At 40.7% G+C, this 72,089-nt stretch overlaps 2 protein-coding genes and 1 long non-coding RNA gene across 3 annotated transcripts in view; 1 reads left to right on the top strand and 2 right to left on the bottom strand.

Moving 5' to 3' along the window:
* ADAM17 (ADAM metallopeptidase domain 17) overlaps positions 1-26,912 on the bottom strand; it is a 35,283-nt gene extending 8,371 nt beyond the window's left edge. The window contains exons 1-13 of the mRNA XM_018088842.2: positions 26,672-26,912; positions 14,689-14,821; positions 12,435-12,568; positions 11,427-11,515; positions 9,527-9,695; positions 8,591-8,721; positions 6,774-6,863; positions 5,603-5,716; positions 4,923-5,067; positions 4,304-4,392; positions 2,335-2,487; positions 1,298-1,497; positions 155-258 (exon numbers count right to left, since the gene is read on the bottom strand). Of these exons, the coding sequence (XP_017944331.2) occupies positions 155-258; positions 1,298-1,497; positions 2,335-2,487; positions 4,304-4,392; positions 4,923-5,067; positions 5,603-5,716; positions 6,774-6,863; positions 8,591-8,721; positions 9,527-9,695; positions 11,427-11,515; positions 12,435-12,568; positions 14,689-14,821; positions 26,672-26,912 (1,792 nt within the window). The remainder of the gene's footprint in view (positions 1-154; positions 259-1,297; positions 1,498-2,334; positions 2,488-4,303; positions 4,393-4,922; positions 5,068-5,602; positions 5,717-6,773; positions 6,864-8,590; positions 8,722-9,526; positions 9,696-11,426; positions 11,516-12,434; positions 12,569-14,688; positions 14,822-26,671) is intronic.
* Positions 26,913-41,200: 14,288 nt separating this feature from the next.
* LOC108644322 lies at positions 41,201-48,255 on the top strand. Its single transcript, XR_003916444.1, has 3 exons — positions 41,201-41,400; positions 42,173-42,446; positions 47,572-48,255. It is a non-coding gene; the product is annotated as an uncharacterized LOC108644322 (long non-coding RNA).
* A 1,556-nt stretch (positions 48,256-49,811) lies between these two features.
* Positions 49,812-71,659, bottom strand: YWHAQ (tyrosine 3-monooxygenase/tryptophan 5-monooxygenase activation protein theta). The gene is made up of 5 exons (XM_008932702.3): positions 71,259-71,659; positions 55,839-55,962; positions 53,366-53,529; positions 52,902-52,997; positions 49,812-51,819 (listed from the first exon to the last, which is right to left on the bottom strand). Exons 1-5 carry the CDS (start codon positions 71,550-71,552, stop codon positions 51,760-51,762), a joined length of 738 nt encoding a protein of 245 aa, XP_008930950.1. The 5' UTR covers positions 71,553-71,659; the 3' UTR covers positions 49,812-51,759.
* Between the last annotated feature and the right edge of the window lie 430 nt (positions 71,660-72,089).

Below are 72,089 nucleotides of genomic sequence, written 5' to 3'. Positions count from 1 at the left end.
AACTCATTATAGGACTCTTTTGTGATGCTTAACCGGTCTCTAAAATTACATGTACCGGATGGATAAAGGGCACTAGACTGAAAGTGGGTTGAACAGGACACTGAGCCTGGAGCGCTTGGCTGGCTGACATATAGGGGACAGAACCACATCCTACCAGTGCAAAAAGACTCTCCTTTACAAGTGGCATTTATGGCTTCTTGGCATTTCTTCTGTGCACTTTCAAACTGGCAGCCTTTACAGCAGGGACTGTTCCGATCACTGGGGAAAGATCAAAATGAAAGAAATAAATATTAAGCAATTTTAAAAAAATAAGTACAAGTGTGACAAAACCAGAGAAAAAAAGATGTTTGAGGAAAAAACCTACTTCTAGGATACTGACTCATTGATTCAACCCTTGCCCTCTCTGCCCCCTCCCACAGCCATCTTTCTACACACCCACTGAGTACATGAGGACTAAAGGTAAAATCACATAGACAGTACAGTGTATTGAGAGACAACACAGGGACCCTTCTGTTGAAGGCCCTTGGATCCTCCTCTTGTCATTTGCTGTGCAATTTAGGACAAGACCTTTCACCCTTTCCTTCCCCAAACACTTCCTCCCCTTCCATTTGTCCTGAAGGTTTCCTACTTTTTATTCTGCACTGTCTTTATTTTCATTGTTCTCACCTAACATAAAAAGGCCCTTAGTATAAAAATACTCACTAAAATTGAAGGATTTTCTTGCTAAACAACAGGAGTTGCACAAGCTCTCTAATGTTACATGGTGTAAAGCTGAACTATGAAAAAAACAGATAGGGCACTGCATTGCAACAGGGCCATGAACACCCCAAAAAAAAGCAAGAACAGAAAGAGGACTCATTTAGTGCAGTCACTGTGTTGTCTGCTCAAACACGTTCTGCAGCAGTCTTGAAATATCAGTATGTGATCCCAGCATAAAGCTACCTTGCAATACAAGCAAAAATTCCATCTGCACAGAAAGTTTGCACAGGAAGTTTTAAATCTTGTTTTTCAATTGCCTAAGTTTGCTTTATAACAATGCTAGTAAAAATAACACCACCACAATAATCATTTTCAAGCCCATAGCTTCTGACACTTCTCAGAAAAAGTAAGAGAATGCTACAAAAACTAATGTATGCATATAGTAGCCTTTCCTGATATCCTTTATCGTCTTGAGCTCACATGTTTAGCCTGAAAGCCAAGAAACAGGCCTGTGACACTGCAAGTGGCTTTAGGAGTTTTCAGCCCAGCCCTTCACTCTCTCCTGCATAAAGAGAAGTTGCAGCTCATTTCCCCTTACCTGCATTTGGCACCATCTTTCAGTTTACAGTCTGCAGTGCAGCAGGGATCAGCCTGTTGGTACAAGAGGCCAGGATCGCATTCCTCCCCTTCATCCACCCTGGAGTTCCCACACACTTTGTTGTTGCGCTCTTTGAAGCACTCCTGGGCCTTGATCTCTATGGTCCTATGGATGGATTTTTTGCTGCAGCTTGAGAACATCTAGAGAGTCACGGGGGGGAAAGAGCAGCACTGAGGAGTGTACCTTTCTGTCAACAACTGGCATCTAAGACAGCCATGGCCTCCCTACACTTCCAAATTTGGGTGTCTCAGAAAGCAGTTATTCCCTCTATACTGTCAGCTTGATACCTCGGAAAAATTTTAAGATGGGAAAGTAAGGGTTGGGTCTGTAAGGGACACTGCTACATTACACTGCAGGGACTCCCCCACACAGCTGGGCTCAGAGCCAACCCCAGCTCTCCCATGGCTTCAGGGCTTCACCACCCCCAGGACGGGATGTGAAGCTGTACCAACAGGGACAGACTGCGCTACCTCTCGGCAGCGGGGCTGGGCACGAGCCACAAGTCAGACTCCACTGCAGACTAATCATCCCCTGATAATCTTGGTTTCTCATCTGCAGAACAGGCACAAGGTCAACTCCACATTGCCAATGCAAGCTCCCACGGCAGCTGTGGTGTCTGGCAGTCTCTCTACAACAGCGGCAGCTATGGACCACCCAAACACTATTTGGTACTGAAGGTCCCGGACTGCACTCTTGCTGATGACTTGCTTGCAGCAGCATGTGGCCACAGCTAATTACAAGCAACTAATTAAAATGCACCTTGACATGCTATGAACTCCACTGAAACTCAGATCCCAAAAGATGACCTTATCTTGCAGAGAACCCAACTGCTTGCGAATATTTTCTCCTTATGGCTAACCCATTACATTCCCGATGGTTTCAAGCAACAGGAATCATTAACTAAACAGAGTTGCCATACAAAGGGTCACTGACCACAGCAGAAACTTGTATGTTGAAGCAAAACTAAACAACCATACCTTGTTGTTTTCATGATCCCCACTGACAGCAATAGGATACATGACATATTTCCCTCCCTCATCTTCAGTGGGGGCACATTCTGGCAGACTGTCAGGATCATGCTCTGCTCCAAAGTTATGTCCAAGTTCATGTGTCGTAACCAGGTCAGCCTCCTTTTTTGAACATGAAAAAAACAATGTTGAAAAAAATTAGTCCGAGCAGGAAAGGACAGAAGATCCCAGCTACTTCCAGGCTATCAGCACTTCTAAGATACACCAAGAGGGACAGGATGGACATTTTTCTTTTTCTAAAAGTGGAGAAATAAAGGCAAATAAAATTTCAAAGTCAAGTTCCAGGACTAGGTTTGAACACTAAATCAGTGCTAAAGGCAAAATGCTGTCCTAGAATACCAATTTAAGCTTGTTTTCAATGCAATAAAGATACTTAAAATATGAAAATTTGCTTTTAAGTAGCTGGAAGGCATAAAAAGTTGAAACAAAAAGCAATTCAAACGAACACCAGCTACTACAATTAGTCAATCTCTTGTTTAACATCTATTGCCATTAGAATTATTTCTTCTAAAGGGATGATGACATCAGGAGCGCTGAATAAACTCTGCTATTGCATGATTACTGGGAAAGACACCCACAATTGTGGTCCAACAGGGATGTAATTCCAACATTATTTATGCAAGACAGGTCTGCCTGTGCTGAGGATCCTAAACCAGCTCTGCTTGCTGTGCACCTCCCACAGCGCCTTAGCCAGCAGATGGTGTCAACCTCACAAGGTGACAACCACAAACTAACCTTGCACAGAAATAAAGGTGAATGCAAGGACACCAGGCAGTTCAGGAGAGAGAATCCCTCAGTGCAGCTGCTGTGTGGGCTCGGGAAGGAGCAAGCACTGGAATGAGCAGCACTGGTTCATGTCTAAGCATGGCTAATGTGAGAGCCAGAGACAGGAGAGCTGCCCAGGGATCCCTCCTGTGCTTCACTGGGTTTTATTCGGAGAAGTGTTTTAAGCAGGTTTTTTTCTTTTTTTTTAAACCCAAGTGGCTACTATGCAGCACTTTCCCTGTGAAACCAACCCATAATGCTCCCACTGCCTCATCCCAAGCCTTGTGCCTCCCACTGGGAAGACAAAAAACTCAATTTCCTTTGTAATCCAAGGCACAACTCCAGTTTGGAGATTGATGCAAATGGCATGGCAACAGCAAGAGCTCACTGTCAACATCCTTCTAACACAAAGCTTCACTGTCTTTTTTTCCTATCTTCTTGACAGTTTCTGTGCCAAGTTTTAGCCCACACATCAATTATGAATTCCCTTTATAATCAGGCTACAGAAAAGCACAGCTGAGAAGTCAGCAGAAGTCAGCAAAAGCAAGATATGCCCAACTGCAAAGATTCTGTAGATGCAGACACAGGCACTGCTCTGGTATCTTTACAAGTGAGACAAAGCCCATATTCAGGCCTTTATGTATTTACTGTCTTATCAAGTATGGAAAAAAATCCAGACAGCATCAACTTATAGTAAGCTTAGTATAAGCACCAATTAGTCCTGTTCTCTTCCTCAAGGACACAAAAATCAAGTGGAAGAATTTCATTAAAATGTTCAAACTAAACCTCCTACTTTGCCTCCTTGTTCTTTTTGAGGGTGTGTTTGTTGGAGTTTTGTTGTTTGTTTGGGTTTTTTGTTAAAGCAAAATACATTTAAATTCATCTTTAGATATCAAAAACGTGTTTACACCTAGGAACCTACAGTTCCTATTAGACACTAGCTATGTTTCCTCACTCCTCTTTCGCAGTGAATTCAATCTCCCCTTGTAAGCAACAACAAAAAGGATGATTTTTGTTTTGTGACCTACATCCTTGTCCCCAGGAAGCTGACTCAAATGGAAAGACAGCAGTTTGTTTCAGAGAGCACAGAAGGTTGTCACAATCCCATGGCACACATCACCAGCACACACATACAAGGAGGATATGCTCCTACCTTTGTGAGGATGGTCTTCCCATAGTTCTTGGTGCTGGTTAGGCCACTGTTCAAATAGATATCCTTCTTTGCAATTTGACTGTAATAAGCTATAGAAGGGAGAAATAAACAAATGAAAATTGACAAACATTTTTCTTGGGTTTCAGGGTACTTTTGGGGAGACAGGGATCCTTGTCTGGGGAAATGAACAGCTTTATTGTTCTCACAGGCTCACTAGTGAGAGCATGCTTCTTGCCAGTTTTTTGGGCTGGGAAATCTTTCAAGCACAGCTCAAACAGCTCATGTATTGCAGTAAAGGGGAAAACATCAGAAATTTCCAAGACAACAGCATCTGCCATTCCACAGTCACTGCAAGATGCACCCACACAAAGCAGCCCTTGGTCTAGGGTTTGTTCTAGCCAGCTTGTTCACACCAATAGCTTAGTGACTTTTATCCTTCCTTCCCTTCTTTTTCCATCTCCAGCCAAAAAAATGGCCATCTCTTCTATGCAAAAAACAACTACTAGAGTGTATGCAAATAATACAACATACTCCAGGAAAGTTGGAGAAAAGGATTAAACACAAATAACAAAAACTAGCTTTCAACCCACAACTGGGACAGAAGAAGAAGAAGCCTTGCCTTTAGGACAAATGCCACCATGGCTGTTAGGTCTGGGAGAGCCAACATAAGCCAAACCAAGCGTTCCCATGTCAAAATCTTGATACGTGAAGAGATGAGCAAGGCACACGTGAGCTGCTTTCTCAGCAATATCAAAGCTAAATTGCTTTAATAAAGAAAAAATATAGTCAAATCTCTGTTAGAAAGTTTACAGTGCATATCAGAAGTCTACAGATAAGAACATTTATCTAATGTGCAGACAAGCACCTCTTAAATCTGGTTAAATCAGAAAACAGCAGCTGTTTAGCTGTCCTACAGAGCTGTAGGAAATTAAACAAACACCCAAATACATTGTATGCATTCATTTACATAACTTGTCTATTCATTTCCCATTTTCGCAGGGAGGGGAAAACCAAGTACAATAATTTGATGAAGGTCACAAGGCAGTCAGTCTCAGGGCCAGACATATCAGGACTGTCTTTCTGACTCAGACCATATTAATAAGACTAATTGGTGTCTGCTCTGTAGTTATGCAATGGAGCCCTTTACCATGGGCTACAGGGCACAGCAGCTGGTTTGACTTTGTGTGACACCCACACGTCATGCGAAGGGAGCAGAGGAGTTTCACCCGTTACTACAGAGCAGATTATGAATGAGTAATCCTCTGTAAAAGACAACACTTTTCAAGGGTTACAACCTACCTCTAGCAGCATTTTCACATCCCAGGCATCTTTTTTATCATCTGGGTAGCTTCTTGCCATATTGTAATGCTTTTCTCCAGGTTTTACAGAATTTGGCTCATTGTGGATGATAATCTACATTTCAAAAAGGGCAACAATAATGTAGAGGAATTTTGGTCAATTTTATAGCTACAGAAAAGGTTTAAATGTAATTTTAAACATCTCCTTGTAAGGAGAAAAATTCAGACTCAGTATGATTCTAATGTTAACTTTCCAGGTTCTGCTAGTTAAAACACTAACTACATCATAAGTAACTACACCAGCCTTTTTACAGGATAACATCAAAAGTTTCACTGTAACATTCTGCTTTGACGTGCATTTTACTTTTTCAAAAAAAACCCAAATACAACCAGTACAAATAAGCCCAAATCATTTCAGAGTTCTAGCTAACCAAAACATATTTTAAAGGATTGTTACTTTCCCAGGAACCTAGAATTAGTGCTTCATATTCTCTCCCCTTCCCTGCCCAATTAATGCTTCTCTCTTGTTCCTGCAGACTTTTTCCCAGCAAAGGGGCAGCTAGCTTGTCCCATTAGTCTCCATGTCCCACATCACAGCTCTTGCAGTACGCTGAGCTGATGCATTCCTCCTGGTTTTAATGCCCTTTTTCATGTTTCTGTGTGCTAACTCTCAGATGCCATCATAAAACTGAAGTCACTACATTACCTAATATCCACTCTACACCAGCCTCTACAATATCATGATGTATAAGGGAGCCACTAAAGCTCTTCAGGCAGGATTTGTGTTTTTTCATCTGTATTTGAGGCCCACTCAGGCCTTGTAAGCTAAGCAGCAGCCACAGACAGAAATATGACATAAATTCATAAAAGTATGTCTGACAGAAACAAGAATTGCTCATTTGGGGATAAAAGCATCTTTGGATTGAGATTAAATATGGAAGTATTCTCCCTGAAAACTCACATCTCAAACACTGTAGGAACTGAAAACGGGCATGATGTCTCAGATCATTAACACTATCACTGGTAAGATGCTATTTCTGAGTGCTCCTGGATGGAGTTAATAATGTAGGATTTTATTATCTTAGCTCTAATCCAGATAAAATAATCAGAAACCCCAACATTTAAACCATGTTTCTTTAATTTGGAAACCCTTTGCAGAGTTCAGTGAATACCTGCTCTATCTGTATGCCGTACCCATTGAAGGTTCCATCATCCCAGGAAGTGTTTCGGTAGATGTCATCTACTCTGTCTATCAGTTCAATCTATTTAGAAAAGAAACACAAGTTACTTAGTTGAGTTTTCACGCAGTAAAAGTCAAGACACTCTCAGAAGGTGCAACATACTTATCTAGAAACACCCACTTCAAATTAAAATCGAACCTCATACAAGGCAACAGACATACTCTCTGGATCCAAGCGCTGTTGGTTTTGGATCAGTGAGTATTATCAAATACTCTCGAAAATTTTCCATTTTAAAAAAGCAGTACAAACTTTTCCATTTATCACTTTAATTTGTGTAGTGGAAGAACAACAGCATTAAGAACAAGACATCTTGGGAAACACTTTGTTCAAACACTACTTTTCCAGATTTCTTTAAAAGGAAGGGCAGAGGAGGGAGTTGTTTTTACTGCTTTGTCTTAGCAGTTAAGTGCTTAACTAGTTTAACTGATTCCCGAAGCTAAAAAACTATTATTTTCCTCATTATGGTTCAAGCACAAGGTTCCAGATGTGAGTGCTCACAATCAATACCTCCCTATTCAAGCTGTTCACATATTCTGAAAAACCACCTTCTACTAAACAGAAACGCACAAACTTGCTGAGAATGAGAAGTGACATTCAGAGCCACTCAATAATAGTTCATACTTTAGTTTTCCAACTACTGTGTTGTTAACAGTACACATCTACCCAGGAAACAAAACAGTGGGCCAGCCTCAGCACATGTCAGATGGTGAGATAAAAGCATCTCTGCAAACACACCAATTGAGGTCCCCTTACCTGGAGAATGTAAAAACAATTTTGGGGACAGAAAGGTCAAAAAGCCAGCAAAGGTGAAACAGTGATTAGCATTTCAAAGAGTTGAACTCAGAAAGAGACTTCTGGCAAACAACAGACCTCCAAAAGTGTTTTCATTTGATTTTGTCTCCAGTTCCCAACCCCCCCATACTCTCCACTTCTGCTGAAAGGCTGCAGACAGGCCTTGTTCTATTCCACAAAAACTTGTCAGGTAGACAATCACACTGGTTTTGGCTGGGTTACTTGGTAACTGGTACACGTGATGGAGCCCTGCTTTCCTGAGGATGGCTGAACACCTGCCTGCTGATGGGAAGCAGTGAATTCATTCCTTATTTTGCTTTGCTTCTGTGAACAGCTTTTGCTCTGCTGTTTCTATCTCAACCTACAAGCTGTCTCAGCTTTACCCTTTTTATTCTCTCCTCCACCATCTGTGAGGAGCAAGTAAGCAGCTGTGTGAGGCTGAACTGCTTGTTGGAGTTAACCCACAACACCCATGTACAACCAAACAAACTGTTTACTGTGCCTGCTTCTAATTTTATTGTACTGGACAGAGAATCCCGAAAGAATCTGGAAAAAAAGAAGAAATCTACGTAAGTTGCGTTTGCCTCTCCTATGAGCATTAAACATGCTAGAACTTCAGAGATGCTTGGATCCTTTGCAGTGGATTTCAAAAGCCAGGAAACTCTTAAGTTCTGACTGGGAAAAGAGCAGTTCTTAGGTAGAAAATGGCACAGCCACAAGAAATATATGAAAGGAAGGAATTTGCTTATAAGCAAACTTGAAGAAGACTTAACTACAGTATCATCATTATAAACTATTTTTAAAGCATGATTTTAGCACTTTCCCATTTAAAAATTACACACAAGTCACAAGTCACTTACACAAAAGTAGTATAAACTGTATGTTGTTTTAACTGCTGGATCACTATGTTTTCCTATGTTAGTTCCAGCAAATTTTAACAAAGTCCATTTACTTACCAAATAGTTTATAGTGGTACTCTCTTCCCCACGGCCCATATACTTGAAAAAACGATGATCTGCCACTACCAACATCTTGCACGTGTTTTTGGAGTTCTCTGGAGTGGCTCTTTTCTTCCGATGGATGCTTGCTACAGTGAATATTTTAAATACAATAAACACTCAATACAGCTACCACTGCTGAGTCTATTATCCTTATTTAAGTCATGACTGTGAATGTGGGTGTGTTTCTGTGGAGAGAATGGGGATGTTTAGTTTTGGGCTTTTTTTTAATAGCTATTCTTAAATTTTGTCTTCGTAACAGTGCCCAAACTTACTGTAAGGAAAGGAATGTGTAGCAGTGAAATCAAGTTATTCATCAGATTTACCTATAGAGCTTTCATGGTCATCACCTCAGCCTCAGACCTCCTGTTCCTAGTCATTATCCCAACCTCTGCTGACACAGCAAAGCACAGAGGAAAAAGGGATTGAAATCTCTCAAAACCCCATCATAGCTCAAGATGGATTTCTTGAGTGACCATCAAGGCCAAACAGGTCCTGCTGCACAGTGCACAGAAGTACAAAGTTGTCTTAATGTTCATCTCAGAACATGTACCTACATTGCTGCCAGCTGTCATAAACTGCTCAAGCCTGATGAAAAGGCTTCCTCTCCTTAGCCTACATTTTGGTGGGGCCAAACATCCATTCAACAAGCCAGGAATAAATGTGGCCTGAGCAACAGTATCTTCCTTTCATCAGTTGTTGGGGCTTTTGTGGATGGGGAATGGGCATGAGTTAACGCTGCTCCCCACCTTCATGCCCCCAGTGAATTTAAAGAGCTAACAGTTAAACTAGAAACAGCAACACAGATTATTGCCCAGGTTCTGACCTTACTTGCTAACACAGCCAGAATTCAAGTGTTTCAAAGATGCTGCTCTCCCAACTATGGACACTCACCTTTGTTTTGCTTCCTGTCTTCCAGTCCTTTTGGCAACAGTTCTTCTTCATTCAGCTTTAAATAACCACACACTTTGGGGGACTGCAATCTTGAGAAGTCTTTAATGTCTTCAGATCTGTAGACCAGCAGTCTTTCATCTTCCACATCATCTACGAATCTCCACAGTGGCTAACAGCACAAGAAGAAGTTAAGAACGCTGTCAATGCAAAGACTAAGTCTAAGATAGGTAAAAAATTATAGGTATGTACCACCAAACCTCCACAGCTTTCTGTGCCCACACACAAATGCACTAGACTCTGATAACCTTGCCCACAGCAACAGGTCTACTGATAAAATGACATCCCCAAGAAAGCCAACAGAATTCAACTCTCTTATGCTACATGGGCATCCAAAACTCTGAGATCATCTTAACAGAGCAGTTTTTACTTTACTAACATATCCTATTTTTTCTGAATGTAACAGCTACAGCAACACCACTAAATACAGCACAGACAGGGTCTGTTCTTTGGCCAAAGCCAAGCAGCACTGACCACATCCACAACACAGAGCACCTGGGTTTGGGTCTCCTCTGGCCCTCAGGCAGTGCTCTTGCAACTTCAGACAGCTATTATTCAGCACACCGTGCTTTCAGTTTAGCACACTGTGCTTTCAGTTCACAGCAAAAAGGTCCCAGAACATGAAGGCTGTGCCAGCCCAGCAGCCACATGTCTGCAGCTCAAAACTGAGTGTTTCACATGCTAAGGTAAGGTCTGAGGGCACAGGTGGTTTATACAGAGGTCCATAACCTTTCCAAATGATACAGGAGCACCATGAAAACAAAGGCAGGCAACTGTGAAGCAGCTTTGTTCATGCTGCCTTTTGGGAACAGACTCTAGCAGGCATCCCCTCTGACTGCAAACAATCCTCTCATCCAGGGCTGGTCAGGGGCAAAAGCTGACCTGGGGACACCAACAGCGAGCTGGAGCCTGCAGACCATTGCCTGCCCTCAGCTGCACGGACACAGACAGCGAGGAGCAAGGGGGTCAGCTGCACTTCCACTGCTCTGGACCACAGACGCAAAAACGCTTTAAATCATAATCAAACAGCTACTGTATGTTGGTGATGTAAAACACAAATACAGTGATTTGGATATTTTAATCACATTTTTATACTTTCACATGACTAGATTTCTCAAGTCTACCCATAATTCTGCATCCTTGGGTTTGGAGACAATTACAATATCCATATAACACTCAGCCATAATTACTGTCATTCAAACATTCTAATACTGCTTGTGTCTGGGAATATACTGCACTGAACAAGTCATTAGGATAGTCTCTAATTATATACTTGTTGAATATATTTTTTTAACCCACTGTTTAAAATAAGACAATCAATGAACATGGTGAAAAACAAGAGAGTTGGAAAAACCATCAGATTTACAAATGAAGCTCTAAGATAAAAAAAAAGATTTTCAAATGAAGGTTTAAGAATGGGAAAAATTCCACAACATAACACAGTCAAAATTTTAGAAAGCTCCACAGACCTTGACTCTGCTCGGACACAGTTTGTTATTCTAGAAGACATGATTACCACTAATTACTATCGTTATCCATTTCTGTTTCTGAAACCTTTTCCTGTTTAAAACATACCTTCTGCCCGATGTATCTAAAGCATGCAACCATCAGAGAATGTCACTAATAAAAGTCAACATTTGCAACACTTGCTAACAAAAGTCAACATTTGCAACAGTCACACCGGTTTCACATTTCCCTTCCTCTCCCTTCTCACCCCAAAACAAACACCACCACCAAGTCTACTCTGAGCTACAGAGGTGTCAAACGTGACTAACTAGAAAGAGAAATACCCACAAGGAAAGAAAATGATTGTTTGAATACAGTTTCCCACAGCAAAGAGTACCTCAATATTGTATTCTTCTCCATCAGTATTGATTCGCACTGTAAAATCTTCATCCCCAATATGTGCCACAACCTTGGAATTATGCTCTCCTTTAACATAGGCAAAGAAGATATAAGTTAATTCAGCTCTGCTTGCATGCACTCCTACACTGTTTGTTAGGGGTTTTTTTAATTGTTTCTAAACTTCATGCCAAATTACCTTCCTCGGTCTCTGAAGAACTGTTCAGTACAAAGAAAAAAAGAAATGAACCAACACTTCCCCCCAGTTTTAACTTCTCAATGGTCATAGTCAACAAGACTCAGATGTAACTCTTAATTTTACAGAAAGTGTTGGGATGGCTCTGGGGATTAGTAATGGGACACAGAATATTTCTGCCAACAAAAGCAGCGTGCCTCTAACTATTATCACATAGCAGTTTCACGGCGTCAGCCTGGACTCCAGTGGAAAAGACTCACTACATCACACAGATAACAGAAATAAAAACAACTTAGCAGAAGCATTAGTGCTGGACAAAAGTGGAGTGAGATACCCTTTATTTACAGAAAAGTAATCTACAAAGAACTATCTGTAAGTCTTTTAACTGAGCAATCCGGGCATCACTGCATCACCTCTACTTCTCTTTGTGTTCTGGGACACAGAACAAGTCCTACATTCCAGCTGGAATTAGAGCCACCATCATCATTTAAAAAAATAAATTATAATTTGCAAGCCACAGCTTGAGTAAATTATAGCTTTGTGTTCTGCCAAACTAAACACAAGAGTCCTATCTTAGTACATGGGTGCAATAGCTCAAAAAAACCCTACCACCCACCAAACCTAAAAAAAATAAATCCCCAAACACACCACAAAAACAAAACCAGAAAACCCAAAGGGCATAAGAATTAAGCTTATTTGTTCATCCTAATTGTATCTGACAAACATAAGGAAAATACACCATTTACTCTGGCCAAGAGACTCCTGCAAAGCTGTGGTTTCTCAGCATTGACCCATAGTCTACTTCATACTAACCAACGACATGTCCGGTGAAAAAGTCTTGCCATTGAACACGATACTCCTTTTCCTTGCCTTCACCATCCACAATTAATGCTTGAAATTTTTCTGAAAAGTGTTCAGCAGTTGCAGTTAAGTATAATTTAAAGTGCCTGTAAGAGAATTTACTTATATTTACTTTTAAGCAAAGTATGCATATAACAGATACATTCAGTCACCATTTTACTGAGGGTCCAAAAGACGTTACAAAGCATTAATTCTGATAAGCTGGCTACAAAAACATATACCTTCTAATTCATAACTGTAAATACTTTAAACCGTCACAGATGTTTAATTAAAAAATAGAAAAAATAACCCCCAAAATCCAGAACAGTCACTGTTTGCTCATGATGTGCCTTCTCCATTTGCAGTCAAGCAAAACCAGTTACTGGTGAGTATTTAAAGAAAAATCAGATCAAGGAATTTCTTTTATCTATCCCATCTCTATTACAGAATCACAGAGTCACCTAGGTTGGAAAAGACCTCTGAGATCAAGTCCAACCTATGACCAAACATCACCTTGCCAACTAGACCATGGCACTAAGTGCCACATGCAGTCTTTTCTTAAACACCTCCAGGGACAGTGACTGTACCACCTCCCTGGCCAGTGCATTCCAATGCCCAATCACTCTTTCTGTGAAGAACTTCTTCCTAATGTCCAACCTAAACCTCCCCTGGCACACCTTAAGACTGTGTCCTGTCGCTTGTTGCCTGGGAGAAGAGGCCAATCCCCACCTGGCTACAATTTCCTTCCAGGTAGTTGTAGAGCGTGATAAGGTCTCCCCAGACCCTTCCCCTCTCCAGGCTAAACAACCCCAACTCCATTAGCAGCTCCTAATCAGAATTCTGCTCCAGACTCTTCACCAGCCTCGTAGCCCTTCTCTGGACACACTCCAGCACCTCAATATCCTTCCTAAACTGAGGGGGCCCAGAACTGGACACAGCACTCAAGGTGCAGCCTAACCAGTGCCAGGGGAAGAATCACTTCCCTAGTCCTGCTGGCCACACTATTCCTGATACAGGCCGGGATGCCATTGGCCTTCTTGGCCACCTGGGCACACTGTTGGTTCATGTTCAGTCCCCTGTCAATCACCCTGGTCCTTGTCCAGCCACTGTGTCCAGCCTGTAGTGCTGCTTAAGGTTTTTATTTTCTGAAATAATACAGTCAGAATACCATACACAGAAATCTGAACTCTCTACATTTTTTATGATATATTGTCACAAAAAGTAAAGGTTATCCCAAGAAGTAAGTGGAGAACCTTCTCTATAAACCAAGAGCCCATAAGGCTTCTTATGTGGTCTTTCGGTCAAAGATTTTTGGCATGCTCCTCTGCAATCATTCTGTCATCATAATTGGCAGTATTGCAACCTCACCACAAAGTCAGGGTGCATGAGGCAGTGCAAAACAGGGACAGTCAGACATTTGATCCCATTAACCTTTCATACTTGGTACTTAAAAATTTCCTCCCCCTCCACCATTTAGAAAATCAAAAATTATGCACAACTGGCATGACAGTTGTAAATGACACAGGGGAAAGGTATATGAGAACACAGTAAACAAAGATGTCAGATGAACAAAATAGATGTATAATTGTTAATATAAAGCATTATTCTCATCCTCACGCCCATTTTAGATTAACAATTTCAGCACTCAAATGCCTATAAGGCACTTTTCTGACTCCCAGAATCATCATGCCTGCTCCCTTCTATCTCTCCTTCCCCTTTCATCTGTGCTTCTCTTTCCCATCTTATAACAACAACATCACAAAAAAGATTAGAACTGCTTTATTTAATAGAAAGTTTACATTCAGAAGGAAGACAATTAAACGTCCGTGAAAAAAAATACATCTCCTGGGCAATACATCACATGTGCTGCCCAAATGGAAGGCTGAGATTTTCAAGAACCAGAGGACAGTCAAGAAGTATGACAATGTTGCCAGATGAGGTATAACTGGGATCCAACCCAATCAGTGGAAGTAATCTACATGAAACTAAAGCCTAGAACAAAGCAAAAGAAATCCTAAATCACTGCCACTTCAGCAATCAGAGCCATGCAATGTAATTTATTTTCTCCTTTCCTCTGTGTATCTCTGAAGTTATATAACCATGGAGATGACTAACTTAAAAGAACTGGCCAGTCATGACAGAAAACAAGATAACTATTTCTGGGTTTGAAACTGCACATTATTAATCACAAACTGAAGGAAAATATTATGCTATTTCATTTAATTACCTTTGCAGGGCTGAAAAACTTAAGAGCCTCTCTACGTGTGTCTCAGGTTGGAGGTCCCTCTTCTTCAGTGAGTGTTGCTGGATGCTGGACTGAGAAAGGATGTCGTAGTCTGAAAGCATGGACTCAACTGTGTCTGGAAGACCAACAAGGAAAATTTCAGTTTAAAAAGGTTCTCTTCCAAATGCACACACAAAAAAAGAGCAAACCAGAGCCACTCATTTCAACAGCAAGACCACAGTTTGCTCTAATTTTAGGATAACTATTGTACATTTCTGTAAAGGTGCATTTTATGTAGGCAACTAGAAATCAGAGTGAGACGACACAATCTGAGAGAGACAAAGAGTTTAGTTCACTTGTTATAGCAATTTCTGAGCAACTAATCCATCACTTTTACTGCCACAACAATGCACAGCTAATGCCCTCCCTTGCTGCCCCCCAGAAACTAAATGGTGGACACCTGCTGGTCCTCATATGAATCTAAGGAAGTTTAGCCTAGGAGACTTATACCAAACTAACTCCAGATTGGGACTGCATTTTTTACCTTTCTGTCCAACAGTAGACAGAAAACAGACATCTGCATAGCATCATCAATCAGAACTAACTAACAAAGCAACTTATATGATGCACCCTCAGGTACCCTGGTTTCCCAATACCTTACCACCATACAAAACTCCTTTGATTTTCAAACTCAGAATATGAAAACTTGTTCAGAAGAAGGAGACCAAATGCCTGAACTCCTATGGGGAGCAGCACACACATTACAAATTCAGATCAATACTTTGCAGGTGTTTCCACCATTAACAAGTGCACCATGACGGCTGCCAACAGCGTTTGACTCTTGCTGATAAAGCCTGCTGCTGTTTCCTAAGGCATTCCTTCACCAGAGCACCCATCCACACTCTTCCTTCTCTGGAGCACACACCACCCAGTGGGACACCTGACAATGACCTTTACTTCTATCAGCTGCTATTTACAGCCTTAATCAGAGGCCCTTATTCCCACATCACTGTCTTCCTTCTCAGCCAGAGGTGTTCGCTCTTTTCATGGCACCAAATGAGGAGTCAGAAGTGTTTTACAAGAGACACAAGTGCTCATCCAGATATTCTTTATTAAAAAATTCTGTCTTTCCCTCCATTTCCAGCTATGCTTCTAAACCAGACCTGAGAGATACCAAAGTAGCTTCCTTTTTTTAAGGAAGATGGCCTTCCTTCAGAGCCCCTTATCACCAGCTTACACCACCCAGCCAAATAACCTCACATGATTTATTGGACTTTTAAGTAAGCAGCACCACTAATAAGCTGGTTTACTGGCTCTTGTGCAACAAACCAAGATTGCCACCGTGAAATCTACATAAAGTATAGCTCTTGAAGTAATGTGGTTTTTTTAAACCTGGCACTCAGTGCCATCATTTATCCCCAAATCCACGCTTCTAAAGCCCAAGAAAGCTTTAAGAATGGATGCACTGATCGGTGCAAGGCAAGTTTTTTGAGAGGGGGTGGGTGGGGAGAATTATCCACCAGTGTACATGCACACATGTGCTTGTGTGCACAGAAGTGAGGGAGCCGCAGAAGCAAAGCTGATCCTCACAGCCCTCCTGGCCCTGCACCAGACCCACTAGCAGAGCGATGGGTGGGTGACACGGCTGCTCTCTTGGGCAGCAGAAGCCACCAAGCAGCGGTTCCCAGGCTTCTCCCTACTCAGCTGCTCCTCCCCGGCCGTTGAGCAACACAGGAAGGGCAGTGCAGTTGTGATTTCCTGATTTCTGTTTACAACCCACAGGTTGGGAGCACCTGCAATCGATTACCATACGTTTTGGGTGATACACAAAGGCAAGTTTGCCTCACCGGGGTTTTTCCCCTTCTGTGCCCAGCTGCTGGGCAGTGCCTTCATCCTTAGTGCTGCAGATCTGGTTCACTAGAGCCACACAGTGAGCAAATACCTAAAACCTCCCAAAGTACTCCTTTGCGTTAAAAAGCCCATTATAATTCATTGTTTACGGTCTGACATCCAGAACCCTAATCCAGAACCAGCTAGGAGGAGGGTAGGGACAGCCAGGGAAATCAACTCAGAAAAAAACCCAAAACATAATTAAACCTTCTAGTTCTAAATTATTTTAATTAAACTTGAGATTCTTTCACCACAGCTAGAGCAGACCCCTCAATTAAATGTTGATACACAGGATAACACTGCTTTCTGATATCAACCAAGCATGTGGTACATGGGGCATGAAGCTAAGGTGTGGTACCACTGCTGTACTGTTTGGGGATTTGCCAAGGACCAGGTCTGCCCAAGAGGCACAACCCCAGCTACAAAACACTACTTCTGTCCTTTTCCACCTCTGCCTGCAAAGTACAGACCAGAACCAAGGGAAAGTTATGCCAAAGAGCAAGATGCAGTTGCCACTATGGCCAGACAAAACGTCTCAGTTTCATGGCAAGAGAACTGAAAAGTCTGCCAAAAAAATTAGTTTTTTATTTGGTAGGCAAGAACTTCAGAAGTCCTGCTCCATCTCAATATACACAAACACCCGTCTGGAAATGCCTCACAGAGACACAGGAAAGGTAGTAAGAACAAGACCTAAAAAGTTCATGAAGATGAGTAAGATGACTGTTGAAGTAACAAATGAAACACAGGACACTCCTAGTTCCTGTAACTCTGAAACAAGAATGCACTTGTTCATATTTCCTCTTACCCTTCCTAAATTTGTTTGCTTTTAATTTTACTTATGACATAAGTAAAGGCTTAAGACATGCTGCTCCTAGACATAAATCTGTTAACTAATTATGGTATTAGACAGACATGAAAAAATATATTGGTAACACATTCAAACCAAAATTTTTCTGTACAATGTTGATATTGTGAAAAATTAATTCATGGTCATGGCTTATTGAAAATAAAAGATGAAGTGTCATTATTTTAAACAAAACATAGAACTGTACAGAGTCCAACTGTACAGCAGTCTGTGGATAGGAGCCACAGCAAGCATATACTTGACTACTTTTTACTCAAGTCTGAAAATCTTTTCAGCATTCCTTCCTCATTATCTTCACTATGGTCCAAGAGCCATTTTTCATGGGCTTCAACAGCACTGAGCTGACTCAGATTTTCCCAAACCACTTTCTTTTGGTTCCTTCCCTTTCAACCCCTCCTAGATTTCCACATTCCTGTCTTTTTTGGAGAACACCTTAATTCCATCCTGATATTCCAGTTATTTATAGTCACCAGCCTTCACCTCATTGCACCTTCTTTCCTGCATGGGAACCTCCCAAGAACATACACATCTCGGGTCTGCAAGAGAGACAGGGAAGGAACATCAGTGACAAAGATGATATCCCAAAGTTCTTGAGAAGAAATCCACAGCAGTGATTCTTCCTCTGCCCCTAACTTTGAACTCACCAACCATTCCCTCTGTTTTTTCACCTTGTTTCAGGGCTAAAATCCTCCTGGCACTAGACTTTCAGACTTAACACAGGCAAGTATCCTTTAAAGAACCTCTGGGCATTGCAGCAGGCTACTCCAGCAGCAAAGAGCTCAAGAATGTGCTGGGCAAGAGCTGAGATCACGGAGTTCAAGGTCACTGCATGTATTTCAAAAGAAGAGGTTTCTCTTCCAGTGCTCAGCTACCAATTCAAATACCAATGTCACCCTTCTCCAACCAGCTCAGCTTTCATAAGCCAACAGTAAATTCCCATGATCTCATGCCCCATCTATTGCCCGGAAATCAACAAGTAAATGTGGCAAGTCAGCCATTTCATAAGAATTCTTTTGCACTGCATTATTTATAGAAAGGTTAAGTTTATCCAGAAGCACAAAGTTTTAACCCAGAAGATAATTAATATTTTTAAAAACTCTCTTCACAATTATCTCATGATAGAAAATGTCTCTAACAAAACCAAAAGATCAAACAATATTATAAAAAAATACTTTCAGGATTTAAAAATAACCACAAGATATCAGAGGGGTTTGCAGGAATGATTGCAGTTATTTCTCCAACCATCCCAAAGGGAATAAAAGCAGAAATAAATCTACCAAAGGCGTTGGAATGGGATGACAAGCCTACAGAGAGCAGTCCTAGAACAAGCACAGCAAACACACTCAGGAGGATTTTGCACTGTGAAATCATTGTCATATGCCCAAAAAAGAGCTCCAGCCTCTATTTGGAGTGGCAGTCATCTACTACATCTGAGTACTGATCTCAAGCTGATTTCCAGTGGGTGTCAAACACCTATCAAAAGCTTATGAGCAGTTAACTAATAAGAATTTTTCTGATTCAGCTGGGGAGTGACTGAAGGACTCCGTATTCCTTATTGTTACTATTTACTTTTATAGGCTCTTCTTAGTACATTAAAATACTCTAATTAAAGTAACCAAATAGAGTCACTTGAAACATAATTCAGAGCCTGTCAGAATTTAGACCAGGAAACATGGACTGAAGTCTTTCCAACCTGAACCCCATGAGCTAAAGCAGGTCTCCATCACCCCACATAAAACAGCTGCCCTTGTGTTTGTGGTAACAGCTGCTCACTGGCTGCCATACAGTGGGATGGTTTGACTGCAGCACCATTCCAGGCACTGCTAACAGAGAGGGTAAATATATTCGTGTTTCAACTGGGCACACAAACGGTCTTCATGAGGCAGGAGGTGATGGAGTCATGCCTAAATTTTTGTGGGTACCTCTTTAACAGTTTACACTGCTTTTAGGCGACTGTTGATGAAGAGGAAGTGTTGAGAAGGTCCATCTGTGGGAAAGCTGTTCCATAACAGCTCATTGCACATGCTGTTACATCTTTCTCCAGTACATCTGGTACAGAGCCATTGCCAAAGACAGAAAACAAAGTGAATTGAAACACTTATCCCACACAAAACAGCCTATGCTTTTAACAGTTTAGATAAATCATGTTTACTTGTTTCCACCAAAGAGCGGCTGCTGTTTTGTTCACCAAGTACATGTAAACAGAAGAACTTGTGTGAGAAACAGGTTCAAAGCAAGAACCAAACATGTCAGCATTCTTACAGACCTTAACAGGATAAGGCTTAACACTCTGTTTAAGCACATCTCTAGACAAACCTGTTAGTAGGAATGGCCGGCCATGTCAGCACTGCCGAATGTTTTAGAAGGCATGTATTTTACTCAATCCCAACTACACCAAACTTGCTAAGCCATGTGAGAAAACACAGTGCTCAGATTCAGTTAGTCAGCAGTGCAGACGAGGCCTCAGGGTACGGTTACCCAGCCCTCGCCCTGCCGAGTTACTGTCCACCAGCTCCTCCAAGGTGCACTTCTCCTGCAGTCACACAGGGCCAACCACGCTCTGCTTATCACACATTCAGACATGCCCAGTGATGGATATCATGGAAAAGCTAACAGCTTCTAAACACCCTTTAGCTCATCTCAGGAAAAACTTACTCATGTAGCTGCACCTTTAACTCCAAAGTTTTTTTCCTACAGTAAAACAGACATCTGTTTCTGGGCAGTGGGAGTATTTCCTTAAGGGTGCAAATTCTGTTTAGCAGAAGCTGTACAGATAATTAAACTGCTATTTCTGGTGGTTATGAATACAGTTGAATACCTACAATGGCTCCTACACGTTACCTCACACACTTCCAACCTTGCAAATTATCTCCTTCACTGAACACATCTTAAATAGGGACTAATGAAGAACAAAACTTATACTACTGGATCTACTTGATTTAATAACTCAATCTGTCCTATTAAGGACAGCAGATCACTTCTCAAAGAAAAAAAATAAAAGAATGCAACAACCTGCTCAAATATTGACATTATTAAAAATAAGGAAGTCCACTGAATTAACATCCTCATGGTCAAAGTGAAACAAGGGCCATTCCATCTTACACCAGAATACCATCATGTGACTTGATGCTCAGAAAAATGCAACTCAACACACCCCCAAATCATATGCTTTCATATATCCTGCAGAAAGTCACAGGATGCAGAGTTCTCTGAAAACAAATAATTTGTCTGGCTCTCAAAAGAACTGCAAGCCTCACTACTGTGCTTAGATACCACATCACAAAATCCTGCTGTGTCACAAAAAAGGTTTGAGTGGAGCTGATTCTATGTAGAGACTAATTACTGTCTAGACTACTCTTGTGAGTCCAACCCCTTCACTTCTCACTGCGTTTCTTCTCCTTGTGGATATGACTTTGGACTCAAACGTGACCCTCTAAAATTCAAGGCACGTCACAGGTACTGAGGGGCAGAACTTGACAATTTCAGTAACAATCTGAAAAAGTGAGAAAGGAAACCAAGGGATACCATGTTGTTGTTCAACAGCTCAGTAATTATGGATCAACATCAAGTGGGTGGTAGCTGTAGGTGCCTCCCTGCATAACAGAGCCCCCTTCCCTTCCCACTTCCCAGTCCATGCACACACACAAGTTAAAAACGCAAGTACAGAGGAGGAAAAAAGGTACAAATAATGCATATTAAGAGCAACACAGGAAAACAGGGATGGATATTCTGACATAAAGGGCATAAGTGACATAAAGATGGGCAGTACTGTCACATAAACCTGCAAGAATAAAAGACATCAAGAAGACCATTAGAATTATTAAGAGGGTTTACAGGATATCCCAAAACAAGCAAGTTTGTGTGTTGCACATAAAATTTGCAGAACAGGACAGCAGGATAAACTGCTCTTTGTTAAAGTAACCTGGTTCTTGGTTTCACAGCGAAGTACTTCCCATGATCACTCTGGGAAACAGGCAAACTCAGACTCCTGCAGTCTATAAAAAAGCTGGGGGGTAATCAATCTGTTTATAACCAAAGTTAAATATAAACTTCTGCCTCAAAGATAAATCTCTACCAATTACTAAAGGCACAATTAAATCCTAATGCAATCCTTGAATGCAACCAGAAGAACTCTGGGCTGAGGAGCTGCCTGGCTGCACTTCCTCGCTTGGCCCTTGCAGCAACATCAGGGCTTCTGCACATGCACACAAAAATTCCAGAGTGGCAAAAGCGTGAAACTGAGATGAGTCACTGCTGCTATCAGAAACGTACAGCAGCAGGGAAGTTGTCAGGTTCTACAGTGGGAGGGGAAGGAAAATTAAACCACCCCAAACCTTAAGTGCAAACAGGAATTTTAGTTTTTGTCTGCTTAAAGGTCAGAACAAATTGGCAATACTGAAAACCAAACTCATGCTGAGCACTGGATTATGTTCCCACTACAAAAATCTTGCAACAGTTAAAGGTAATTCTTACTAAGTAGAATTTAATCTAGTGTAGACATTCTTCTTTTTGTTGACTTTGAGTACTTCTCTCAGAAATTACACTTCAATAACTTTTTTTGTTGGAAATGGAAACATTGATTCACATGAATAAAAGAAAACAAATCTGAGAAAAGTGCTTTAAAACCTTGATATTAAGTACTTCCACTGAAAAGACTGCTAACCCACGACACAAAAATTACATTGATAACTTGAATTCAACAAGGCCATGTCTGCACCGAGCACTTGCTGTTTATATGGAGACCAAGACATGGCATCAACAAATTGCTGCAATGATTTTGAAATAATCCCAGAGCATCCCAGGCACGTATCACATGCTGCAGGATCGTGCGTTCTTGAATTCTCCTCCACACAGTACATGGTGAGACACTCTCAACCTTCAGCTTGTGGGCTCAAACTGCAAAACTAGTTCCATCTAAAACAGTCATCTTACTTCAAAGGATATCGAAATGGGATAAGAAACAGTAACAAAAAAAAAGGCAAACTATGCTGGGAAAATGAATCATTTGACCCTCACCTAGGTTATTCCTTAATCTCCAACAGAAGCTTCAATCCAGCAGGATGAAATTTAATCTTGCATAAAGATTTTGTCACCAATTATCACACTGTACATTCTTGACACTGAGCTAAACTTCCAACCCTTTAACACTTTGGCAGTCACTTACATTCCCGGCCTTATGGACCTCCTGCATTTTTGTCACACCAAGTGTGAAGGAGAATTCAAAATGACTGCAAACCAATTTATGCTGCCCTTTGTATCACTCAGCTCCCCCAGTTTACTCATCAACACTACTACTATTTGGTTTTTTTCACTCAACAACTTGTAAATTCTAGTCTTCCGATGTGCATTACGTAGGTTTGTACCAAACCATTTATAATGGGCCATTTCTTCAGCTGATGCAGCTTGTTTTGAACTTCTGTGTGGTATTTCAGCAGTGTGGAGAAAAAAACTGGTGAAGCTCAGGTTACCTGTCTCAGATTTGATTAGACCAATTTGACATTAGAAAAAGACTGTCAGTGGGTGACTCAAAGAATATCATCTGCCAGGATAGGAACAACTATCTTGTTTTAGTTCCCTACCAAGCTTGTGATGAAGAGCTCTCATTTAAAAGAGGCAACAAAAGAGTCAGACCCATTACATGCAGACCCTGTTCTGAGCAATCCTGGATGCACACTGCTTAGTGGCAGCACACCACTAGTTCCACTGTGTTGTAATACAGACTCAAGCAGCTCTTTAGATATATTCAGTGACCTATTGAACAGCACCCAAGCTGGGTCTTTGCACTATTATTCTTTTCAAGCACATTAAGCTCTGTTATCATTCAGATATGTCTGAGCTCCAAGACAAACAGCAGGAATATTTCACAGCTGTAAAAGGTTATCTTCAGAGATAAACAACAACAAAGAGAAAAATTTTGAAAGACTTGATGTTAATTTTTCAGGAACAAAACTACAATATCAATCACCGTATTGACAAGTAGAGTCCCACTTCTCCCAGAAATTAATACCTGATGTCAATGTTATTAAAAAGAGTTTGCCCAAAGGCAAACTGAGGTGGACACCATCCTGCCTTCATCCCTCACCTGGAGCACAACCACTACCCCAAAAACAAGGGGCAGGTGCTTGGACAGTCACACCATGAGCTGCTCCAGGGAACTGACTCCACAAAGAGAAAATACCGGAAAGCAGACACTCCATCCCTTACTGAAAACAAAAAAAACAAAAAAACAAAAAAACAAACAAAAAACCCCAAAAAAACCCAAAAATCCCAGCAAGTAAAAGAAGAGATTAGCTTCCAGGCAGCTCAGGTCCATGAATGTGCTCACAGGAATGGGGAAGGGATCAGAAAGCTGAGGCCAGGATTGTGGCAGTCCCATTTTAGATCAGTTTAGACTGCTGAAGCACCACACCCTAAGATTACTTCAGCTGAAAAAAGACGGAAAATGACCCGCATCTTTTTATCTACATATTCCATTCTTTGTCAAATTCTTTTTTTTCACTGTATACTTTTTTCTTCTTGAAAAACTGAACTCAGAGAAATAAGCAAGAAAGTTCTTAATAGAAATCACAAAATGTTAGTTCCTGAAATGTCCTTAAGGATATTACTCACCAGAAATCTGATTTCAGTTCCTAAAACTCAAGCTGTGGTTAAACAGAGTTTTCAAAATAGTAACATGGACATTATTAGAAGGAAAAGATGGTATTTCAGAAAACCAACCTGTGTGTAAGATGACAACAACAGAAATCCAGCAGAAGACAAACATAAAATCACAATAAAGTAGGCCAAGGTATTTTGAAAAGCACCTTGTAAAAGACATAAAGCTAATACTTGAAACTTTATTTTATGAAAACCACACAGTTTAATAACCAAAGGGGCTTGTAAAACAAGTAAGCTGCAAATACAGGCCCAAGAATGGATGCTAAAAGCCAGCACCAAAAAGTAAGGCAGCAATTGACCTTAGCATTCACTGCAGAAGACACTAAAAAGCTCCCTGAAAGCTTGTCTTGACAGGATATATTTAAAGACCTGTTTCTGAGACTCAAGGAAAGAGGCTTTAAAACAAGCCAAGAAAATGACCAATAAATCAATAGGATATGAATGTATTAACCCAAGAGTTATAAAGCACTGCAAAAATATAACTGGTCAACTACTAATTGTGGTATGCAAGTACAGTGCCACTGGTGTTGCTGCAGGTGGCCTGAAAGGAACAATTTCCACTCCAGGTACCATCCAGGGGCCTAATCAACAAATATGCTCGATGTCCTTACCTGAAAAACAGGTAATAATAACAACAAAGTGTGAGCTACTAGACTTGTGGCTAAAGAAGCTACTAGGAAAGTAGTGCCTCATATATATTAGCATTCTGAGAGAACAGGAGTGTGTGGGTAAATACAACAGTTAATGTAGCACATCAGGACTTTTCAAGCTCCCTCACAAAATGCTTTTGCATAATTAGTTTACTGAACAACAGAACAAAGCATTTGATGAAATTCAATGTCTGAAATAACACATGAGGAAAATAAATCTACACAGCAAATTATTTCAGTGTAGTTATTACCACTCCAAAAAAAAAACCTAAAAAGAAAAGAGAGTTTGGAGTGACTATAAAACATCAGAAAGAAAACAAAATCGTAAGCATTCTTCACTATAAATCCATGCTACCTTTGTATCACAAATACTTCCTTGCAGCTCTGGACATCCATCTCAAATAAATAAAAATATACCTCAGGAGATATGAAGTATATAGACAAAAGTAAGGAATAAATTCATTATTTTTTCCCCATACTAAGAACTATTATATAGACTAATATTTTCTGATTTAAAAAAAAAAGGATAGTACAAAAGAGACAAATTACATAGGTCTGTAAGTCACTGACGGTGTGAAGAAAATTAATAATTCTTCCATATTGAACATTTCTGACAGAAGAAATTATCAAAGCCTAGAAACAGAAGGAAAGAGGTCTTCTTCTATGCAGTATTTCATAAAACTGAATAGTGCAGGTATGGTGGTAGGTAGGCCAAGAACACAAAAGCTGCCAGATAAAGGTTACACAAATTCATAACAGACAGGTCCTTTAGAAGGCATAAAAATCTGACAGCCCAAGATACAACCTCTGTCCCGGGGCCTCCCTGACTTGCCTGATGCTGAAAGGACACGCTGTGTTTGTTTTGTTTCTGTTACACTTCCTGGAGCATCCACCACTGAACCTCATCCTCCCCAGGTTTCTGCAGTCACCAACTGCTCAGGTCTGCCCAGAACCACAAGTCCACCTCAGGTGTGGGAGAGGGGGACAGAGGTGCAGCCTGGACGCCCGTCGGGAAATCTACTGAGAGATCTAAGCCAAGAAAGAAGACTTGGAGCAGTCACCACAGGCCTCCCCAGCTGGAGACAGGACACCTGACTGGGTCAGACATGACCACTGCCTCTCACAAGAGCTCATCTGCCATTTGAATTATAAGCTTTTGTTTAACAAACAAAAGTTTGCAACTTCTTCATTGCAAAGAAAAAGCTTAGACACAAAACTGTTTGCGGAAGTTAAATAAGGCAGCAGGTTCTCCCCCATGTCAAGCTTTTCCAGAGGTCACATTCAGCTCCAATGGCTTCGGGCTCTGGCAGTGACTCTCCAAACAGAGCTATGAAGGAAAGCCATTTACATGATTTTGCCCAGAGAGCTTGTGGAGTTTCCCTCACTGGAGATATTCCAAGAACCATCTGGACACAATCGTGTCCCATGTGCTCCATGATGACCCTGCTTGAGCAAGGAGATTGGATGAGGAGACCCACTGTGGTCCCTTCCAACTCGACCCGTTCTGTGATTATCCCGCCGTAACAGAACGCAGAGTCCTGTGAGGAAAACTCTATAGAAGAACTCGAGTGTGAAGATAACGGGGTCTCACCGGCCCCCTGCAGAGAGCGGTGGCCCCCAAACGCTGCCCATCAGCGATGCCTTCGGCTAAAGGGGAAGGTCTCTCCTCACCCCACACACTGCTCATCACTGAGCCCTGCTAGAGGTGGGTGTGCCCTCTGCCCCCACCCCTCGCATTGTCCATCACCACAACCCCTGTAAGAGCCAGGGGTTCCCCTCTCACCACCGCATACGTTACCCCATCACTGACCCCTCTCAGAGGCGGGGGTGTCCCCCCACTCCCCCGCCCCGTCGCAGTGGTCTCTCCCTCTCTCCCTCCCTCCCTCCCTCCCCCGCGGTTGCCGTGGTCGCGCCCTGCCCTCACCATAGCGCTGCGAGCGCGGCGGGCGCCAGCGCCTCCAGCCCCCGGCCCCCACAACAGCACCAGGCGCCGCACCAGCCACAGTCGGAGCCTCATGGTCCGGGCGCGGCTCCCTCCGGCACCGGCCGCCCGCTCGTTCGCATCCGCCCGAAGCAGCCTCGCACTGGGCCCGCCGCCCTCCTGGGCCCCCACCCGGAAGCGCAGCGGCTGCGCCGGGGCATTGTGGGGCGGGCGGAGCCGCCATCTTGGGGGCGGCGGGGCGGTGCTGAGGGAGGTGCGGCCGGGGCGGGAGCGGGAGCAGCGGGAGGGGAGAGCGAGCGGCGGCCCCGGGCAGCCCATGAGGATGCGGGGTGAGGTCCCTCGGTGCGGCGCGGGAGGAGTCACGGCAGCCGTGCTCTCTAGCGCCGGCTGCGCTGTGAGGGCGTGAGGCGCCGAGTGCTGCCTTCACAGAATCACGGAATGGGTCGGGGTGGAAGGGACCACAGTGGGTCATCTAGTCCAACCTCCCTGCTCCAGCACGGCACAGGATTGCGTCCAGATGGTTCTTGGAATATCTCCAGTGAGGGAAACTCCACAACCTCTCTGGTCAATCTGTTCCAGTAAGAGGTCACTCATAGTAAAGTTCTTCCTCATGTTCAGGTAGAACTTCTGTGCATCAATTTCTGCCCTTTGCCTCTTCTTCTATTGCTTGGCACCACTGAGAAGAGCCTGGCTCCATTCAGATACTTACAGACATTGATGGGGTTCCCTCTCAGTTGTCTATTCGCAAGGCTGAACAGACCCAGCTCCCTCAGCTTTTCCTCAGAGATGCTCCAGTCCCCAAATCATCCTCATTGCCCTCCGCTGGACCTGCTCCAGCAGCTCCATGTCTCTCCTGTACTGAGCAGACCAGAACTGGACACATCAGTCCTGATGTGGCCTCTTCAGGGCTGGGTGGAAGGGGCAGGATCACCTCCCTTGACTTGTTGCCAATGCTCTTCCCACCAAGGGCACTTGCTTTCTTGGGGCATCCTCACCACGGCCCCCTCACCAGCCTCCCAGAGTGGGAACAGACCTCTGGAAAGGGAGGGGCTCTGGGTTCTGCAGCCTGTCCCTGGGGAAAGCGGGGGGGTGGATCTCCCCAGGCAGGACCCCAGCGCTCTTGGGTCCCACACACTCAGTGGTGCCGCTCACAGCTGCGTTTGCAGCTTCTCCTCCTCCCATGCAAGTGACTCTACTGGTGACTTTACAAAGTTGTGTGTAGTTTTCACAGCACTATTGAGGATTGTGGCCCTCAGATGGATCCATAGTCAACTGTTCCCAAACAGCAACACCTTATTGAGACAAAAAGCAGGGAAACATACCTGAGTTACAGCTATGCTGTAGTGCTCCAGTTAATGTTCTCCAGAATTACCTCAATCTCTTACCTTTTTGCAGATGTCTCTGGCAAAGATCATTGCAAGTGATGTAATCATCAAAAATGGAGAAAAAGCATCCCCATTGCCTATCCTGCTTAAGCTGTGCTGCTCGTTATTTAACCTGAAATGCTTAAATAGCATCAATAGAATTATTCCCTTTTCAATTTTTCATAAGAAGGTAAGGTCAGATATACTGCTTAAACCAAGAGGGTGTCTCCCAGTTCTTGTCTTGAAAGATGGGAAGATTATAAGAGGCCAAACCGCTGGGGAAGCTTTCAGTGGATCCACTTCGAACTTCCAACAATTTGCATCTAGTGACTCCCGAAATCAGAGGTGGTAGTGTCTTGCTTAGCAGCTCTCACTATATCTCCTCCATACATTTGTCCAGTTGACTTGATGCTCAGGAAGTTCCACCTGAACATGAGGAAGAACTTTTTTACTGTGCAGTGACCTCACACAGAAACAGATTTCCCAGAGAGGTTGTGGCGTGTCCCTCACTGGAGATATTCCAGAACCATCTGGATGCAATCCTGTGCCATGTGCTCTAGGATGACCCTGCTGGAGCAGGGAGGTTGGACCAGATGACCCACTGTGGTCCCTTCCAACCTTACCCATTCTGTGATTCTGTGACCTTCTGCTACTTGTAAGCTTGTAGCATCCATAACATCCCATTGCAGGGAGTTCCGGCACGTCACTGTATGTATGAACAATCACCTTCCTTGCTTTCCTGACATTTGTGACACCTTCTGATGACCCACCCCTGCTTCTGGCTTTGGAAAGTAAGAAGTAAAACAATTTTGCCTTCTCTGTGTCAGTCACCACTCTGTGGGCTCCACAAGATCCCCTTTCAGTCTAGTAAGGCTTCTCTTCCAAACTGACAAGTCCAAGTGAAATCTTGTTCTTTCCAAGGAAGTGTTTGTTGTTATTCTATGAACTTTACCATTTCTGCTATTCCTGTTTGTAGTGGTGGGACTGGAACTGCATATAGCATTCCTGACAGAAGCACAGTGGGTTTGTAAAGTGGCATAACAATATTCCCTGTTCTCAGTATTGTCACTAAATGTTTTTAGTATTCAATGTGCTGTTGATCTCCGCTAAGCTGCTGTTGTTCTACAAATAACATTAAACTTCCCAGCTCTCACTCCTGCAGTTTGGTGGTCAGTTCAGACACCATTATTCCACATGTGATGTAGGACTGTCTTTTCCCCATGTGCATAATTTTACATGTGTCTGTCTTCACGATCATCAGTCATTTTCCTGCCAGGCACTGAGGCCTGTGTTCAGTTGCCCCCATGTGGGTGTCCAGCACTATCCCAGATGACACAGAGGGTCTGACTGAGGCTTCAGAGGAGCCTTGTGGGTCTCCATCGAGTGCGGGTGATTGAGCCCCAAATAGTGAAAGGTCTTTCTGCAGTTCTCAGCCACACCTTTTCTTTCCCTCCATGAATAACACGATACCATCAGCAATCTTTGTCTTGTCACTCCTTGCCTTATTCAAATTGTTTATGAATAAGCACAGAGATGTGAAGGTGAATTAGTGGCCTCTTAATGTGAAAACTGACCACTTACTTAGTCTTTTAACTGCATTTTAACCCCTGCTGGGATCTTCTCTCTTATCCCATGGTTGCTTAGTCTCCTTAAGAGCCTTTGGCAAGAAAGTCTTGAAAGTGATTCAGAAATCTCAGGAAACTGTATCTCTGCAATCCCTCTTATCCAAGTGCTTGCTGACACATTCAGAAAACTTCATACTGAGTGTATAAGGCAAGACTTCTCTTTGGAAGAACAATGTCAACAAAACCCTGTTGACCTTTCCCTGGTAAATCATATCTGTCCCTGTGTGCACTAATATATATATATTTGTACTAGTCTGTGCAGAATAGGCATCAGTTTTAATGGTCTGTATTTCCCATCTTTCCCCTAGAAACAATTCTAAGAAATAATGTAACATTTTATACAATCCACTTCTTAGATGCCAAGAAAGTTTTAAGCAAGAATTTATACCACAATTAGCATTTCAGTTACTGCATCCTTGAGATTCCTGGATGAACAGAATCTGTTGAGAATCTATCACTGTTCATTTTGTGTATTCTTAACTCATGAACCTCTTTGTAAGTCATCAACTCATTTTGAAACAGATCAGGGAGAAGTCCAGTGATGAAGTGTTCCAGCAGCAGAACACAGACTCGGGAAGTTGTCTTGGGTTTTCCACCATGGCCTTAACATCTCCCAGTACTATTTTTGTGGCCGGTTCAGTTGATGGGTTCCAGCTTCTGGCACCTGGTACACTAAGAATATTGAAATAGTATCAGATCCTCTTGAAAATGATTTATTAATGAGCTTTATGCATTTTATGACTTCGATGTAATTCATGAGATGTATCATAACGCTCTGAATTGAAGATTTCATGGGGAGTTTTTGTGTCATTCCTTTGTGTGGGATTATTCCATGCTTGTGCTTAATCTTCTTACCTCTTTCTGGTCTTGGTTGGTATTTTTTAGATATAATATACCCATTCTGAAGTATATAATATATAATTTTTCTCTACCCATTTCTTGATTTGAGTGACTTTCCTATTTTTTGACCTCTGCTAAGTACAGAATTGAGGTTTCAGGTAAGTGATGCTTCACCAGCTTTCCAAAATGTCTTTCCAAATTAGTAACAACTAAATAAATGCTCATCATTGCATTTGGTGAAGGTTATACTTGGCATTTATAAACATCAGTTTTCATTTGCCATTTTATCAGAAGCAATTTAATATTGCAGGATCTTTCTGCAAGTCTTAGAATCAACTTTAGGTGGAACTTTTTGGAATGGGTTTGTTTTATCTGAGTACTATTTATCCCTATTTTCAGGTCATATATTGGACTGCAGAGGTCCCAGTACAGATCCACTTTTTTATTGATGGATGGACTTTCCTCTCTCTCACTGTTTTGTAACTTGTGAAACAAGAAACAGAAAGCCAGGTAGAAGGTTTATTTTTCTATTATCACTTGAATTTTCTCACTGACTAGGTTTGTTTCTTCCATTTACTTTTTATCTCACTTGATTGCCGGTAAATATTTTTAGGGTTATAGACTGTGATTTGTGTTTTGACAGAGCCCATCACAATGGAGTTGTTACACAAAGTGTTTAGACTATTGCTATTTAATAATAACATAACAGTATATAGTAATTATGAGAAGTGTAATTGATTTAGCAATATTGTTTACTCAACACTAATAACAATAATTTATTTTGTATCAGCAGGTTAGTTTGATTGCATTTTTTTCAATTTATTTGAAAAAAATAAATTTTTTTTTCAATTTATGAAAATTGATTTATTTTTTTTCAATTTATTTATTCAAATATATCATCTTGTGTCCAGTACAAGAGCACTTTTGGAGTGTGTTGATACTCAGTATTGATAGAAATGCATTCTTTCCTACCCTCAGGAAGGAACTTGAGCCATTTTATTTAGGTAATTAGGGACTAAACAAGCATATGATACATACATGGGATATAATTAGAAATTAATGGGAAGTAGCATGTAGTGTGTTTTGGTGAGGAATAGCACAACTACAGCACATTGAATTAAAAAAAAACCAAAACAGTATGATATACATAGCCAGTAAAATGTGTTTCCCTGTGTTAATAACAAAAGCCAGAGATGTGCAGTGACAGATAACTGGGCAGCTAACCCTGTCCAGAAGAAGGGTTTAAGAGCAAGTGTTTGATAAAAGAGGTTAATCCACTAACTAGAGTGATTCCTAAAATATAGGGTTTAGCAGCTTGGAAGGGAAGGTGAATTCTGTGGCCCTGGAGGAAGATGGAGGATTACCTTTGTTTTGTGAATGTTTGAATAGTAAATGATACCCCGAGGAAAAAGTCCTGATCTTGGTTCTGAGCTAAAGAGATAAACAGAGCCCCTCCCCACCCATGTGGGAGAGGTAGGCTGCATAAAGCTGCATATTTTCCCATGGGAATTACATGTGGCTTTTGAATCTATGTGGGGCGAAGCCCTGGGAAGTGTTGTGACTTATAAGAATTGTTCTTCCTTTGGGAGGAGGATGGAATGAATGAGTTCATAAGTCTCTTCCCACTCATGATCATCTGCAAAAAAAAAATCCTTAAAAGCACTTGGAAGTTTCTCAAAGTAAAATAACCTCCAAAACACAGAGAAAAAAACCCAAAAGCAAAACATATCTCTGCTTGTGTAACACAAGGAGGGCTTTGTGTTTGTTCCATGCCATGGATCACGAGACCTAACAGCAAGACAGGTCTGCAAGAGTTAAAAGGCAGAAGACTGATCAATCTGATCAATGAGGTTAAGTCTTCTCCATCTTGCTAGTTGAGACTGTTCTGAAAATGAGATCTGGACTCCTGTGGCATACCAGTTCTGAAGTTCCTGTTAATTCCTCTCTTCCTGACCACTTTTTTCTCCTCTGTTCTCTTCCATGGCTGTCTTCACCAAGTCATCTGACTTAGTCTCGTCTCTTTTATCTCCATAGATAATTTTTTTCCCATACAGCATTTCATTACTTCAAAGGCCTCACCCTTACTTAGCATTGTTTGGCCTATTGTCACTTTCTAAATATGTATAATAGCATTCCACATTAGTGATCCAGCAGTTTATAGTGTTAATAGTCTTTTCCCAACATTTCCCCTATATACTTAGCAAGACAGAAATTTGGCTACACCTATTGAAATCTACATATTCCAGTATTTTCTGACTGTGAGGAACTTTTCTGGTCTCCTGTGGTCTTCTGACTGATTTACCTGCTGTGCTAGTTTTGAAATCTGCTATTACTGCAATATAAAGGAAAGCAGAGAGATCAACATGAGGGAGTTTTTTAAAGGCAGAAGCAACCTGAATTTGTTCTTCATAATTGTGAGCCTGTGTTCTCCACAATTATAATAACACATTATGCTTTTATTCCCTGAAGCATAACAAAGTTAATCTTCCTAGGGAGGGAATATACTCTTGTGAAGTTACTTCCTGCCACAGTCTTTTTAAAATCCACAAAGAAATTACTTGGCCCTACTTTCTGACACAAAGTGGTCCCTGTTTCTTATATCTGCCAGGAGATGGTGCTGCCAGTCTTCCATCTCTCCCTTTCCAGTTCTTAGGAAAGGTGGCACATGTATAAATAATGAAGATACTTCTGCCATCTGACTGGTGCACTTTTGTCCTAACAGGGAAACAGAAAACACCTCGCCATATTTAAAGCTTACTACTATCTTAAAACTGGAAGTACATATTTAAGATTCACCAGATATCAATGGAAAAACCATTCAGGAACTTTGCAGAGTTTTCAATGCTCCATGGCAGGATGATGAATACAAACCACTCATCTTTATGATTTCCTGGGTAGTTTCACACATGCCTTTCTCACCTTTATAGACATCTCTGCATGCACTCTGGCAAGGTGATTCCTACTCTCACAGGCATCCCAGCCCTGTTCAGTCAAAAAGAGCTTTGACATTGATTTAAATGGAAGCAAGATGCAGTTTTAAATCTCATCCTAAATCACTTTTGGTAATTGAGAGCGTTCTGTTAGCATCAATGTTAACATGTCCTGTGGCTCCTGATTCCACTGATTTAATGTATGTCCTAGTGATTTCTCTTACCCACACTACAGCTGTCACAGACACTGCTGAAAGTTAACATCTCTGGTACCAATTCCTGCTTTTCAGAGGACATCTGATATTTTTATTTGTTCTCTTTTCTCTCCTGAGAAAAAGCTTCTCTGATGCAAACTATAATAGAATAAAAGAGAATCCAAGTATTCAGTAAGATAAAAAATACTTCATCTAGGCAATATTTTTGGTCAGACATTAGGACCAGATATTACTCCAGGAGTATTGTTAATGTAAAGGCAGCTAATGTGGAGCTTGGGGAAAATAATGAAATGTGTGACAGTCTCCAGCTGTACTATTTTGGTGCATGAGACACAGATTGCCAGCATACTCCAGCAGCCCAAGCAAAACCTGGCAGCTGGACAATGGGATATCTCCTGTACTAAAAAAAAAAATAATTAGTAGGAATTTTAACTGATTAAATTTGCACACATTTGGATTTGGAAAGTTCTGCTGGCAATCTACCTTGTGCTGACTTCTTTGGTCCTATATCTGTGTGTATGTATATGTGTCTATGTCTATATACACATATGAACAGTCCCTGCTTAGACTTAGAACTGTACAGAGACAATAAGAGACAAATGAAATTCTTTTGGGTGAACTCTGAAATCAGTATTCAGTGGCTTCACAAATGAGGTTTATTCTCATGCATGAGAGTTGCAAGGTAGAACTCCCAGGATTTTTTTTCCCTCACTGGCTACGTTGGCAATATGGGATTTAAGCGTAATTGGAGGCTTAAACATGCCATGAAAAATTAATGTATTGAATGCTGTAACATCTGCATTACAAAGAAACTGAAAAAGAGTGGGCTGAAAAGAGGCTATGCTGGAATGGATGCCTTCTAGGGGTTTTTTTGGCAAGATCTCAAATAGAGAGCAATTCATGGAATACATGGAATGTAGCATTAGAGTTTGCTTGCTGTTCCTTATTAGAGCTGTAGTATACCACACTTGGGAATGTGGCATCACCAAGAGTTGCTTGAAAAGAGACAAATGCCTCAGCCAAGCAAGTAAGACCATGCATTTTCCTTGAGTTCCATGGTGAGAACAGGCACCCAGAGCCTCCTGCAGAATCAGATGCTCTTAAAAAAACCTGCTTTGAAGGGATGGTGCAGAGATTCTCCTCCTGTACAATGAGAAGTTGCATGTCTGTCTGAATGCTCCTCTGGGCACCAACTTAAAGCCTCAACAGAGTGAAAAGAAAAGGACAAGAGGATCTCCTGTAGTGACCTAGTGGCTTTGGAGCAGAAGGACAGGACAGAGTTACCTCTAAATTGCACCACTGGCCGAATGAACATATTCACCTCAGACCTGGCAGAATGCAGGCAGCTTTTTGCTGAGCTGGTGCAGCCCTCAATGTAACAAGCTCTCAACCTGTTCAGAGGTTTCATTCTCCATACTTATTTTTGACCCTGCCAACTCAGTGGTGTCTGAGCAACATAAGTGTGAAGCATTACTGCTCCAGGCTAGCAAATATTTCACACTCTAAGGAAGAAAACCTGGATCCAGCTTCTCACAGTTCTTTCTCAGATAGAATAGCTGAGGTGTGAGTGAGACCAAGAGGATTTATTTCTAAGTAATTTCTTTGCAAAAAAAGAAGTTCATCACATGACTTTGGTCTATGAACACTATGTCAAAATCTTCATGTGACCAGAATTTGCACATGCCACCTATTCCCAAAAAGAAAAGGAAACCTCTGTGAGCAGCCTGCATTTGGGACAGCAGTTCACCACTGCAAAATAGGCCTGCATGTGTCTTGGACTTGCAGACAGCCTACTGATGTCAGGCTCAGGAGCACCAGCTGGCTCATTTCACCAACAGCTGGGGTTCAGGGTACCCAGACTGGCCATCCTCATGGTGGAACTTTGATGCAGGAGCTGCCTTTGAACTGCTTAAGACCTATGTGTGATTCAAGAGTGACCTGCCCATCAACTGAGATTTCAAAACCTTTATTTTTATATGTCTTAGTATTTATATGCCTTTGATCTCTCATTTTCATGGTGCCTCATTTCTCTCCACTGCAGGGCTTTCAGTTCTCTGTGCTTAAAATGTGACTCACAGAGTTGCCATTGCCCAGCCCTGCCCAGTTACACCGCTTTTGGTTTGCTCACCAGCTCGATCTGATACAGGACACACAGCAGGAACGCAGAGGCAAGAGCACTTCCAAGGGACACTTTGCTGCAGGACAGTGCTGCAGGTTCCCTTCTACAACTGTGCAGGCTCTCATCCTTCTCCTGGCTTAGCTGGAGCAGTTTGGTTGGAAGCATACCCTGTGTAGTGGTAGTAAAAAGCGTTGAGAGCCCTGCACTGTGGATCAGCAAGTATGCCACTGAGCTGTGTTATTCATGGAGCTGTAGCTTAGATTGCCCTGGTAACACAGCTGTGCCATCATAAGGCACCTGGGAGCACTTTGGTGATTCTGCAATCACAAATGTCAAACTAGGTCAGTAGTCTCCAAACAGTTTGGACCCCTGAAGTGTAGTCAACTCTGAAAACTTATTGTAACATGTTATTAAAATTCTGCTTAAAAATGTGTTTCCATGTGGTTCTGCAGAGCCCATAGCACTGGCTCACGGGACACAGTAAGGAAACCACTGGCCAAAATACTTCTTCAGCTGAAACTAACTCAAGGTACCTCTACAGAAGTGGGGAGACCTCTGACTAAGTCTCTTCACCTTTCTGTGTGTGAATCAGTTTTCCAGTGGTAGACCATGGATATTGATATACATTAAATATGCAATGCAAGTGCCAAGTGCCATAGTTATCATATACCTGCTGACTTAAAGCACCAATTTAAAAGTACTGGGAAATAACCTGAAAACAAGCACAGAGCTAGACCCATTTTTAAGTGATGATCATAGGGACAAGGTAATTTTCTTTATGAAAAGTGAGACCAAGCTCATGTTTCTTACATGTGACTGCATACTGTTATTGGTGAAGAACTGGTAGGCAGGAAGTTTTTAAGGTCTCTAAAGCAGAGGCACAGAGTTTACTGCAAATCTAGGACAGAAACTCATACTTGGTTATCACTCTTCTAATATTTTTGTTCTCAAAAGAGTACTGCTTTATATTTAACCAGGAATGTTAATATGGCTCTTTGTAAATTAAAGTATTTTTGCACATGAAGGAAAAGATAATAAAGGGAGTGTTTTGAGAGAATGTCTGTTCTGAGCAAATGCCTGTTAGTTAAGATAGTAGGTAAACAGCACTGTAATCAAAGGACTCAAACTCTTTTGAAGTTGCTGAGGAAATGTGTGACAAATATCATCAAGAATGTGGTTCAAAGGACACAGTTCATATCTCTAAGACACATACAGAAGGCTTGATTCGGATCTTATGCTACTTGTATACCTGATTATATATATTTTTTTTTTTATATATTATATATAAAATATATATCTTTATATATTCAGCTGAATCAAACTTACTCTGCTGTCAGATATCAGCAGTGGGTAACCATTCTTGCTTTCTCTGGGATGCTGAGAAAAGCTGACCCTGTGGGCTCAAGGCAAAGAAGGACCCTGAAACAGGCCATTAAAGGGGCCATGAAAGATGAGGAGGTCAATAAGGTGACCAAGAAAAAGTTTCAGAGAAAAAAACCCTCAAACTCTCTGGTGCCATCAGAGCTTTTACTCTTGCACTTGTCCCCCTGATACCTTCTTCTCCTTTCCTTTTCCCTTTGAGCTTCACAAAAACTGTTCCAGTTTGACTAATTAAATGATGCGAGTATGGTTTGTCCTTGTATGTATTTGTAATTAAATTGCACTGAACTCTTAGGTACGCTCATAGTTGATTTTGTTGTCTGGTTGGTTGGGTGTTTTTCATTTATTTGTGTTCACAAATACAGGTAACCAAAAGGGTGAAAGGTGTAAATAGTTATACAGAATCAAGGTCTACAGTTGTTTGATTTCTGGATTGTCTCCCCCAGGAGAGGTCATTGAGAAAAGTCAGACAGAAGTGGTAACACTTGTGATGGAATACCATGGGTCTCCACTTACACTGTCCATCTCAGGACAGCATTGTTTGCACCATGAGACCTCGGGACTCTTGTCCCAGTGGTCACCCTGCTTGGGTACCTTTGGCAGGAGTACAGACTGTTCAGGGGTACCCAGCCTCTTCCAGCTGTATTTGCAGAGGCCTTGCTGTAAGAGTCATTTCCCAGTAGGAATTAGTAAGATAAGCAGACTGTGCCCTGCAAATTAAACCATCCTTTTGGTCAAAAGTCCATTCTTTTTTTTTGATAGAAACATTGCTGAAGCCAGTGTAAGCAAGGATGCATTGCTACTATTTTTGATGCAATTAAACTAAGAATAAAGAAAACATCACTTTTCAGGACCTTTTACAACACTCAAGTTATTAGAACAAAATTAAGCCAGTTGAATTTTAGTGTGTTGCTGTTGGACATGTTTTCTCATTTACCACAGCTGATACAAATCCAAGTCTTTTTCCCCTGAGAATACAGATTACTGGCTTTTCTGAATATCTGAGCAGTAGTCTAAAGCATAATTCACCAAGCCTTCAGAATGCAATGGTAGTTCACCAAGAATAAAAACATCACCACTGACCATATAAACATATTTGTACTTAATGGCTTTTGCAGTAAGGGGTGTAAAATAAAAATAAGATATTATAAAAATAAAAGAAATTAAGGTCTTGAGAGAAAAAACCAGCAACACTGCTGTTTATGTAAGATGAAATAAGTATAGTGGCTGAGTTTTTAACACAGGATAACACAAACATATTTGTTAGTGGATTAGTGAGAACAACTGACTACATTAATATTTTTAATGCTACGTAGAGTATTAAGGACAATTTAGCATTATGTGTGTTTGAAAGACACTTTGAAGCTGGAACCTGGTCTGGGAAGAGAGTTGAACCAGGTGATTTCCATAGGTCCTTCCAGCCTTAATGATTTTATGACTCGAAAGAATTATTGAAACTAAGCTGCTTTTATTAAAATATTTGCCTTGTTAGTGGCTGACAACATTGTCTAATGATAAGAGCAATGAAGGTGTGATGATAAGCTATAAAAAAAATCATAATCAATAAAGTATGAAGCCATAAACCAGCAGCTGTACTTTATAAATGTCTGTGTGCAATTTATGCAATGTAGAAAAACAATTTAAGTATTAGGAGATGTTTTTGTAAGATCTTTATATTACTTTTCTTGCTCCTATTAATGCAAAGATACTGCATATATGGTAGTAAGTAAACCTGAGCAGTTTTTTATATTGTATGACTTTATTAGTATTTTATATTGCTGGGTTTACTGTGCAAACCTCTAGTATTTCCTATAATAACCTAAACCATATTCAAATGAGCTATTTGAAAAGCTAAATTTACTTAAAGAGTAGGTATTTAATTGGCTATTCTTATCTAAGTCTACAAGAACATCCAGAAAATAGTTTATCTCTGTTTTTAGGGATTTATACTTTTATTTCTGTTTTTCCAGACAACATGACCAGTAATTACTGTGTCAAATGTGGTTTCTAAATAGTCTTCACCTAAGATGCCGTAATTAAAGCAATGTATTTCATGCAAAAATTTAACAACACTTTTCTGTCTCTGTTTGAGTCCAGAAATCTGAGTTATGCAAAGGCAGGAGTGGCTCAGAGGACTGCAAGTTACAGCTAATGATGTGTAGTTAGTGGCATGGGGTCAGCCTAGGTCCCTGGTAACCAAAAGTTGTTAGTATCTGATTATAACTAATTTCCAACATGAAATGAGTCAGTCTTCTGCAAGCAGACATGGTAACATCTCATAAATAAAAACATATATACACGTGAATACATGTAAAAATATACAATATAATGCTTATAAATAAAATATATATTTCATATACAAACACCAGCACAATTGAAACTATTTTCCCACCTTTTACTTCTCATGAATATGGCCCATTTTTAGGTTGTAAAAGAGATAATTCCAAATCCTCTTGATTTCCCAACTGAACTTAATAGGAGTCTTGCTCTAGATTGTTTCATTTTAATCAGTTAAACTTCTCTGGTGAACTAATTTTCTATGGATACTTACCAGATCATTTGTTTCTTGCATCAATCCCATATTCTCCTGTTGATTACAGGCATCGGTACCAGGACATTTCATTCTGGAACACTACAGAAACAGCCTCCCACACAATAAATCAAGGTTTGTCTTTTGATGCTTAAAATTTTTTTTCACCCTTAAGCCCAGCTGTGAAGGTAGAAAGAAATTGGATCATAGAGAATACCGGAAAATTGTAGTAAGACATGTTTGGTTACCATCCCTGTGCTCTGCTTGGGTGTCATTTGGATTGACAGTTCTGCTAAGGATACCAAGGTTCTTTTGTAATGTTTGTCTTTTAGATATAACTCTTCTTTTTGTGCAATTTACTTTTGAGCCTTGGGAGCTTTCACTGTTGGAAAGTATTACTCCTAAAGAGACTTGATCATGCAGCCCTAATGAATTAGAATCTGGTATCACTCACTTTCAGGCAACAATTAACATTGTAAGACCAGAACCAGAATCCAGACCAAACCAGACAAATAAACCTGCCCTGAGTCTGACAAATAGAGATGTTAAAAAGTCCTCATACTTGGGTTTTTGTTAGATAGCCACTTCATCCATCATAATTTGCACTGCCATGCGGAGTCCTCCTGGCCTCTCCTCCCAGGCATTTCTCTTCCTGTGGAACTATGCAGTTTGGGGATCAGCATGTGGTTGGGGGAGGGATAAGGGAAAGGTGTCCATCCTTGTATGGGATTTTGCATTCTGGCTGCCTGATGCCAGACTAAGGGAGGCACTAGGGACAAGCAGAGGTGAGACAGAAGGTTTCAAAGGCAGTATGGATTTGTGTTGGACTAAATTGACCTTATAGCTGTGACCTCAGTGGGATCCTCCAGAGCATATATCCAGTGCAGGAACTGGTTGTCAGCATAGCAGGCACAGCCCAGGAGAACAGGCTGTCACTGGAGCTTTGTACCCCAGCAATTCCCAGTTAATAAAACAGACACCACTGGCAGCGAGTATTAATCAGCATAAACTTTGGGTTGCTGTACTTTGTAAGGCTCAGACCAATACATTTCATCCTGCAATATTGTTTAAAAGCAATGTGTAGTGGTTTTAAGCCAAGGATCTTCAAATTAAGAAAGCAAGTAAACAAATTCCTAATAGCAAATAAGAGTTTTGGGAGTGGGTGGGTGCAAGTGAATATGAAAGCTGAGTGTCAAGAAAGAAAAACAAAGAAAAATACATCAAACTACATCTACTAATTACTTTTGTCTCAATGAAATAGGTCTCTGAGGCAATTTCCCTGGACATCAACAATCTCTCTGTTCCATTTGGAAAACATGGAAAAACTTCACAAGTCAAGGAAAAAAACAAGTAGGAACAGACAGAACATATGCTGTTACATTCCTAATTTCTAAATGTTAAACTTTCTTCATTATCATAGTATTTTTCTTATTAACCAATGAGATGCACATGTATTTATTTTTATTTCTTAAGAGCTTGAAGATTTTCTTCTCACTGTTTTAGAAATTGTGATAGCTTTGCACAGGAAAATACTTTAGGCAGAGGAATGCAGGGCATGGAAAACAATTGATATGCCTGTATCTTGTCCTTGTCTCTGGCTCCACAGGTGGGAGGGTGGAGAGAGTACTTCCTTTGGCCCACATGAGGAGGAAAGAGCAGATTAGCAGGGCCGATGGAATACAGGACTCGTCCAACTTGGTACATGCAGGTAGGCCTGTAAGAGACATCGACTTCAGAAGGCTCCACAAAATGTGTAGTCAATAAATCTGAGCCACAAAACAGCTTTCAACATCCTCTAACACAAAATACCTAAAGACTGAAAGCCATAACTATTAAAAAAATAGGGCACAAGAAGAGGTCAGGAGGAATTGGGCATTGCAGAAACCCTTGGTTCTGCAATAGTAGAAAGTATGACATAAAGTTCCAGTGAGAAGCACTCTACTCCACTTTCTCTTACAGAGAAGGAAATAAAATTTGTAACAGTTCTTCCAAAATGGAACTGAGAGGTAAGCTCCTCCTGGATCCCAGTTGGCAAGATGAGCATCCATCTAGTAACTGGAGATCAGAGTTGTGAGGGATCTCAAGGGTAAACATCCACTTTCAGACAACAGTGTGGTTCTGTGTAGTTTCCATCAAAAAAGCAATAGTGTTTTATCAGTCGGTATACCCTGCTTTTTAAAGTCCTTTATGTTGTACACCCTCACCTCTCCACCTAGCTGCAGGTATTCCTAAGTGCATTCCTGTAATCCATTATCATCTTAATGCTACAGTCAGGATTCTTTGGCCTTTGGTATTTGGTTTTGTTTGTAGGTATGATGTGAATAATATTAATGGAGAATGATATAGACTGGATGCACCAAGAGGGAATAAAATTTCATGTACAAATTCTGCAGTATGAGGTTATGCTAATAAAATGTATTACAAAGACCTATCCCATGATAATAATCTAAATGCTGATTTCAAAATTCTTCATATTCCAGATAAGATCTGACACTGCAAGACCTCAGACTACCTGGCTGAGGGAGAACAGTCAGCCAGCAAGAAGCACCAAGTGATGGGAAAGGAAAATTTGGCAATGGTCAGGGAAGATTCTACTTGCAAAAGAAAAAGAAAAGTCTCCTTTGGATCGTGACAGCCAGGTCATGGCTGATTTACAGACAGCAGCAAAAAAGCCATCTGAAGGCCAGTCCAACCAACTCTGCAGACCTCAGTGCTGTGACTTGGCACAGCAAGCCCATGCCATAGGTATACAAGGTATGATAATGTAGAAGTAGTCAGCACAGTGCTGCAATTCCAAAATCTTGTAGGTGAGTTGTATGGGGTATTATTAAAACAGGCCATAGACCGTGCAACTGCTTCTCTGAGCGGTTCTCATATCTCTCTTGTATTCACTCATCAGCTGCATCAAACAGATGTCTCATGCAGCTGAGGAAGCAGTTCTGAATTCCAGGCAGAGCAGATGAAAAGTTAGTTTTAAGGGTTTCATCTAAAAGACCAACATAATGATATAGGACTCTGTGACATTCAATTAATCAATGCTTTCAAGGTGATGGAATCAAGAATAACAGGATTTATTTGTTACGCTGGGAGATATATTTTCCATATTTTTTTATCCTTGTCAGTCATGTGCTTGCATGACTAGTTGGGGAATCAGAGACAGCTCTAATGGAAAAGAGAAATTAGGTCATCTGGTCCATCCTCACTGCCAGGACATGACTGTTCCCTGCAGCGGATCACTTCCCACACAGTTATCTTTCCAGCCGTCTTTTGTAAGATGGAAATACAATTCAGAGTCCCATTTGGCTATGACTACCAGAGCTTTTGAGGACTTTTTATTTGGCCAAAAATGCTTAATGAGAGAATCAGAGCTAACAATTTTAAATAAATTTCAAAGAAAAAAAGCAAATCTCAGAATTTCATTCTCGGTAAAAACCTTTTAATAGAAAAATTGTGCAATATTTGGGATAGGAAATTGTTTCTAGACTCAATTCTACAAATTAAACAGTAGGTTTCCTGCTAAAAAGATCAAACAACTAGTTCAGTAAGTAGTGAAGCATCCAGTACTCGAGATGCTCTGAGCAGACTGTGATCAGGAGACTCAGCACTAGTGCTAGCTGACTGCCTTGATCCCCATCCTCCAGCAGAACATCTGAATGGCCAAGCACTCAGACTCTACAGAGCAGGATTGGTTACTAAGGAAAAAAAAATAGCAAACACAAGTGGAAAAACAGTGATAGAACTCACACATAAGTAAATGGCAAACTACTTCCCTTTCAGCAGCTTTAGCATTACTAACTTCCACACTGCCTGCAAATATGAATAACCCCCATCTTTTACCACTACATCACTGTCCTCATTGAGTAAATTCAATAGTTTGCATTAGTAAGTGGCAATCCAAATACTTCCCTGAGGTTGGTCTCCTTTCTCAAAGGATCTGTTTGCTTTATTTTACCAGATGTGGCCACGTAGTTTGGTTTAAGGATTTACTTTCTGAACTTAGGCAGGGATTCTCCAAACCCTGCTCAGCCTTGCTATAGCATTTCCTTTGGCCAACAAATTCTCATCCTTATTCTTATGCTTTTCTACATCAGTTCTTGGAATTACATTTTTAGACCATCACCCTGCACTAGAGAATTTTGTTTGAACTTCACCCTGCAGCAACATTCTCACCAGACAGGATTCAAGAGCATTTAAAGAACTTCAGCAGAAACCCAGCAGTTCAGAAACAAGCTCATCAGGACAAAACGAGTAAAGTCTTCTCTAGATATTCTGTGAAGAGATCTTTTGTGAAAAGACCACAGCCACTGCAAACTCATGTACAAGTGCATAAGATTTTCTTGGTAAAAGATGCCTTTTTTCCTTCTCCAGAGTGCTCTCAGGTGCTTCAGAGTTCAGGAATAAAACAGGTTTCTCTCTATAATTGCCTTACCAAGTCTTCAAATTAATCCACATAGCTTTTCCTTTTGTCTCCAGCAAGACTATAAAGAGATGGCAGAGTTATTCCATCTCTACTATAAACCCTGAAGTCATTGCCAAGTTCTTATCGTCCTCCCTATCTTTTAAAGTACACAGAGCACACTATGTTTCATTTCTTTACATAAATAACGCTTGACCTTGTGTTAATTTAAATGGGCTTTACCCCATGGTTTTAGGTAGCCATTGAAGTTACCAAAGGTTGCCCAAAAATCATCAGTCATGAAAGGGTTAGCATGCCAGGTGTGAGTTCCCAGGGACATGACTTTTCTGGATGCTTGTGTGTGTAAACTTTACTGTAATAACGATTAGATCTGCTCTGACGTGACAATTTTCCTCGGTTTTGTTGCAGTAACAGGCTTCTAGATTCCACTTGATGAGGAAAGATGTGGTTACTAACAGGAGAACACACTAAATTATAGAGCTTTTGTGGGTGTAGCAATTTCCTATTGTTAGAGAAAAACGAAACATGCTGCAGTATTACAAATCCACTGAACAGTCAATTTGTTTTCTTTCCCATTACTTTCCTACTGCACTGTTTCATTCTGGTGGTTTATTAATTAGTAGCAGGGCCTGCCTAGTTGTCTCAACAAGTGAAATTTATAGAGGCAAGGAATAAAACATGAAGTTCCAGGATGCTGATATCGATTCCATATTTGTATCTGGCTGAAAAAAAAATTATGTCACATTGGAAAGCTTGAGCACCTTTTAAAAATTGAAGTGCCTTTGACAAAAATGATCCATCCTTCTCCTCTATGGTTCTAATTGGACAAAAATAATATTTGCAATTGACCCATCAATCAAGACAGACAGATAAACAAAATTTCCTTTCTATATTCTAAGACAGTGAACTAACAAGTGAGCCACCTTTATAAAGAGCAGCCATTTGGAAAGAAAATACAATGTTTATTCCTTTCAAATGTCAATGCTCATGTTGTTAAAGATCACTCTATTAGGCAATCAAAACAAGACTAGCGATTCCTCCTTCCTCACCTGTTTTTTCCCTTTGCAATATAAATTCTTTGCAGACACACACCAAAGCAAATTGCCCCCCTTACCAACCAAATAATCATTGTCAAAATACAAATCTAACTATTGCAGACCATCAATAAACTGAATCCTCACTATAATCAGCAAAACCTTAAGCAAAAGGATGTGCAGCACTAGGACCTGCCTCTGAAAAGTAATTACTGTTACAGATATATTGAAGCTCTGCAACTCCTACCATCCCTGCATACCACAAAAGGTTCCTGGAGCACTCAGATCTATTAATCTAAGATGCCTCTGTGCAGAGTTGCTGACAGCAGAATGCTTACTGGATTTTAGCCATCAGGCAGAACTGACACGAAAACAAGTGGGTATAAACTAGCTAAGAGAAAGCTTCTTATTTGGATTTCTAGCTATCAGCAAGCCAAGGACCTGGAACAGGCTTCCAGTACCAAACGAGGAAAAGAATCTAAATACAAGCCTGGATAAACATACTGTATAGTGCCTGTGATGGCAATGAGTGGGATGTGATGATCCAGGGAGTCTCCTCCAGACTTATTTTAAGTACATAAACCACAGCATAAGTTGTCCCACTTTGAAGCAAAAGTCTTCAATTGGTTAGGCTGGCACATTTAAGGTTTTATTCTCCATAGCAACAATTTATATTATTATTTCTACAATTTAATATTTTTGTTGTTGTTATTATCAAAGTTGCTGGTTTTCAATCACATTCCACAGCTCCACTAGAGGTGACCATATGCTCTTGGTACAGAACAGCATGTAACTGTCTTGCTGCTTGCAGAAGAATGGAGCAGCACATAAACAGAGCTACAAGCATCTTTTATCAGCCCTGACCACAGAACAGACCTTCATGCTTCTGAGCATCCACACATCTCTCTTTTAAGTGACAAGATACTTTAAGTTCTTTCCACTCTGGAGATAATAATAAGAGACAGTTTGCACTCAATACTACTCTGATCTACGGACTTTTTTTATTCTCCTGCCTTAAAATGCACTTTCAGTGGTGATGATCTTGCTGTATCTCCTCCCCTCTGGGATCCTACACACCTTGCAGCACATGGGTGCAGAGACCATCCACTCCTGCAATATTTTCAAGGTGCAAGAGATGAGAACCATTTGTGCTTTTGAGAACAGTGTCTCTTCACTGGCCATCTAGCATGCACAGCCCTTGCTCCAGATCCTTGGAAGGACAGGGTAGAAAGGAAGGGGTGGGCAAAGACAGCTCGAGTAGAGCAGAGCAGGAGAGTAACCAGACCATTAGAAACACATGTAGGAACAGAAGTTTCACAGCAGAGTAGTTCTGAACTAGGCTGGTAAGTAATTTGAGTGGACCTAGCAAAAACCATCATTTTGTCTTCCACTGAGCATTATTTAAACTGCCTCAGATGGGATATAAATTGGGGGAAGGGACAAAATGGAATAGCAAAAACATGGACTCATTTCAGTTGTCCCTGGCTGGGATTCCACCGTACACAAACTTCTCCAGTGACGCTCAGCTACTTCTTGAGAGCTTCCTCCCGTTCCTCCCACAGATAAAAATACCAACCATCGCTCAAGCCCAAAGCTTAACAGCAATAAACTGGCATGAGAGTTTCCACTTGACACAATACCTAGTGAGCACTAACATTTATTTAAAGCATTTTGGCATGGCTATGTAGTAACAAATAACTACACTTTGAAGGCCCCCCCACGTGGGTATCTATTCTATGTCTGCGTGAATCCTACTTGAAGACCTGATCTATGAAAATTGAATTATATTCTCAAGGTCCTGTATTTAAACTGATTAGTTCTAACATTAAGAGGTGAATTAAGTCATGAATGAAGTTCACCAACTACTGAAACCTTTTAAATCATATAGCATGATCTTGTTCAGATCATGTATTCTGATCAAATTAGCTGTATGAATAGAATTTAAGTCATCTATACATTAAAATCAACAAAATTATGCTAACAGACCAAAAGAAGCTTTTTATATGAGTCTGGATTTTTCAGAAAGGGTGAGAGTGGCAAAACCTTGACTCTGCCATTTTATAAAACAGCCCCAAAGCATTGTTGCCTGCCAGTTCATGCTGGCATAATTTGTTCTCTGAATAGAAATGCATGTAATTTTTAAATTTCACCAGGCTAATTCATGCATCCATTACTACAGAGGCTTCAGTATCTCTAACACTCACACAAAATCTCTTTGGAAGACTTGAGTTATGTGAAGAATGCGATAATGTACAGCTTTAGTAGTTACTGCTGAGACCAAACTGTATTGCTCCCTGGCCATACACACCAGATTTCCTTGGGGAGCACAATTTAAGTAATTCAGAGCATAGAAACAGATATCTCTTCTCCCTCTCCTTTTCCTCCTTCTCACAGGGCTGTAACGAGCTCCTTTCATTGTTTCCAACAGATTTACAACAAACTGGAAATACCCAGCATCTGCTCAGCAATAACAAGATCAGCAGCCATATGTGATTTGAAGCCAAGGCCTAAAGAAGCCCCACCTTTCTCCCCCCAAACAGGTTTTACAAACTCTGTTTCCAAAGGAGAGGGATTTTACAATGACAACAACAGCAGGAATGAGGATATAACTAAGCAAAGAGATTGGACAACTGAGAATATAATTTGCAATAAAAGAGCTTATGAGCTACTTCCAATGGCATTTACAGAATCTCCGCTCAGGGATTCTTACACTGATGTCAACTCACAGATCCTACACTACAGACAAACTCCCCTTTAAAAGTTTGCATATACAGATGTTTTAAAATACTTAATGACATAGTTTCAGGCTACACTTTTATAATCAGATGTAATTGTCAATATTTGCTGATTTAAGGATTCTGGCAGAAGACAACAAAGCATTCCCTCTAGGAAGTTGGAGTCTTCATAGTGGAAAATATCATGGCAGTAATCCAAAGCTGGTACTAACATTTCACCCTTCCCACACTGGCATTTTATTCATCTGAAAGCTGGCCAAGCTGTAATTGCTGGAGCTTTCAGCAGCCGTGTCATCTAGCCACACTCACACAAAAGAGGGCAGTTAGTTCTTGTTACACAAGTCTGGGATTTCAGCTGTACAACTGGGATCTCAAAGTTGTAGTCTTCCAGTAATGTTAGGAATAAATTAATCCAAGTGTGTAAGCACACTAAACTTAAACAGTGTATTTTGTATGCTCATGTCAATTCTGGTTACCCAAATCAACATTTCTACTGGCTTTTTTTTAGCTCTTTGGTGTGTTTATGGCAAAAGCCTTCAATCCCCACCCCCCAAAAAACAAAAGAAAAAGCCCCCCAAGAAATTCCAAACAAAACACTCCCACAAACCCAAACTTAAGTGTGGTCTCCCCACATTCCTTTGTACTGCACAGAACAAAGTTATGTGCGAAGGAGCGAGTGCTCTGTTTGTTTTACAGAATCATAAATGAACGTGGCTCCAGTGTAACAAGTAGCTGGCTATCATAGAGAATACTGCAACTAGAGTTGGAGAGAAGTCTTTGCTGACATTACTCATTTTAACAAAGATCCTGAGAAATCAAGTACAAACCCCAGGTTTTGCTGAGTTATAACAGAAATACCTCAGAAGTGGCTTAGCATGAACTACCATCTCTACTGCCATCACTCACATGGCAGAAAAGTGAGAATTTGGTTTTATTTAATAGTCTGAAAATACTAAGAAGGGAGTTGAGATGATTAACGCAGTACTGTGAAATTTACTGCAGAGATGCAGCAGTAACTGTGCCCCACAGGGTTTACTTTTACAACCATGTTCAACATATGAAAATCCCATCCTTACTCTAACAATATGCTATTGTTTGACTGAGGTGCCTTAGATCGTATTGTCAATCGTGTGTCTGGCTTGCAAAGAAGATGCAGAGTTCAGAATTTGCAGCATTAGTCTGTGCAGTGTTTCTAAGCTGTGGGGCAGGTCCTTACGTGCTGTGGGGCAGGATCCAAACCTGTTGCAAATTATTTCCTGGAGCTGGAAACCATAATACCAGATGAATGTGCCTAATTTGTCTGGGTATTGTACTAATAAAGGAGTTTACCCAGGAGGGAAAGGCTAGGCAAAGTCATTTAGGGAATTACAGTTCATCCCTTTTTTTGGTACTATCATCCCATTCCCCTACATGTTTCATTACCTCTCTCCTTCAAAACAATACAAATATTTGGCAGAATTCTAGAAGTAACACCATGAGATGATGCTGCATTTGTTATTATTTAAATTCATATGCTGATACTGCAGTTTCAAGACTCCTTTTGTAAAACGTACATGCAACAAACAAGAGGCAGCTAGAATTTGCCCAGCTTGATAAACATCAAAAAGAGCATTTAATAAATTAAGCTATTATCTAGATACAAGGCCCAGATCCTGTTCCTGTAAGGAAAATTGACAACTCCCTTGATAAGGTGCAAAAGAAAGGAAACAAGAGAACAGCGTTAGCTGACAATGTAGTGCAAGCTAAGACAGCAGCCAGAGACAGCAAAGAAAGCAAACTCTTAAATGGGCAGAAAAAGCTGCTACATGTCAGTACCCAAACAGCTTTACTAGAGAATGGCAGCATTTAGGAGCTAAAAACCTTTATGAAACAAATAAAGGATCAATAAGAAATGCAGAGGGGAGGGTAAGAAATTACGAAACCAAAACACCGATTAAGAAGCATATGAGTTTATGTAGAGTCCTGCCACACAATACTTTGACAGCAATTCAAAGTGACTGCATGAAGAAAATGGAATTGATACAATTTTTTTTAAAGTAATGCATGTCAATTGAAGCACAGAATCTGAACAGTTTTATTGTAGAAACACTCATTGTGCACACTCAAAGAATGAACAAAAACATGGAAGGTGGAAAATGTACCATCAAAAGCCTGCAAGGAGTAGTAATATACCCTTTTTCATAATGTCATATCCTGTGTAGCCAGGACACTAATAGGAGTTAAATATTTTCAAAAACCCACCAAAATGGGAAACTAAGAGGTAGAGGTTTAGGAAAAAAACTTAAGTGACCTAGGAGAGAAAAGAAAAAAAAAAAAAAAAAAGAAAAAGCAGAGCAACATATTATTACAAAAATCTCCAAAAATGGGGGAACACAGTAACACTAAAAGCAGCCTAAGAACAACAGAAAGCATATTATGATGTGGCAGCACACAAACTAACATTCTAGAGCCAAACAAATTTCTCTGCATTACTAGACATGTAGCTGGAATACTGTAATGATGTCCATCAGTGAAAAAACACAACAGGAGAACAGGGAGGAGAATTTCAATAGATTACCAAAAAAAAAAAAGTGTAATTTAGATGAGGATATTTGCAAGCCATGAAAGAGTATCACGAAATTGGCTCTCTTTTCTTAGATCATTATTAAGGTAAAGCAATTTCCTCTAGTAGATTTAGTTACTAAGAAGTCCACATGTCAGGTTAACTATGAAAAGTTATCTAAGATATTTTCATAAAATGAGTTCAATTAAGAGCAGACTTTTTAAAAGTATGCAATAAATTTGAGAGAGACATTTCCAGCACAAGATATACTTACATTTAAGTTTAGCCCTTAAGTTATTACATGGAATTGTTACAAGTCAACAGTAGGTGGTTTATAAAATGTAATTTTATTTCATGTTACTTTGCTGTTACAGAGGGCAATAACATTTTCACAAGGCTTTTTTGGGACTACAATCAATGATTAGCAACACACAATAGTGGTCCAAACTCTCTAACAATCACTGGACAAACTTGACACCTTCTCACATGTGCACAAACCTGCATGGAAAAGTACTAAATTTTATACTTGGACATGTGAACTTCAATTGGTTTTCCCATTCCAGTGTATTAAGAAATGACATGCACTTCAGTCTGCCAAAAAGCACTGCCTGTACTCCAGCAGTAACATGCTGCTTCTAATACATAGTAAAGTGAATACCAGAACTACAAAGGCAGGAGTGTAAGTGAACTTTTATTGGGAAGGGATATCAACTTAAACAGCAGCAACTGAAGATTAAGAGAAGCCCCTGTTTTCGAACACACAAGTTTCTGTATTACATGATACGGGAAGCAACTCAATTTATGATTTTCCAAACTTTAAATGCTCAACTTGATCTGGCCCAGTACTTCCATATTCCTACTGAAATGAATACACAGTAGCATGTGAAAGTCAATTATGGAAAGGAAACCCTGCAGAATAAGAAGGGAATGTGGAGAATTAAATGCTATGTGGAACACTCTTTAGTTGCAATTAACTACATTTTCATATCTTACTGTAATACAAAACACAGTCAACTGGCAGGAACTGGTTCAGATTTGTTTTTAAATACCAGGTACACTTTAGTCCGCTACATAAGTGTTTGGAAGTTACTTATGTTTATATGAAATGAAGCTATTAATACTTTTCTACAGCAGTAACCGCACACCAGGAAGGCCAGGACAAACACAAATCAAGGAATGGAGTTTTCCCAAAGCTGCAGTGTGAAAGGACTATAAATTGATTTCCATACACATGGATGGGTTTTCTTTGCTATAGGAAATCCAAGTGGAGCTATAAGGAATGGAGACGTGTAAAAAGGTTTCTTGAGAAGGAAAGGGAGAATGACGCCCCACGTGCAGTTTAGTTTTCTGCACCTTCTGCAGCATCACATTCTTCTCCTGCACTGTCTGATGTCCATAACTAGAAAGAAGAGAAAAACGATATCAGCTTTCAGAAGCACAGCTGGAATTCCAAAAAGTGACAACTGTATGGAAAGGGTAATGAATTAGACTTAAGGATCTCTACAAAGTACCAGTGCACTGGCACTGCACAGCCCTGGCTTCGGTACTTGCCGGGAGAGAGGTAACCGGAAAGAGCTCCCTGCGCACAGGGCACAACCAGCTGTGCCCAACCAGCTATGCCCTCAGGTAGAGGGGCAGAGCAAACTGTTCTAAACAGCTCTAGCTTTTGTGTTTAACAGCAAGCTGTGCCATCAATCCCAGGGCATTCTACAAGCCTGAACAGCAGCTTCACAGGTAACTTCCATTTCAAACACAGCAGTCTGAATCCTGGAAGTGTAAACTGCATTTTGGTTATCGAAGCTAAGCACTTCATACTGCTAACAACAGACATTTCTACTGAAGGAGTACTGGAAAATAACAAATGTTGCTATAATTTTAAATACAGTGAATATCCAGAGAGGATATTCCTTGAAAAATTGTCTTAGTTTCCTATTTTAATAGAACCTAGTTGTTCCATTAGGCACTTTTCTTAAATAGTTAATCCTTACAATAACATACTCAAACATCAGCTGATTTTATTCTTAATACATTGAAATTTCAGTTCTTTTAAAAGAAAATCAGGACAATGAATCAAGCAAGCTACACTGGATGTACAACAGGAAAAACTTTTTGATTTGAGGTAGTCATCAAAAAAGTCTGAAGATGAATCCCTGACAGATCATGGATTATTGTGGTTTAACTCCTTGCCTCATCTTGTACTTTAGGTTAGCTGAATGCCCCTTCTCCCTTCCACTGAGAAGGCCATCAAACCAGGAAGAATGTGAGCTACTCAAGCTGTTATTCCAGATTACACAGCATGAACAACATGTAAGTTGACAGCAACATTAAAACTAAGTTATGAAAAGGTATCATAGGTAAACAGCCTGAGTCAGTGCTATGCTTTGCACTAGAGTGAAAGAAAGGCTTTGTTAATCACAAATTCAGTCTAACTAATCAAACACACGGTTAAAGAATCAGATAGCACATAAAAAGGCAACTTACTGTTAGGTTGTCTCTAAGCAACTGCATGATGAGAGTACTGTCTTTGTATGAGTCTTCGTTCAGTGTATCAAGTTCTGCAATAGCCTCATCAAATGCCTGGAATAATTAAACCATCTTTAGCCTTTCTATTAACTATCATTAAGCAAGTAGAAGCTAAACCTATCAGCAAGGTAGCTTAAAAAAAAGGGCAACATTAGAAGTTAATGATCTGAATTACTCTATTTGAAACAAAACCATAATAAAGGCATAATAAAAGCTTGCCATGTTGCTGAAAATTTAAGTCACACTCTAAATACAGGCTGCTTGAACTCCTTTAATCCCACTAATTATGAGCTTGGAAACCAGAAACATAAATAGATAATTTCCTGCATAAACTCTCGGAAATAATAATTCATACTGTTTTAAGCATAAACTCTCTTCTACTGTCCCTGGAGTCATATAGAAAAGAAAAAAAAGTAACTTACTGTCTTTGCCAGTGTGCAGGCAAGCTCGGGATTGTTGAGAATCTCATAATAAAATACAGAGAAGTTAAGAGCTAGACCCAAGCGAATTGGATGTGTTGGCTGCATCTCCTTCTTGCTGATATCAAATGCCTCCTGATAAGCTCCCTGTGAGTTTTCTATTGTTTCTGTAAAAGAATAACAAATTTTAAATGTTTTGGGGGGTTGTTTTTGTTTAATTTTTTTTTCCAAGATGTGACCATGTAAAGTACTCCATTAGTAGGGGACTGAACTGCTCTTAGCAAAACACTGCACTTTATTCCAGGTAATGATTTTACACCCATTTTAAGTACAGCTGCTGAAACACAAGGAGCAAATTAAGCTACTACAGAGCAAAGGTATTCAAGAGACAGAAAAACACACAGAACCTGGTAAATACAAATAATCAAGATTACTGTATTACCTCAGTGGCCTTTGATACTTCAGGTGGGAAAAAAAGCATTTGTGCATTACTTTTCCTACAGAACTCCTACTTCATTCCTTGCACATGATGGACATGCTCATGTGAGTTGGGTGTGCAGAGTAAAGAAGGCTACTGTGTGTGAAGCATGACTTCTTGAAGAAGTTTGGAAGGCATGTACGGCATGTTCCTGAAAAAATGAAAGTCTGCCTCCAAAAACTGAGTGTAGAGGTCAAGATAAAAAACCCGAGGCTGTGCCCAAAATAACTGCGATAAATACCACAGAGAAAAGAGGTTACCAGGCCAGAGAGTACTGCAGGAATGCTACCTATAGCCTATTCCAGATTCACTTCCATAGACAACCAAAGGGCCAAGAGCCACCCCAAACATTTTGCAGAAAGGAAGGAGACTGCAGAAAAAGAAAGCCATTGCCAGAGCTCAAAATAGAGCTCTCTGGAGGAGCTAAAACTGCAGCTGCTCTAGAAAATGCTGGTAAAAGAGTTTGGTAAGTAAAATCTAATAAGTATTCAAAAGAGTCAAAACAGATTTGGGTTTTCCTGTATTTACACTGTAATGAGTGCTAATGGACTATTAATCTGTTGAGAGCAGGTGAAAAAAGGCAAAAAACTCCTAGCAAATCCAGGAAATAAATTACCTTGTAAGTACATGAAATATATTTGAAGCTGAGAAAATAAACAGATGCTTAGAGGCAGAACATCAGAAAAGCTTAAAGTGAAACTCCTTAAAGTTTGCAAGAAGTCAAGCACAAAACGTCTGCATGGTGACACACAAGCTGTAACTTCCCAGCTGAACACCACCACCATCTGCTAGTAAGGTTATATCAATCAATCTCTCTCCCACTGTAAGCACCCAGATCAGTGTGCATGTCATTTAAATGCAGTCACTTTAGCCAAGAAAAGCTGGTATTTCTCTGCTCAGACAAGCCCAGATTTTTAACTGTTGCTTGAGATACAAAATATAAATCAGATGAACTTTGTGAAAGCCAAAGACACGTTTTCTCTGCTACTCCATTTTGTGTCTTTTCATCTCTCAACTTAAAAGCTCCTACAATACAAGGAGACCAATGAAGCCTTTGTTTAAGTGCTTTGCAATGCAATCAGTTTCAATGCTGTGAGACCCAACCCAAGGGACAGTCCCTGCAGCGCTCCACCTGCTCCAACAATCCCTCTCCTTTGTGTCACAGCATTACTCCAGGACTAATTTTAGTTTGTTATGTAGAAAGCATCACTGGCTTATGCCATACCACGAGTTTTTAACATCATAACAGTATCTGGGCACCTTGCAAGACAGTTCTAGTAATTAATTCAATACATCCTCTGAATAGAGAATTAAATTCTACCCCAGAAGAGGCTCCTGACGTACTTACAACCACCCACGTTCTAATGTCTAGGAATGTTCCACATTCTCAGGATGCCCAGTATCAAGTGGCAATTTCCAGGCCTTTTCTGCTGGATCCAAAAGCACAAACTAAAATTACAGGGACAGTATCATCTCCATGAAAATCAGTCATTTAAGAGTGCAGCTTATGCTTTCTGGCTACTGTACCGACCTAGTGATTTTGTTGCCTCTTTATAAATTTAGGTGACTACAATGAAGTCTGCTTCACAGTGACATGGTTAAAATTTGTAGACCAACAGGACTCCATCATGGAGTACAAAATCTTACAGAGATCTGTTTACTCTCCCCCACCAACTGTATTTTAGTAAAGAATTACAAACAAACAACATTAAATATGTTAGCACACCTTCACCTACATTGTTTTCCAGAAGCTTTAAATAAGCATTATGGAACAACTACTCAGAAATTTCAGGTAGATGACAGAACACCAGTTAAAACTCCCTGGCACACTATGCTTAAGGTCTATTCAGAGTGTCACTCTCTGTGTGTATGAACACTGGAGGTTTCCAGCTGAAACACAGCTAACTCAGTGAATCCAGAGTCTGTACATCTACTGTTCCTTTGCCCACAGACCAGAGTTCCTATGCTGTGAAAAACCTGAGACCACAAGGTACTTACGTTTCCTGTCATCACCACAGGCAACTTCAGCCAGGTATCGGAAGTAGTCTCCCTTCATCTTCAGGTAGAATACCTTGCTCTCTGGATTGGTTGCATTAGCTATTAAATATTTGTCCAACAGCTCCTGAAACAACAAAATAGACATTCACATATTGCAAACACCATTGCAACTAAGTTCAATCTTCTCTCCAGGAAGTCTGAATGGACTCCAATGATTGCTACAAGGCAAAAAGGAGTTTTAAGAGCATTTTAGACAGAGGCACACTAATTTCAACAAACTGTAAAAGCACAAAGCTAGAGACTGCATTAAGGTGAACAATCAACCATCTGATCAGAGTGCAAAAAACGTAACAAGAAAAGGTTTACCTGGAGTACAGTTTCAGAACCAAGTTTAGTTTCAGGATATGCACTTCTCATTTCAAAAATACTTCAAATGGGTAAGCTTTTACTGGAAAAATGAAACACTATACAGAAAGTTTCAAAGATACTTATAAGTAAGACTTTATTTCCACTTCACAGGAAAAAAAATGACTCTATTTTTTGTGTAAATTGCATTTATTAGACTTGTGTGTGATAAGGAATCTCCAGTCCACCTTCCACAGAGAGTCAAGGATTCGAACCCATCCAGTCAACAGTCAGCTTCAAACTGCACCAGCTCTCTGCAAGGCTGTAAAGTAACACCTCCTCCAGCATAGCTGGGAGGCATCCCTCATATGTGCCCTGCTGCTGCCTGGAATGGGAAGAGCTATACAGTGCTCTCCAGCACACCTTGAGCTATGCTAACATCACTTCCCTTGCTCACAGCTCTCCTACCCAATCATCAGAAGGGCAAGAAAAGGTTTACAAGCCTCCAGCAAGAGAAGGTAAGTCTCTCTCCAAGGCTGCAAGGTAAGAACTCCTAGTCCTTCCAAGGTAGGGGTGAAGGCAAAGGAGAGATGACGTACAGGACTTTTCCCCAGCAAACAGGGTAGTTCTGGGAACTGACAAGGAGAGCAGCTTCTGGCTGACCCTGTCCCTAAACACAACTCATTACCACAACCACACACGTTCTCCAGAGGTGACAAAAGATGCAAGTTCCAATAGACTCAAGGAAACCTTGCAATACTCAGAGCAGCATCATACTAGAATTTAAGTGATAAAGATCTACATTCACTTACTTGGAAAGTAAACAGGTCATAAAAGGATCAGAAAGTTTCCATGGCTTACACCTAGCTAGTTAATTATCATTTTTGCTACGGGAACATGTATCCAAATTCTCGAGGTAGTTACAAAGGAAACATTTAAGGAACTGTAAGCTTTCAGCACAAAAATCCTTAGCACTTTAATTGGCTACTACAGCACTATAATCAAAACAAGCTAATTTCAGTCACAAGCCTACTCCCTATGCACACCACCAAACCATTACTACTTCCTTTAATAATCAATGGGAGCAGAACAGTCCAGCTGAAAGCAGTTACTCATTCCAAGTCCACTCGAAGTGTTGATGACTATTTTAAACTGACACTTGTAACACGGAACTTCCAGCTGGGTGAAAAAAGCATTTCTGCATCCACCCTGTGTGTGTGCCATGGATGTAACACTGCACACAGCACCCAGATAAGCTCCCCCAGAGATCCCCACAGAGGCATTAAGGAACAGTACAGAGTTACAATTACCCTTGATACCACCCTAGAGAAAATAGCGGGAGGATAAGAGGATACCAAGCCTGACATACCCTTGGCACCTACCAAATCAGAGAGACATTTTTAGGAGTTTCTGTAAGGCTACAAAAACACTGACAAAGCCTAGACACTGGCTAGTTTGGCAAAGGGCTAAGTGAGGAATTTGTGTAACAGCTTAACACAGTCCAGTAAGTATGCAAGGGCTTGAGCAAGCATATAGAAATAGTAAAGCTCACTGGTGTTATGGAAAATGCAGCCAAAACCTTAGGTATGTTTTAAAACAAGAGTTAAGAGGTAGTAGGCAGATGGGTAATACAACCCCATATTAACACCGTTACTGTGCATGAGTCATTCCATATTAAAATGAGTTATTCCCATCCTACAGGTTTTTGCAATGAAAAGAGCTTCACATTTTGGCTCAGTGTTTTCCTGATGCCTTTCTCCTATGACAATGTCCATGTCAGCCACAAAAGCACAACATTACACAAACCACTTTCAAAGTCTCAGAGACAACAACCCAGTAACTTCAAGTCTAACATCAAAGTTTGATTTTACAGGAAACTGCCCAGAATGATGAAACGTGACACAAAATACAACTATGTTTAGAAAGGCTCCTTAAATGCCTCGTGTTTGAACGTCTGAAGGCCATCCTACAGCTGGGACTGTGTTAAGCAGCAGAGACATGATTTATCCGTGTGCTCAGACTAGCTATGAAAAACTATGTCACAGTTGTAAGGAGCACTGACCAGACAAGCAGGAAAGATACTGTGCAGCATTTTAAACCAGATATTTGGGAAAACCATATCCGTGATTCATCTTTTAAATGTTGAAATGAAATTTTCAAAGATATTACAACTACATTAACAAGGGAACAAACAGGCATTTTTCTTTCATGACTTCCAAAAAAAAAATTTATTGTAAACTTAGCACACAAAAATATTACTGATCTTACTGCAAAATTCTGTCTTTAGAGGTAGCTCTAGCACTACAGTACTGTGCATAACTGATCTGACTTGGTTATGACTTAAAAATACTAAAACCTTGGAATCTGGTGTACACTGAAGAACATTTACGGGAAAGTTTTACTGTGTCCAATTTAAGCTGAACTTGAAAATTAGAGCATTAATGCTAACTTTTTCTTTTGCCCCAGACGGGTTAGGCCACACACTTCTTCCAGGAACATAAAAGGATTTTGCCATGGACCCAGCCCTACCACAAACAAGCATCACTGCAGCCTGTGTGTCAATGCACCCTGAAAGTGCTGACTTCACTAGGCAGGTCTGAAAACCAGCAGTTCCGTGCAGATTTCTCAGAAACTTACACAAAAAAAGTGGATGATGAGAGTGAACTGTAGTTTTTCAGACAGCAGAGTCAGTTATTTCCTAGGTACTCCTTACATGGAGGAGCTGAGCTGCCCAGCAGCTCCCACTCCCAGTTCATCTTGAGGGCCTCCTAATCCTTACACAACACATGATAAGAAGGAGACCTGTGCCTCTATCAGCCAGGGTGGAACATTCTCATTCTGGACTTTACATATCCGGTTCTGGTGTTTTAATAGCCTTAGATGGAACAAGATCTCAGTTATGAATCACACAGGTTAGAAGAGAATCCAAACAGATTTTGAGTGAAGCTAATTATTTATCAGGCCAGGCTTTATCTTTCAAATCAATAACATATCTGGTATATTTTGTGAGACATTCATCTCAGGATATCATCATCATTTCTTGGAAGGCACCTTCCTCTAACAGACAAAATGTTGGCGGGGCAGTGAGAGCAGACAGCACAATAAGCCAAATGATTTACTTTACAATATTGTGAGTCATTAACAGCCAGGAAAACTCAAGATTTCCTACATCTGTTCCCTTATCTTCCCCCACTTGGGCTTTTTTACCTTTCTATCAGACAGCAATCAGCCAGGAATCCTTATTTTAAACATCAGCTGATATTAAGTAAAATGAACGCAGGCAGCCAAAGCAATGAAGCAGACCTCAGACAATCTTGAAATTTTCATGATAACTTCACCTAGGGAGAGACAAGCACTGCCACAGGGATGACTCTGGGATGAGGTCAGTCAATACAGTAGACTACCATCCATGTTCAAGTACTGCAAACCCACCCATCCCTTTTATGTATCAAAATACAGCTGCCACCATGCTTAAGAACTGCAACTGCTGCCATCACCAGGCCCTGAACCACCAGCAATTATGTGCTCTCCAACACCAAACACACCTCAGACGCTGCCCTGAAAGCCACACCATGTTCAAGCCGTTGCCCTGCCCTGTTGGGGGGTGACTCAGAACCACGAGCGCTGTGAAGACACAGGAATCACAGTTCTCTCTCAGGGCAGACCCCTCATGTCCCACTGCAGTTGCATTACAAGAGGTTTGCAGTGTGACACTCTGGGTTGGTAGCTGCTGCTGCTTCCCCCACACTGACATGTTACTCTCACGCAGTGTGCTGGTCCTCCTATACCATGACAGGATTTCCCCACCCTACTTCTCATTAGTGCTGCTCATCCATCTCAATTTATTTCTACCTTCACAATGCACTAACCCTCTTGTCATCCTAACAGCATCATAATCTCATATATGATATTCTTTTTCCCTCCTACAGAAAGCAGGCTTATTTATTTATCTATTATAGAGATGCCAGCAACAAAGGACTACGGATCCCTGGAACAGATCTCCAGCTGCCTGAAGAAGCCATGGGGAGCAGGCTAGGAGCCTGGCAGCAACTTACTTCTTCCCCCCTTAAAGCTGAAAATTATTTTTTTTTTCTTTTTCTCTCCATTGGCGGACTTATTCCTTTACAAGCAAAATGAAAGTTCCATTTTAGTGGCCTTTTTGGATCTTTCTCTAGTTCTACTTTGTTCTTTCCCAACTGAGTAACTGTCCTCTCTCAGTCCCTTTTCTCCTCTGTTTAGGCAGGATCAAGGTGTTCACTGACCACTGCAATTAACCCGAGCCTGAAATACTAAATCAATATATCTGCTCTCATCACTTCCCCATTATTTCACCTTTATGAAAAGGAAGCCCTGAAGGAGTATGTCAGCCATACTGTTACTTGAAGTGTCTGACACAGATAAAGCCGCAACTTCATAATTATTTGTGGTGTGTGCATCCAGCCAACCTCTCCTTACAATCCACTGCACACACCTCCCCTGCATTCATGTTCTAGTCCCACTCCACATATGCTTTCTGCTGTTTTCAGGGCAACACCTTCTTTAAAAAGCTGACATCAAAACAGAAAGTCCCATCACCCTCTCCCCATCTAAATATATTTTAAAAGGCAAGACTGATTGAGACATTAAGATCAACCACAGTGTACACTACTTTCTGTACAACCATAGGGTAGGTTCAAGTGGCAGAAAAATACCACTGCTATCTGATGTGTACTGTCGTCTCTTCCCACATATCCTGCTACAAAAAAACTCAACAGCAAAGATGAGTTTGGAAAAAAACCATCTTGAATACCAAACTGACCTTTTAGCTGCCCACAGCACTTGTGCCATTTAGAACTGGGACTTCAGTAAGAAAAGCAAACGCATGAGTAGAAGTCTCCTCATATATTCCAATACCACTAGCTAGTGGATTATTCTTCACATTTAACTGTTCAATTCCAGAGGATGAACAAGAACCAAGTCAGCTCCAGAGATATCTACTCATGCCAAGTAGTTTGAGGCCAATTTTCAAAGCAAGCTAAAGGTACCATGTGCCTAGGTACTGCCACAAGTTCTCACTGTAGTAAAGTGAAGTAAACCAAAATATTTACAGTGTCACCATCACTCAGATGTCAACACCTACCACATGCTTGGGTCACATCACCAGCACCAAACTATTTAATGTTACGCTATTAAAAGACTGATGTACCTTGTCATTTGCATTTCTCACCCAGTACAGTTTATCATTTACTTTTACTACACCAGAAGGAAAAAAGTAAATGTAAAAGCAACCATCAGAAGCAGCAGTGCTCTCCAAAAGTTTGCCCCCCTAAGTATAAACTGGTTAAGATGCTGCATTGTATTTAGCAAAGAGGAGCGTGTCAATGTCCAAAATGGCTGGCATAGTTTTTAAATAAAGTCTATGTTATATAAAATTTGATTTTCAAGTGAGACTGTTTTCAGCAATATCCTTGAGCCCATATATCTTACTTCAAGTTGTTTAAAACCCTTATTTCAACACCACCTTTATCCTTTGGGAATACAATGTTAAAGGCTATTTTTAAAAGCAAACATCCTAACAGTTTGTGGGAAGTATTTGGTATTTGCAGGTTTTAGTAACTTTATACAGTATCTTTCACTGGACTTGAATTTACACGAGACAGAAAGCATCTAGAGAAAACATAATCCAATAGTATTAAGCTTTTTTTTTTTAACAGAAGAACAAACTAATAAATATCAATGCATATGATGTTAAAAAAATTATATTCCTCCTCACTATATAATGGAAAAAGTTCAATTGTATGGAAAAAAAACCCAACAGGTTGATTCTCTGCTCAGCAGCTCTTTGCTGTCCAAGTTTTCTCAGACCTGCCAGCAGAGAAGGTGCTGCAATTCCACAGGGTACTGATTATCACAGGCCCTACAGGAACTAGACTGAGTTTTATTGTTGTTTCCTAGATGTTCCTTCCCTTCCTGAACCAACACAGAATGTTCCCTATTTTGAGCTCTAAAGTGGTTGGTTGTTTTTTTTTCCCCTAGTTTTTTTTTGGGGGGTTGTTGTTGTTATTTTGTTGGGTTTTTTGTTTTGTTTTTTAAGGAGCACTGAAGGTCACCAGGAGAACAGATGTTACCTGGGTGACAGCAAGTAACTGGCTACTTAACATGGTACCACACACTTATGGGCCAAACCCCACAGAACCAAAAAGTCACATGCAAGTGAAGAAACTGTTTCGAAATAAACCTATTTTGAGACAAGGTTCCTTAAAAATAATGCACATACAGAGTGCATGTCAACACTTCTTTTAGCAAGTTAACTCACCACCCTTAACATGGATTCAATATCGGAGCCTCATCTAACTGAGCAGCTTGCATCCCACAGGCACACTATGTGAAGTGTGTGAGGCTCCACAAATTCATCCACGGCTGCAGACACAAAATACCTGGAAACAGCATTCAGTCTCAAGTGTTTCTGAGGGTCCATCCAGACCCAGTATGAGAAAAAACATCTACAAGCAGCATACAGAGAAACGGTTTCCACCCTAACTGCAGTCAAAAAGCAAAGATGAAAGTTGGTGAGGCACCTCAGACCAACATATTCCCTCGATATAACTTAAACGTGAATTTAAACATATCAAATGTTCTGAAGTGTCTGACAGCACAGATGATCCGTGTGGGCTCAGACCTTTCAATAAAGCTTCTACTCACAAATGACTGCCTGTTTTAATCGTCTAGCAAATTGGTATTTAAGACTTCTTGACTATTTCAAGTATAATCAGTCATTCCAAAGTCCACAGTATGACTCACTGCAGCCTAGGTGTGTTTTAACATTCAGCAGTTGTTTTCTTGACAGGAAAGGGAGAGTCCCCTGCTGCAACAGTAAGATCACTTTACTTTCAACAGTGTAATTTCAGCAGAACTAAGTTCTTCATCCTTCAGGATTCAAGCTCTGTGCATCAACTCCTTTTGGGAGAACATTAAGTAATTTTCATACAGACCTCTTAAGACTAATAGTGTGTCAGTTTATGTATTGAGGAAAATATGTGTGCACCTCCCCAGCAATGGCACGGCCTTAAGCTGACCCAACAAAGCACTGCTGAAAGCAGAGACAAATGCACCTGACATGGAACCGGAGAGGGTGACCTAATTCGTCTTTTCCATTTGGTTCTGTGTCTTTGTCTACAGAGTTTTAAAAACTGGCAGTCAATACTCAGGACTGGCCCTGAATGAAGTATCTGGAATCCCACTTAACAAAGGCACTGGAAGCCTGAGCTGTAGCATGTCTGCCCATGCTATTCCCACCTGGGTCTGAGATTAATTTAATCCAGAATTTATATTCACTGCTTACATTTCTCTTAAAACAAGAAGTTAGAAAGTTCTGTGGTCCCCAGAGAACTATGTAAGCCAGGAACTAGAAATGTGTGGAAATGCAGGTTCTTCTTTCTATAGATTTTCAGATAAAATGAACAATCCAGTGAAAGTCAAACAATTATTCAAGTTTCTAAGGAAGAGCCTTAAGTTTTCCAGTTTCCCCCCCACAAAATGTAGAAATGAGTCTTAAAAAAAAAAAAAGTCATTCCCTTTTTCAACAATTACAAAGTTTTCATTAAGTAATGGCCATACAACACAGCCAAAAGCCTTCAGGAAAATTTTCTTGGTATCTGACAGATTTATCTCAAATTGATTCTAACATTCTCCTATGATTGCATTTCTCATATTTCTAATTCCTCAAAATACTTCAAGTGTTCTTCTCATCTTATAGGTATTATAGACATGAAAATTTTCCCTTCAGAATCCTGACCACCTAAAAGCTTCTTCCACCATCCTCCATTTGTGATCTTCCATAATATGACAGACAGCAAAGTCTAAATTCTCATTTAAAAATACTTCTATGCTTTGCAACTACAGAAGTCCAAAGGTATAAATGATTAAATGACTGACTGAGGTATATCTAGACTAACAATACTCAAAATGAACAACAGCACGCAGAAGTTATGTGGGCTTAAGGTATGATGCCCTTATGCAAAGTATTGATTTTTAAAACTATTCTTTCATATAATAAACAAACTCTGAAGACTCTAAATTTTTTACTTGCTTCAGCTCTGCTCTCTGTTTGGGAGCCCTTGATCAGAGGCTTGGGATCACTGAAATTCAAAATGATAATCAAGAGATGCACTTTCTTCCCATTGCTTAGGGCGGCTGGAAGAGCCTTTTGCAGTGTCCAACTTCACCTCAAAGGAAACCCAGCAATATGTTATTTCAGTCAGTCTATTAGGAGTGTACCAGTATTTTGTTATTCCCCAAAAGAGACAATCTACAACAATGAAGTCTAACCTTTAGCTAAGAAAAACTAGAAGCCAACATTTAAGATAACCTGGTTACAACAATTTCTCACAGCAAGTGGGCCTTGACTTTTTGCTAAGGCCCTGCTATCTACTTTTATTAAAAACAATTTCTGCTTATGAGAATTTTGCAAAATGTATTCAAGAACAAAACTTCCTGAAGAAGTCTTATCCAGGAATTATGTGTCTGTCAGTCAGGTAAGAGTGTACATGGTGTATTTAGAAAACTTATTATCAGAGCAAATGGAAATTTTTCTGTTTTCAGAGCCTAACAGGACTCCTATATCCAACTACTTCAGTAAATGGATCATACACGTTAAAGGACAGAATAAAGAGCAGCAGAGCAAGTAATAAACATTTATCAACGTTAGAAACCAGTAAATCATACCCTTGATCCTTTTAACAAATTTTAAGAAAGGCATGAGCAAAATTGCGCTTAATTCAGGACTTCCAGTTCCTAGGTCTTTACATCTGATGTTCTAGTGGGTGCACAGACCACAGGACATGAAACTCTGCACCTAAATTATTTTTACTGCTTCCTGTAAGTGCCCAGCTCACACAAACTGGGCACTGGTACATATTCATATATACAGGATGAATTAGCAAATGACAAGCTTACAAATCAGCAGTGGGCTCGGCTGAAGTACTCTGACGTTGGTTCCAGCTTCCCGGGAAGCAGAAATGATAAGGAGGAACTTGTAAACACCTGTCCAATGAACTTAGTGGAGCTATTCTGATTAAGTGCCACAAATGCAGTGCTCAAGAACAGTCTTACTTACCTTACCTGTTCTGTGACAAAATTAGGTTCAAGTTTATTGAAAAGTACAAAAGCACTTAAACACAACATGTAACATCTAGGGGCAACAGACCATCATTCTCAAAGACCAGAAGCATAAAACTAAATATAAAAAGCTGATTAATTAAGCATACACCTTCACCTACCATTCTTACAAAGTACATCTATGCACTTTTACCAGCCTTCCTCCTGCCATTTTCATTACTACCTGCCTCTGAAAATCAGGCATCCCCCATTACCGAAAACAGAACATCAAGCTGCTGTGTCTGTACAGAAACTGGTACAATCTACTGCTTTAATAAGGTGCTAAACAACCCCAGTTTGTGCCACCATAAAGAAATTAATTGTTAATAACATTCAAGCTTGAGTGTGTTCTTTCCTCATCAAGTTCTCTCTGATATACAGCCTTCTATGTTTTACTTCAAAAAGGCACCTACCAGATTAGCATCTAAGGTAGTAGCAATGCCTGTGAGACAACTGTCTAGCAGGTAAGCATGAGTGATTTACAAAATCTGTTAGGAGGTTCACTGCATTAGCAGAAAAACAGAATTTGTGGGTTTGTTGTTCACCTAGTGAGCACATCCTACTTTCTCAAGGCCACTAAACCAGCAAATGTCCTCCAAGAAATTTAATAATCCTGGATAGCATACAGCTGCAGGGGGAGGGGCAGTAAGCAATGACTGCATGGGATGGAGGCCTCAGCTACCATCAGAATTCCTTGAACTATTTTTAGCTGAACTCTTAACAATTTTGAGTTTGTTCAAGAACCTCAGGGCATTCTAGGTTTTGTTTCTGTAAGCATCAGTCCTTTCTTAGGATTCCGTTTTCCTCACACAAAAGTAAGTACTCCAGCAGCAGATTCTACTGCAGGACAACATAAGACAAGGTACAACTATGAATAAGCCAAGTTCAGATCATAAATTTCAGTTTCAAGCATATTAAGCTAGAAAAGATTCACTCATTAAAGTTCCACAATTCTTATCACAAATGTGTTGATGGTTGCTAGAAGCTGTGCTGAGAACACAAAGGAAAATCAACTCCCTCTCCACACATCAAAAAGATGATTTATTCCAAATCAAACACTCCCTTTACATTTACTCCACAATTCTAGATTTGCCAAGAAGTAATGTTCCCAACCTAAGGTCTGACTTTCATGTAGTGGCCAGTCCTTTTAATCAGTCACTCAAAAAGGATGAGTCCAAAGCAGTTACTTTTTTACCTTTTGTAAGCTAAAACAACACCTGAAACACTGTCCCAACCACGACTGGGACAACTGAGTCCAAAAGTAGTATTAAGTGATTAGCATGCCTGACCTTCAAATAAAACTGCATCCTATACAGTTCCCTGTATCAAAAGACTGTATGTAATATCCTTTTACTCAGCTTCACCTCTACAACACCATACATTTCTGTACAAAGTCTGTCTGTTCACTGAAAATAGGAAGGCAGAGACAAAGGATTCCCAAGACATGAAACTGGTAAACTGTTCATATAGCAGCATCAATGTGACACCTACCAAATCTGTCAAATTTCTGCATGTGTAATATAAAAATAAAGATCTCACTTTTCCATAAGCCAAAGGAAACAGTAGGGAAAAAGGAAACAGTCAAAGTTTATTCATTATCAGACATCAGATATTTTAGCTGACATGAGGAACCTATTTGCTGCTGCAAGAATTTACCAACTTCATTTTCAATGGAGCCATGAACTTGTGCTGTTGAAAAAAATCTGCTTTGACCATTACTTTTTAGTATGGAGATTTTTGGTTTTTGTGATTAAATTTAGATCTACAAAATGGATAATAATCAGAAGAGGACATAGATTTTTCTTTTTTATTCAGTCTTATTAGCTTTTATTTTTTCTTAATTATGCAAAGCAGTAGTAGGAACAACATTGCAACCTTGGGGGGGAGGGAGGGAGGTAGGAAGGAAAGCAGAACTGGCAAGAGCAACACACTAATACATGCTTTCAACAATTAACTCTGCAATCTCACAGCAAATCAAACATTTACAAGCAACCTCTCAGCCTTAAGACAGTAAAAACTGAGATAATATACACCTTATAGCTCAAGACTATTTCACTGCAGGCACTCCCACAGGGTGCTGAAAAGAATCAATAGCACGAGTTATGTTTCTGTTCCTTCACTTGTAAAAGTTCACAATGCCCTTGCTCACTTCTAAAGAAACTGGCCAACGTGGCCCTGATACAGTGCAATGTATAAATGTGTACAGAGGTCACTGTAAAACAGAGGTCTGGAAACAACGTAACTTTTCTACACAAAAACATAATTTTTCTACACAAAAATTTAAAAGAATCTTAAACACTTAAGTTTCAGCCAGAGACAACAGAAGCAAGTAACCATCAAGATACTGCTGTGTCCAAGTCCTCATGATTTTAGCTGTTGCATCTTCATCAAGTTTCAAACTGTGGCCAAGCAGTTATCAAATCTCATCTCTGTTGCTCTATGAAGAGATTCAACAAATCAGGACCTAGATACTGAACACATGCAGAGCACTACCAAATACAGGTGGAAAACCCCTCAATCTGCAAGTGAAGAGCATTTCCAGGCAAGGGCTGGTGCCTTCCCTTCCTTACACTACTTCTCTCTAAAGAACAAAGAAGCTTGAATGCAACGTGAATGATCTCCACGCAAAGTGACTGAGGCTCTCAGGAAATACACCAGTTTAATCTGCTTCCCCAGAAAGGTTCCAATTCAAAAGTCACCCTTCTTTAAAACCTAATGTCACTAGATTGCAGTGTGCATACAATAAAGTAGGTCTTACATTGTACCTTCCATCCTCAAAGTTTCCCATGTGATTTCACTAATTATGTGAAAGTCGCTGCTGGATCCACCTCTTCTACTTTATCTAGTATCTGTCTTGAAATCACTCAAGAGGGTAGAAACATGACCTTTGTGTTCAGAGAGTAAGTGAAACAATATAGTTCAACTTTACCCTGAAAAAAATTAAGTTGCCAACCTGTTTCTTTACTCGACAAGACAGTTTCAAGAACAGTTTTAACTATGAGTCATAAGGGATGATTCAATATTCTCTATATTACCAAATAATTAGTCAATCAATACAGGGACTTCAATAAAACCTCCTCCTGTACCTTTCAAATAAAATACTTGTTCAAGTTGTTTGTCAGTCATACCATTTCTCCATTAAAGAGCTACTCTCACCTGAAAGACCAGTCATTAAATTAACAGTTACAAAGCATTCGATAACACCTACTCCTACTTGCAAGATAGGCAGTTACAGAACGACAGTTAAATAATTGGTAAAAGTTTTATTTTTATATATCTACATATATAGAGATACCTCAACACGATTTTGAGTGTTTGTATTCTAGTGTTGATAAATTTAAGTTCTTTATCAAACCATGTCCTAAAACAATGCCTTACCTAACTGGCTTGAGGCATTTTCTACAGGAAAAAACTAACTACCACTGCTGCCTTTTTAGTAAAAAAATAGCAGTATTTTTAATGCTAGCACAAGTATTTCTAAATGAAGATCTAGAAACATGCTATACCAGTAATAAAAAAAAGCCTTTTGAAAAAACTGTTAGTAGTATGACTAACAGCAGTCACACTCCACCCAACACACCCACTCTTGCTAAATCTAAATACTCCAGATGACAAGCAACCTTTCCATACTACTTGCCAGCAGTTGTTTCAGTTTAGCCACCTTCCTAGAATTGAAAAAGCATCTCAGATTCAACTTAAGAGATCTGAAAAAGCTACAAGCACTTACCACAGTGTTAGTACAGAAGACATTATCATTCAAAGAAGGAGGAGCCAAAAACATTTTTTGTCTCAGTTATAGGAAACCCATCCTGCTCATGAGTTCCAACCTCTCGGATGCTGACTCATGGATCATAGGAGTGGTAGATGCAAGAGGAAAGGGAGGGAATCAGAACAGAACGTAACTGCACATGGCCCTCAAAGAAAGAGTAAAAAAGGGAAGGCTTGTAGTAGATAGCTGACATCTCCTACCAAAGAAGGCACACCTTTGCAGCAGGACAGGACAGGACAGGAAAAGCATGCTCAGCTGTAGGTTTCAGTCTTCACTACTTCCTGCAGCCTTCCATGCTGGAAGGGGAGAGCTGCCAACCAGGCCATTGCTAAGAACAGAGAAAGACTAGAACACAGTGAAAAATTCATCTAGCACAGGAAGAGCTTGCTTTCCCTACATCAGAGGTTTGCGTTAGCATGGCTACCAGGATACCTGCTGGCCACCACTGGATGTGGGTGGAATAATTTTGGTATAGACACTGTGTGAAGTGGTTCACGGCCCCTCCCTATGGAAGCACAAGCCCCTTGTCAAGATAGCACAGCAACCAGGAGATTTTATGCATCACCTTCTCTTAGCAACTAGGAACTAGAAGGACAAAGGGAGATTAATAAGTCTGAGGAGTGAGGTTTATGTGGAGGTACCAAGAAGTTAGTTCTCAAGTGAGGCACTGAGTAGAGGAGAGCAAGAAGGGTGACAACCGCACAAATGCTGGCAATTCATCACACAGTACTAGTGAAACTCTTGTCACAGGAAACAGGAACCCCACACAAGTCACATGATTTTCACAAAGGCGAAAGTTCTACAATTTAACTACACCTGTAACTGCAGAAACAGCTCCTTTGGAAAGCGTGGACTCTTAAATATGTTAAGGAATCAACTGATTCATAAAGCTAACAAATTTCAAAATTATTTTCAAGAAAAGGTAACTCAGTTTGACTGATTTAGGAAAAAAGAAAGAACAAACCTAGATGGCAGCACACAAGGAAGCATACAGGTATTTTCAGCATAATCCAAAGAAGTATTCACTTGTACATGAGCCAGAACACTTAATCAAGAAGCAAATTCAGTTACTTCCAAATCAGTCATCTTTCAATTCATGTCTCCTAAACCAATCTAGGACAAATTTACCTCAAAGTTCTTTATTTCCTTATAGACTTGCTTCCTCCTATTCTCACATTAGCAATACTAGACACCAAAAAAAAAAGTAACTAAGAGGAGCAAATAAACTATTGAAGATTATCTGCCACACAATTACTATTGCATTACACACATGCAGCTTCCTGCAGCCATAACTCCCAGGTCATGTAGAACAGGGTCCAGCAGCCTCCACACTGATGACACACGTCTCTTGAGCTCCCACTACAGTGCAGTACAGTTTTCCTATCAAGAGCATCTAGAATTCTGCTTGCACAGAAATATATTTCTGGGCTTTGATACTAGCTTGACAGCTCAAGCATGTCCTTACACATTAGTTTTACATTATTCCAAAATTACTGCAAATTCATCTTAAAGATACCCCTGAGAAATCAGCTTGAATCTAACGAAGCCAGTTTCCACATGTCTCTCTTTCCCATCTTCAATACAAGTGTCTCACTTTATAAAACCATACTTTATGTTAAAAATTCCTCAGAATGTCTCTTAAGGACCCCTTGAGAGTATTTTTCCTCATAAGAAGTAGACGAAATGCACACACAGTTTAAATTCTTTCTGCAATTTATTAGCTCTGATGTGAATAAAGGGGTTTTCACATTTTCATTTCAGCTTATCTTACAAATTGACAAGCTTACTAACCACAGCACAGACAGGCACAAGGCTAAGTTCTTTGTTACCTCTGCAACCAGCTGGTGAAATACTGCATTATGGATCGCTCCATTCATAGGTGTACCTCACAGACACTCAAAATTGAGTATCTCAAATACCTCTACATATATAGGGCCCATAGCATAGTGCAGACGACCATCCTCATCATGGTGACCCACATAATGGTTGTGGAAGTTACTGCACTGACTTCCCTCACCTCAGCATAACACTTTGCATGATATGCCCCAGCCAAGCCCCCATCCTTCCCCAAGTACAGTAGCACCCATAAATACTGCATTTCTTTCTCTTAAACAACACAGAAGAAAAAAAATAAACAACAAAGAATAAAAAAAAATAAAGTCCCCACTTACCAGCACCGTGGTGCAGATGGACCTGAGCTCAGACTCCACCTTCTCCCGATAGTCCTTGATAAGCTGCATCTTCTTGTCGCTGGTGTCTGTCTTCTGCTCGATGCTGGAGATGACCCTCCAGGCCGAGCGCCGACCCCCCACCACGTTCTTGTAGGCCACGGAGAGCAGGTTGCGCTCCTCGTTGGACAGCTCGGCGCCCTGCTCCGTTACCGCCTTCATGCAGGTGGCCATGTCGTCGTAGCGCTCGGCTTGCTCAGCCAGCTTGGCTTTCTGGATCAACTCGGTCTTATCCATGGTGGCTGGCAATGGGACAAGAGCAGCGTGGAAGCAGGAACAGGAGAAGCTGGGGATGTCACACTACCAACACGACAACGCGCCTCAAAACCTGGCAGAAGAAAACAGTAACCATCATGCCGGGACGAAATACCACCGAACAAGATCCTGCGGCACCCCTCGCAAACAAAAAAAAAGGAGGATCACTTCGAGCCTTGCCTCCCCATCTACAGGTGCTTCTCCTGGAGACATGGGCTGCAGCATCCAGTCCTTCCACGCAGGGCTATGGGGAGCGGCACTGGTCCCAAGCGTCCACCCCTCGGGAAACCACGACCCAGAAACCCAGCCGGGGGAAGGCACGCTCGGTGCCAGCCAAGGGACGGCAGCCTGCCGACCAGGCACTAGAAATAGCTGGTCTTCCATCAGAAACTCCTCACCCCGGCTTTCCCTCCCGGCCTCACGTGAGCACATTAAGATGCTGCCTAACAGGGACTCGAGGAAGGACCCCTCGTCACCACCCAGCCCGGGGCCCTCGCCCAAATCCCTGCCCCCGTGTGC

Source organism: Manacus vitellinus, unplaced genomic scaffold (genome assembly GCF_001715985.3).
Source record: "Manacus vitellinus isolate BGI_N305 unplaced genomic scaffold, ASM171598v3 scaffold_11_pilon, whole genome shotgun sequence".
Lineage (NCBI taxonomy): Eukaryota > Metazoa > Chordata > Aves > Passeriformes > Pipridae > Manacus > Manacus vitellinus.
This window is presented reverse-complemented; position numbering and strand designations above follow the sequence as displayed.

Coding starts and splice junctions, on each gene's coding strand:
- YWHAQ (XM_008932702.3), bottom strand. CDS start 71,552: ATGGATAAGACCGAGTTGATCCAGAAAGCCAAGCTGGCTGAGCAAGCC. Junction 52,998..53,365: donor CCTGCACACTGGCAAAGACA/GTAAGTTACTTT, acceptor TAATTATTCCAG/GCATTTGATGAGGCTATTGC. Junction 51,820..52,901: donor TGCTTAGAGACAACCTAACA/GTAAGTTGCCTT, acceptor TCTTCTTTCTAG/TTATGGACATCAGACAGTGC.